This window comes from Aedes aegypti, chromosome 1, assembly GCF_002204515.2.
Source record: "Aedes aegypti strain LVP_AGWG chromosome 1, AaegL5.0 Primary Assembly, whole genome shotgun sequence".
NCBI classification, from domain to species: Eukaryota; Metazoa; Arthropoda; class Insecta; order Diptera; family Culicidae; genus Aedes; species Aedes aegypti.
The window spans coordinates 170,003,062-170,075,150 of NC_035107.1; the positions used below are offsets into that span (position 1 = coordinate 170,003,062).

Here is a 72,089-nt window from a genome sequence, read left to right on the forward strand (position 1 = left end):
GCAGCCCTACACAGAATGCGGGTTCCCGGATATCTGTGTAAAGTTCTGCAAAGTTACTTCCAGAACCGGGTACTGGTCTACGACACAAACCAGGGACGGATGTCAATTGAAGTCACGGCGGGAGTTCCACAAGGATCCATACTTGGTCCAACATTGTGGAACATGATGTACGATGGAGTGCTAACCTTGTCACTGCCGAATGGAGTCGAGATCGTCGGGTTCGCAGACGACGTCGTTCTTGCGATAACTGGTGAGATTGCGGAGGAGGTGGAGATGCTGACGGCGGAATCGCTAGACACCATCGAATCGTGGATGACTGGAGTCAAGCTGCAGTTGGCTCATCATAAAACGGAGGTGGTGCTGGTCAGCAACTGCAAGGCGGTACAGCAGTTGGAAATCAACGTCGGAGGGCACGCAATCCCATCGAAGCGCTCTCTAAAGCATCTCGGAGTAATGGTCGACGACAGGCTAAACTTCAACAGCCACGTAGACTATGCCTGCGAAAAGGCAGCGAAAGCTGCTAACACCGTAGCCAGGATCATGCCCAACATTGGAGGACCAAGAAGCAGCACGAGGCGTCTTCTAGCGACCGTATCATCGTCTATACTGAGGTATGGAGTCCCGGCTTGGGCTGCAGCGTTGGGAACCAAACGTAACCGAGATAAGCTGGCAGGTACGTTCCGGCTCATGGCTATACGGGTTGCGAGTGCCTACCGCACTCTATCATCGGAGGCAGTGTGCGTTATCGCCGGAATGATCCCCATCTGCATCACTCTGGCTGAAGACATCGCATGTTACCAGCAAAGGGACACACGGAATGTGAGGAATACCATTAGGTTGGACACAATGGCCAGGTGGCAGCAGGAGTGGGATAACTCGGAGAAAGGAAGGTGGACCCACAGGCTCATTCCTAACGTGTCGGTGTGGACGACCAGAAAACATGGAGAAGTTAACTTCTTCCTGACCCAGTTTCTGTCAGGCCATGGATGCTTCCGGAAATATCTGCACAGATTCGGACACGCAGGATCTCCACATTGTCCGGCCTGTCCAAATATCGAGGAGACACCGGAGCACGTTATATTCGACTGCCCTCGATTCAGGGATATACGAAGCGAGATGATGCCAGAAACCGCAAGCGTTCTAAATCCGGACAACATCGTGCAGAACATGTGCCAGCACGAAAGCACCTGGAATGCGGTGAACAGGGGAATAACGGCGATTATGTCGTTGCTGCAAAGGAGATGGCGTGAAGACCAGAGAGCTCCGGGTCGCGATCGGAGTAGGCTAGATCCTCCGTCGGGGACTAGACCGAGTAGAGCGGGCGTAGCGTAGTATCGGTTAATAGTCGTCGGGGCGCCTGCAAACCGGAAGCCATCCTCCAACCGGAATTGCAGAACCGACCCTGGCACTTGGCCGACCAACGTCGAGTCGGAGTAGGCTGAGTCCACCGCCGGGGTCCAGCTGAGTAATTCGCGAAATAGCACCGGCAAATGGTAGTCGGGGCGCCTGTGAACCGGAAGTTTCCCTCCACCGGAATCGCAGGACCGACCTCGGCATCTGCCCGGCCAGCTTCGGAGTAGGCTAAGTCCACCGCCGGGGACTAGTTGAGTAGATCGCGTTGTTGCACCGGCAAATGATCGTCGGGGCGCCTGTGAACCGGAAGCTTCCCCCCCAGGTGAGACTAAGAGTATATGTCCTGCCGTGGCAGGCCCCCCCTTGATACTACATTGGTTTTTTCTCCTCTGATGCACTGGATTGCTTGATCGAGACGAATTTAAATGTGCTGCTGTAATCGAATGCGAATGTGACGTGCGAATCTGGCTGTTGGCGTAATCTGTAATTCTCTAGGTGAGCTTTACAGTATATGTACAACCGAAGTTGACATTTTTTGCATACTACATCCGCCCTTTTCTGCCTTTTTTTTGTTGTCACTGGATCGATTTGGAGTTTGGCGTTACTACATTACGCATACACGTGAAAGGCTATCGCTGGTTTCAATATTGGACTTGATCGGCTTCGGGAGTGATACTGCTTTCTCTCACAGGTGAGGTGAACAGTATATGTTCAGCCGAAGCAAGACATTTTTTGAAACTACATCCACGTTTCCTTTCGCTTTTTGGAATCCAACTTCTGCGAGACTCCACGATGGCATCCAAGGACTTGAAAACTTTGAAGGCGAGATTAAGAGGACTTCGCGCCACGTTCAGCAATATTCGACGATTTGTGAGTGAGATGAAGCAAGATGTAACGGTCAGTCCGATCAATGTTCGAATTTCACGTCTCGATGAGTTGTGGCAGTCTATCAACGAGACTTGTTGGGATATTCAAGCACAAGAGGAATTTGAGGAGGGCGATAGTTTCCTAAAGGAGCAATCTGACTTCGAAGCTAGTTTTTACGATGTGAAGTCGTTCTTATTGGACAAGGTGAACGAGTTAAGCGGTGTTAATCCTCAAATTCCAACCAATCGAGGAGATGAAAGTTTTCTACATGGTGCGGTGGACCATGTTCGTCTGCCGCAAATAAAACTACAGTGTTTCGATGGGAACATTGATGAGTGGCTGAGCTTCAGGGACATTTACACTTCCTTGATTCACCACAAGGCAGATTTACCACCTGTTGAGAAATTTCACTACCTTAAGGGTTGTCTTGAAGGAGAGGCCAAGGCACTACTAGATCCTCTAAAGATCACAGCGGCCAATTACCAAATTGCCTGGGATACGTTGCTTAAACGATACAATAATAGCAAACTTTTGAGAAAAAGGCAAGTGCAGGCGTTGCTAAAAACTACCCTCTCTGGCCAAGGAATCTGTTGGTGAGCTACAACGATTAGTGGAAGGATTCGATAGAGCTGTCCAAAACTTGGATCAAGTAGTTGAGGCGGTTGAATATAAGGATTTATTGTTGGTGGAACTTCTCAGTTGTAGATTGGATCCTACAACTCGACGTGGTTGGGAGGAATATGCGTCTGCTAAAGACAAGGACACTGTCAAGGATCTTCTTGATTTTCTTCAACGACGAATTCAAATTCTGGAATCATTGCCGATGAAAACAGAAACGAGAAATGACTCTACGTCACAGAATAAGCGTAAACCATTCTTTCAAAGAGCTAGTCACAATGCGATACAGTCCAATAGTTCAAAATGCCCGTCCTGTTCTGAGGTCCACGGATTACACATCTGCCCTAACTTTCTGAAGTTGCCGATGTCCAACAGGGAATCTTTTCTGCGAAGCCATTCTCTTTGCCGCAACTGTTTGAAAGGAGGTCACATCGCAAGGGAGTGTTCGTCGAAGTACAATTGTCGAAAGTGCAAGGCTAGGCATCATACCGTAATGTGCTTCAAATCCGAGGAACGCAGTTCACACCACAGTTCAACTGAAGCTGAAATTTCGACTGAAGGAGCAGCGCAATTTTCATCAGTTTCAAATCTACAGACTTCATCGGGAACAATGTCATCTAATATGGCCAACATGTCGTCTTCTCAGATTCTCCTTGCAACTGCTATTGTTCTTGTGGAAGACAATCAAGGATCACGCTATCCCGCTCGTGCCCTACTAGACTCTGGTTCGGAATGTAATTTTATTTCGGAAGGTCTTAGTAGGTTGATGAAGGTTTCTGGAAAGAAGGTCGACATTTCAATCCAAGGAGTTGGGCAAACAAATACGAGAGTTACACGAAAGATTGAAGCTACAGTCAAGTCTCGAACATCGGAGTATTCAAGGTCCATGGAATTTCTAATCCTGCCGAATGTTACAGCATGTTTGCCTACTGCTACGGTGAAGGTCAACGGGTGGAATCTACCACAAGAAGTTGAACTAGCGGATCCAGAGTTCTTCCGTTCCAGAAGGGTGGACATCGTTTTGGGAATTCAAGCGTTCTTCAGTTTCTTCCAGTCGGGGAAGGAAATATCGCTGGGTGAAGGCCTGCCCACACTCACAGATTCAGTTTTTGGATGGATTGTATCCGGTGAAATCTACCCACCGGTGGACGGTACAGTTCAAGGTCGATTCTCATGCAACATTGCAATTTCGGATAACTTGGTGGAATTATTGTCACGGTTTTGGTCCTGCGAGGAAGTGGGAGCCGTCAATAGCTATTCGCCGGAGGAAACGCGCTGTGAGGAGCAGTTTGGGCGTACAGTTCGAAGGGAAGCAGATGGTCGCTACACCGTTACTCTTCCCAAGGATGAGCAAATCTTGCAGCAGCTCGGAGAATCAAGGGAAATTGCAGAGAAACGACTCCTAAGCGTGGAACGGAGATTATCAAGAAACCCGGATCTTCAAGTGCAGTACTACGATTTTATGGCCGAATATTTGGAACTAGGCCATATGCGAAGGGTGGTGAGCAGCGATGAAGCAGTCAAACGAATTTATCTGCCGCATCACCCTGTTATAAAGGAGTCAAGCACCACAACTAAGGTCAGGGTGGTGTTTGATGCGTCCTGCAAGACGTCTACAGGCATCTCACTAAACGATGCGCTGTTTGCTGGACCTATAGTACAACAGGATTTGAGATCGATCATTCTTCGGAGCCGGTTCAGACAGGTTATGGTGGTTTCCGATGTAGAAAAGATGTTTCGACAGATCTGGGTCAACGAACACGATACACCTCTACAGTGTATTCTTTGGTTTGGACCGGATAAGGATATTGCAACCTATGAACTTAGCACGGTTACCTATGGTACGAAGTCAGCTCCATTCCTAGCTACTCGTACTCTCAAACAATTGGCTGAAGATGAAAGGGGAAGATTTCCATTGGCCGCGAAGGCCATTGACGAGGATGTCTACATGGACGATGTAATTTCCGGAGCAGACGACGTGGAGTCTGCTATCGATCTACGTTGCCAATTCAACGATTTGCTGCTAAGCGGAGGATTTCGACTGAGGAAGTGGGCGTCTAATCGTCCAGAAGTGCTGAAGGACATTCCTGAAGAGAATTTGGCACTACCTACTGTCGAAGGAATCGATTGGGACCGAGATGCAGAAGTCAAAACTTTGGGACTAACATGGCTTCCCAATGCAGATTGCTTCAAATTTCAATTCAATATTCCACCATTTGTTGAGGGACAGCATTTCACGAAACGAAACGTGTTGAGTATCGTCGCCAGACTCTTCGATCCACTAGGGCTGCTAGGTGCAACGATCACGACTGCGAAGGTCTTTATGCAGCGCCTCTGGACACTGGGAAATGAGAAGGATCGCAAATTGGACTGGGACGAACGATTGCCGCAAACGGTGGGTGAGGAGTGGCGGAATTATCATGAAAAACTTCCACTTTTGAATACGATTCAAGTTTCACGTTGCGTTATTCCACCTAAGGCACGATCAGTAGAATTTCACTGTTTCTCTGATGCGTCGATGGTAGCTTACGGTGCCACGGTTTACGTGCGAAGCGAAGAACAAGATGGCACGGTTACCGTTCATCTACTTACCTCGAAATCGAAAATTGCTCCTCTAAAGGTTCAATCCCTACCACGATTAGAGTTGTGTGGAGCACTCCTGTCTGCACAGCTTTGGGAAATGGTGTCAAACGCTATGAAAATGGATGTTAACATTCACTTCTGGACAGATTCAACATGTGTGCTGCAGTGGATCAAGTCTGCTCCTGGAACCTGGACTACTTTCGTGGCAAATAGAGTTGCCAAGATTCAGGCTATAACAGAAGGCCATAGCTGGGGTCACGTGTCGGGTAAAACTAACCCGGCAGATCTAATATCTCGTGGAATTCTTCCAAACGAAATTTTGAAAAATGAACTTTGGTGGAACGGACCCAAATGGCTGAAAACACCCAAGGAACAATGGAAATCAGACCCAATCCAAAACCAAATACCCCAGGAGATGCGGAAAACTTCCGCTTCGTGTACAGCAAAGGAGACTTCATTCGTTTCGGATTTCGTTGAAAGGTTTTCGGACTATAATAGGCTAATTAGATCTACTGCTTACTGGCTGCGATTAATCGCAATACTCAAACACGATGATGAGCACAAGAAGGGTTTTTTAACCACTATAGAACTGCAACAGGCCGAAATGCTACTAGTAAGTAAGGTCCAGCAGGATCATTTTCCCATGGAAATTAAGGCTTTGAATCAAGGTCACTCTGTTGCTCGAAACTCGCCGTTGCGTTGGTTCTACCTGCGAATCACTGAAGACGGTGTTCTGCGTGTTGGTGGGCGGTTGAGTCACTCGAACAGTCCGGAGTCAGCGAAACACCCAATGATATTACCAGCGAAACACCATCTAACCGAATTGATCTTCCGACACTATCATCTAAGGATGCTGCATGCCGGACCTCAACTTCTTCTTGCTACCGTACGACAACGTTATTGGCCGCTCGGTGGTAGAAACGGCGCTAGAAAGATTGTTCATCGTTGTCAACGTTGCTTTCGGGCAAAACCTTCCCGCATCGAACAGCAAATGGGCGAACTCCCGTCTGCTAGAGTAACCGTCGCACGACCTTTCTCAAAAACCGGCATCGATTATTTCGGTCCGATTTATATCAAGGCAGGGAGACGTCAAGCAGCAATTAAGTCATATGTCGCCGTGTTTGTCTGTATGGCTACAAAGGCTGTACACTTGGAACATGTCTCGGATTTGTCAACCGAATGTTTTCTCCAAGCCCTGCGACGTTTCTTCGCGCGACGTGGGAGGTGCACCGATATTTATTCGGACAATGGCACGAACTTCGTTGGAGCTAAAAATAGAATGTTGGAATTATGCAAACTGCTACAAAATCAGGATCATCGCGAGATTGTTACCAACGAATGCTGTAGTGAAGGCGTACAGTGGCATTTCATACCACCTGGTGCTCCCCACTTTGGCGGCTTGTGGGAGTCTGCTGTGCGGTCAACGAAATACCATCTACTTCGTGTTCTAGGCGAAAATCCGGTGTCTGCAGAAGATTTCCGTACTCTGCTTGCCCAAGTCGAAGGATGCCTCAATTCGCGACCTTTAACTCCCATCACCGATGACCCAACAGATCTAGAACCACTGACTCCAGCGCATTTTCTCACTGGTGGATCCTTACAAACATTACCGGATCCAGACCTTAGTTCGGTTCAGTTGAATCGACTGGATCGTTGGCAGCTAGTACAACGTCAACTGCAAGATTTCTGGAGACGATGGAGAACAGAATACTTGTCGCAATTACAAGCCCGAAACGAAAATTGGAAACCTGCTGTCGACATAGTTGAAGGTAGTCTTTGCGTAATCGTTGACAGTTTACAACCACCGATGAAATGGAAGATGGGGCGAATTATCCAACTTCATCCAGGAGCTGATGGTGTGATTAGGGTAGTTACCCTTAAGACCGCCAACGGAACCATGAAGAGAGCGATCAACAAAATTTGTCTTTTACCAGCTCAACATTGATGACCATAACGGAGCGTTGCAGTAGAAAGTCTTCCGAGGATATCCAGTGCGTCGAAAGGGGTATTTCTTGTATATTTTCAGAAGTTCCCGGACACTTCAGGGTGGGTGAGGATGTTGACGAACAAGGTATCTGCCCTGAACTAACGCAGCCAAGCAAGGGAATCTGTCGGACAAGGCGAGATCCGTATCGGTCACTCAAGCGGTCACTCAGATTACCCATACCCATATGAGCATTGGACTGGACAGAACGTAGCGGAGAGATCGAGAGAAGAGCCAGAGGATGATCAAGACAGTTAGTTACCATCAGTACGTCGTCGCGATCAGTCGCAAGGGGCGAACCCTTGCCCGTTTTAATCTGTTCAATGTTTAGTTTTACGAAATAAATTAGTGTCTAGTTATTAAAGTTGTAGTTCCTTATAATAAAGTGTTTTTGTGAAACTGTTGTGGCGTTATCATCTGCATGCGAGGAAGGAAGGTCCAAGGATGACTGGAGTATAAGGATCGAGGATAAGGAAGGATCCAAGGAAATCAAATTCGCTCAAGGAAAGGAGGTACGTTTCTGGCAAGGTCAAGTGGAGGTCGAACTACTCTTTCGGTCGGACGGTTCCCGACATGCAACTTACGACGATAATATCCCAACTAATCAGCAATCAGAGCTGACGATGAATAACATTTAAGATGAAGCTTTTGCATGGACAGATTTGCGCAGAAGATGAATACACACAGTTTCAATGTAGTTCATTTAATTTGAATTCAACAGTATAATAGAAACTGTCAAAGAAAATATGCACTTCGGTGCTTCACATTTCATGTAACTGATTAAAATGATTGGTTGTGATCTCTACTGCATCTTTACGAATGCTCCATGTAGCTCCGAATGGTGTTTCGATTTGCAGTAGAGGCACCTTGGTGGCTTCGGAAATTTTGAGGTTGGGTGGCGAAAATTGAAGCAATTCACACACAAACGATGCTCCCTGATGTAGGAGAGGCGGTTGCCTACTCGCATCCTCATGAACTATCGGCAGTAGTACAAAAAGTGCCGCTTGTTGCAGAGATAGCATACTGGAGGAATGATTTTGTTGCCTAACTGCTGCGACGTTGACTGCCGACCGATCGTTGTTGCTGATTCCGGTGCTGTTTGGCTTGACTGCACGGTTTCACTACTGATTTTGTGCTTTTTGGCCCTTTCGTTGCGAATGACCTTCATCGCAAGGTCGATGAGAACGCCATTGACCGTCGCCATCGTGGTCGCTTGATCCGATAGCGACAATGCGAGAAACTCTTCAGAAGATTGCGCTTGATCGCGCAAGCGTTTGACGATCTCTTTGCTTGCCTTCAGTAAAGCAATCTCATCGTCCAACAGAAAATCACTCGTTCCCATGGAAATCGCGGTACGTTTGATGCCATCTACGGCCTTAATCACTTTTTCCACGAGGAACTCGGCGGACATTTCGGAAATGGTATAGAATGCAATCGCGGCAAAGAAAAATCTGTACGGACACTGCTAATGACGCGTCTTTTCACACTGAAACTGTCTGACGAATGAATGACAATGATGCGAGAACTGTCATTCGCTTTCCACTGTTCCCCACTGTATCTCTCGTGGTGAATATGAATTTCGAGCAGTTTAGCACACATCAATACCCATACGCAGAGATCTTCGCTTTTCGCACATACAACCAAAGGTAAAACGATGTGTCGAGCGCAGTGGGCAGAGATGCAAGTCAATATGGTAATAAATGTCGCACAATGATTAGATGTATGCTGTTCTGAATCTAGTACACTTCTTCTTCTTCTTCTGATCACAGTTTAGCAATGTGCAGCTGTCTTCACAGTTTCTTATTAGATTCAGACAGTTTTTTTTTTTTTTTTTTTTTTTTTCTTCTAAGCAATGGGGGATAATCTGCTCAACAGACGCCGTGTGGGGTTAGGGACCATTTACTACATGCAAGCAGTAAACAGGACTACACCCCCGACCCACTAAACCATTTCCATTGCCGCCAAACCCTTCGTCTCTCCGGGACCACCAAGAAGGCATTGCTTCGGAGAGGGGCTATTGCACATCGCATCCTCCAGGTTAGCTGCGTAGCCATGCAGCAACGAACATCGATGACACGCTTAGGGGGGTCCACCAAGGTAGCATGCTGGCGCTTTGCCAGCTTCCCAGGTGGTCCTCACCTCCCGTTGTCCGCTGAAAGCGGGCAGGGTCGACCACTACGCCCGCGCCCAGCTGCACCGCAGGTATCAAGAACTGATACTGCGGGCTTCGCAATTTGACCTACTGAAGGCTCAGGCCCTATCAGCTAGCACCAGCTGGGATTGCTGACGAAGGGGCCTCCACCTGCCCCGAACAACCAGAGGCTCGTATCCACCCAGTAGGCCGGCGCCACGACAGCAGCGCTACCAGGATGTTCTCCCCACGGCCACTTAATCGCTGTAAGGGTCGATTTCGACCGTAGGGCACCGGTATGACCTACGTAGCCGACTGCGAACCCTTGGACCACCTGTTGTTTAGCGTCTGCACTAGCCACTCCTCGAGTCCACTCGCCACCTCCTTTGCAGTTCCGAGACGATGTGGGTGATAGCCGATGAAACGGCATTCCAGCCAAACTCGTCTTCACACATCCTCTGGACCAAATTGTCCGGAGTCGTGTCCCGACCGCATGTGGCTAACATGCGGTCACGCATTGTGCGGAAACGCGGGCACACGAACAAAACGTGTTCCGCCGTTTCCTCTAAACCTGCACAAACTGGACATTCGGGAGAACCCGCATGACCGAAACGGTGTAGATACTGTCTAAAGCAACCATGGCCCGAAAGGACCTGTGTCAGGTGGAATGTTAGTTCCCCATGGCGCCTATTGACCCAGATATCTAACCTCGGAATCAACCTGTGAGTCCACACTCCCTTGGTGGAACTGTCCCACGCACGCTGCCATTTGACCATGGAGGCCAGTCTGGCAGTCCTGCGTATGCCTCTTGTGCCGCGCATTTCGAAGCACTCTATGTCTTCCATGATAAGGATACCAATAGGCACCATACCGGTGATGACGCAGAGTGCATCGTGTGACACGGTACGGTACGCGCTCGCAACCCTCAGGCACATTAGCCTATAAGTACTCTCTAGCTTGCTACGGTAGCTCTTGGTACTTAAGGCCGTGCCCCAAGCCGGGCCACCATACCTCAGTATGGACGAGGCGACACTGGCCAGAAGCTTTCGCTTGCTGGCGTACACCGCAGAGCTATTGGACATCATCCGGGACAGTGCCACAATAGCTGTGGAGGCTCTCTTGCAGGCATAATCGACGTGGCTACCGAAGGTAAGCTTATCGTCGATCATCACCCCCAAGTGTTTGACGGAGCGCTTCGAAGTGATCGTGCAGTCGCCTACACTGATCACCGCTTGCTGCACCGACTTTCGGTTGTTGACAACAACCGCCTCAGTTTTGTGGTGAGCCAATTCCAGTTTCCTGGAGCTCATCCACTCCTCCACAATTGCGATCGAGTGGGCTGCAGTCAATTCCACTTCTTCGATCGATTCACCGTAGACCTCCAGCGTAATATCGTCGGCAAAGCCAACGATGACCACACCCGCCGGGAATTTTAATCTCAACACCTCGTCGTACATGACATTCCATAACACCGGGCCCAGGATGGAACCTTGCGGGACTCCTGAGGTTATGTGAAAGCACTTCCGACCCACCTCTGTGTCATAGACTAATACCCGATTCTGGAAGTAACTTCCGAGAATCTTGTACAGGTACTCGGGTATCCCCAGACGCAGGAGCGCATCGGCAATAGCCGCCCAACTGGCACTATTAAATGCGTTCCTTACATCCAGAGTCACTACTGCGCAGTAGCGAATCCCCCTCCTCTTACGCTGGAGTGCTATCTCAGCGGTTTTCTTAACCGTCAGAATAGCGTCTACGGTGGACTTCCCTTTCCGGAAGCCGAACTGGTTGCTTGAGAGACCATTTACACTCTCAGTGTACCTCAACAGTCTGTTGAGGATGATCTTCTCGAGCACCTTCCCCGCCGTGTCAATCAAGCATATTGGTCTATACGCCGACGGGTCACCAGGTGGTTTCCCCGCCTTTGGCAATAGTACCAGGCTCTGCCTCTTCCACGCATCTGGAAATACTCCCTCGTCCAGGCATATCTGCATAGCAGATCTGAACATACCGGGAGCCTCCAAGATTGCGACTTTGAGGGCCAGGTTTGGAACTCCGTCCGGACCTGGTGCCTTCCCCATGCTTAGGGATTTTGCAATCCCTACAAGTTCCTCATCGGTTACTCTATCCTCATCGCCAGCCCCAATCCCCGGCTGTCCTTCAAAAGGAGGCCATGGGCTAGGGTTGTGGCGCGGAAAGAGCCCCTCGATGATCCCCTCCAGCATCTGTGGAGATTGCTCCGTAGGAGCAATTGCACCTCTTGTCTTCGCCATAACGATCCTGTAGGCATCACCCCACGGGTTCACGTTGGCACTCTGACAGAGTCTCTCAAAACAGGCCTTTTTGCTTGCCCTTATCTCGGACTTCAGCGCGACTTTGGCAGCGGTGAACACCGCCCGTCGTTCTTCACGCTCCTGCTCGGTACGTGCTCGCTGCATCCGCCTCCTGGCCCGTAGGCAGGCACGGCGCAGGTTCGCAATTGCTTGAGTCCACCAGTACGTCGGTGGTCTCCCATTTCTAGGGTGGACTCTCCTAGGCATGGTCGCATCGCACGCACGCGAAAGCACCGCTACCAGTTCGTCCCCGCTTAGGCCGAGTAGGTTACGCTCACGACGGAGCGCCTCCCTAAGTACTTCGTCATTGAAGTACGATGTCTTCCACCTACGAGGGCTTGGCCGTGACCTAGCCGCTTCCTCTACGCGCTGCCTGCTGTTGTTGTAGTCGATACTGTAGCGAACCGCCAGGTGGTCGCTGTGAGTGTAGGCATTGTCTACCCTCCAGTTCGAACTACTCGTTAGGCCAGGACTACAAAAAGTAACGTCGATAATCGACTCCGCTCCGTTTCGGCTGAAGGTACTTTTGGTACCAACATTAGCCAGATCGACATCTAGCACGGCCAGTGCCTCTAGCAGGATTTGACCTCGCTGGTTCGTGATGCGGCTTCCCCATTCCACGGCCCAGGCATTGAAGTCACCCGCTATTACTACTGGCCTTCGCCCTGTCAACACGGTCGTCATGCAGTCCAGCATCTGCGTGAACCGCTCGGTCGACCAACTCGGAGGCGCATAGCAGCTACAAAAGAGGACCCCGTTTACCTTGGCGATCACGAAGCCCTCGTAGGTAGTAGACACCAACTCCTGGACGGGGTATTTACCCGTCGTCCATATCGCCGCCATTTTTCCGGATCCATCCACGACCCAGTTGCCGTTGCCGGCGGGTACTCGGTATGGGTCCGATATGATGGCGATGTCCGTCCCCCACTCAGCAACTGCCTGGTACAGCAGTTGCTGAGCTGCATCACAGTGGTTCAGGTTCAGCTGCGTTACCTGCACTGTGACTTTTCGTTAATGGCTCGTTTGAAGGTCGGGCACCTTGAGCCTCCCGTTGGATGATTGTTGTTCACGGACTTGCCGGAACAAATCAAGCACTTAGGAGGGTTCTTGCAGCCTAGTGCCTTATGACCTTCCTCACCACAACGCCTACACAACTTGGTCCTATCAGGGCCTTTACAGCCCCAGGACTTGTGTCCTGGTTCCCTACACCTAAAGCAGATCACCGGTTGCTCATGTATGTTCAGTGAGCATACTGACCAACCAACCTTGATCTTGCCTACCTTAGCGGACTTATTTGCGTCCGCCACAGGTAGGTGTACTAAGGCCACCTGAGTACCTGCCGGACCTTTCCGTAGCTGAACGGCAGCGGTGGGCACCTGAATCTCGCACTGTTGCCGCAGTGCTGTGACGAGCTCTTCTGCGTTGGTGATCTCGTCAAGGTTCATCACCTTCAGAGTCACTGACTGCGTCAGAGCCCTCACTTCGACACCCTCGCCAAGGACCTCTTCCGCCAAACTTTTGTAGGCGGCGCCCTTGCGCTCCTTGTCGCGCTTAAGCTCGAGAATCATTTCACCTGTACGAGTGCGTCTGACACTGCGTACGTCGGCTCCAAGATCTGCGAGCTTCGCGTCACTGCGCATCGCCTTCAGGACTTCCGAGTACTTGGACTCTTCCGTCTTGATGATGATCGCATCACCCTTTTCGCGCTTGGCACCTACCCTCCTACTTTTCTTAGGCCTGGTATCCCTGCGCTCCTGAACTTCCTGCTTCTCCTTCTTCTTCTTTCTCACTACGGTTGTCCAGGGGGCGTCCCCCCCCTGATCCGCCCTAACCTGTGGTGATTGAGGACCTCTCAAAGGTCGCAACCCCCTGTTCCCATCACTCCGTGAGGGGCCAGCCTTTTCGGGCCCACCCTTCTCGGCTTTCCGGGACGCCTGGCTGGGGTCCGATTTTCCGGCACTTCTGCCGGTTTTCGGGGTTAATATCCGCCTGGCCTTGCGAGCGCCGCCGGGTAGCTCCTCCCCTGACGGCTGCCTCGCGCGCTTCTGCGATTGCTTGTTGTAAGCATTCGCTTCCGCACTTTTGGGGCTACCCGCGAAGACGAAGGGCTCCGTCTGGGTAGACTTCGGCACCTTCAATTTCACGGGTTCTGCCGCAGCCACAGTCGCCATGGGTTCAGCATGGTTCTGCTTGGCCGCGAACATCGACTTACGAAGTCTGAACAGGGCCTGCTTGAGGTCCTTGCTGATGTTAGACTTCGAGGACGCAAAGTCAATTATGGAGTCGAGCTGCTGTGCAGCCACTTCCATCGCAGAGAGCCCATCTCTACTTTTATTGATGGCCCTCATCAACCACGCTCCATCCATAACCTCACCCGATGCGTTAGCCGGGGATGAAATATGGTTTCCAGCACTGGCACTACGTGCACTGCTGCCTCCTCCTGCTTCCGCTCTCCTCAACGGAGACCTAGCTAACCCACTTCTTGCGAAGGGGTTCGCTTCCCTACTACTGCTACTACCTGCACTACTACTATTATTTTGATTTTGGTTTAAATTTGTATTCATGATTGGATCCCACGAGTAGCACGGGAAAAGAGGTCCACCACGCCAGAGCCCTGCATTAACGCGGTAAGGGACAAAATACTGTGAGGGGTGCCCAGGTGCCCCACAGGCTCCGTTAACGGCCGAACATCTTTTTCACCCCTTCGACCATTCATTCCTCAGCACGGTTTTTCGCATCACATCTTGAATTGGGGTTACCCCGTTTGGTGGACTCTTACCACCGGAACAGGTCGTCCGTAGTTCTATTCTATACGCCGGAACTACACGGCTAAGATTCAGACAGTTTGATTTGGACCGTTTGTCCTACAGTTTATTTTAGCCATCTTTCTCCCGCACTCAATGCACTGTGATGTACTCCAAGAGCGTTGGCATGGTTGGCATGGTATTGCGATGGCGCGAGAACAATGTTCGAATTAGCATATCCACGGTGCCCCGATAGACCGTTATTATGCAAAAAAAAATGTCCATCAAATCTGAGCATAGGGCTCGATTTCTGAGGTCATTCTGCACCTCTGGGCCAATTTTTTAAAAAATCCCTAGGAGGAATCTCGAGAAATCTTGATTTGAAGTTTTTGACTTAAAAATTCAATATAATCCTTAATAAAATTTTGCATTAGCACTGAATAAACCTACAAAAACGATCAAAAAGTTGGCCAAACTGTTCTCAACTAGCATATAACTGTTACCATTGTTATAATTAGAAATATTTAAAACTGACTTAACATACCAGAGTGGCTTTAGTATGTTTTTACATGGCTTAATCCAATTAGCTTAGTTCAATAGAATGAAATCCAAGCAATAAATTCTTATATACAATTGATATTACGTTCGATAAACGTGAAACATTCAATGCTAAATATAAGTAATTTACAGCTTATTTTTCGACTTTCACACTAAGTGACCAGCCCACCAAAGTCTGCCGTATTTGTTATGCTTAAAAAAAATTGTTTCTACTACTTACTACTTACTACTCTTGATGTTTACGTCTAGTTTTCCGCTGAGTTCTGCCCTCACCGTTCTGTGTAAAAATATCCTTTTCAATACTCCAGCCACAACAGGATTATAACTACACGGGAAACATGATTGTCATATGTCACAAGTGTTCGAAAATTAACAAAGTCTTTAACAACTTCAAACAAATCCTCAATGAGTATTTACCACTTTAGATCAGCATCACCAGGAATTCCACTCTATATACCTGCAACAATCTTCGTTTTATTTTTTTCGGAATTCATCGTCAATCTGTATATTGATTTCTAGATCACGATCGACTCAGTAACGAAATTCTAGCTGCTGCAGGTAATATCAAAGGCTTAAAAATAAAACATAAAGCTGATAGGCTGGCAAATACAATGAAGTGTAAGAATTGTAGACGAGGAGCCTTTTTCGGAAAATTACATGGAAAGGAAGGAGATGAGTTTCAGAATTTACTGTTCAATATTGCGTTTTGTCGCATATACTCCTTGATTTTGCACACGATGACTTTATTGAAATCGTCCGCAGTGCAGTAAAGCAGAGTTTCACTATTTTAAAGATGGACAACTAGGATAAGCTTGTCACACAGACAAACAGACGTCACACTCTCATCATTGTGCATCGACCACCTTTTTAACGGTCGCTTCAAAAATATGGTGGGTGGCCAATCCGCCACCTGCAGCGCTCGCATCGTTTTTGTTCGCGTTTGACGTTTACACACTACCGCCATCTGTTGGCCTGTCGGCCAAATACACTAATTTTAGCATTGGGCGTACATGTCCTCGTGACTATGATTTTAATCGAGATTTGTTCTAAGTGTTACGTCTGTTTGTCTGTGCTTGTCATATCATGTACTCTACCCAAACGTATATGGTTGCATGTAGACAAAGATGGAAGTTCAGATTTGTTGGTACTGAAGCAGTGCTTGATGGAGATGTACAGTTGTGTTCAGAATAATAGTAGTGTTAGTCGATTTCACATAATTTGTTAATTTTCACACTACCGGTTAAAAAGTTAAGCACCAGGCGAAATCGTTCAAAATAATAGTAGTTTTCATTATTTATATATCTGCTGTATTTTGAGTTTTTGAATTTTTCTTAATTTAAAGCCGGAAACAAAGTAACAGCATGCCAAAGTTGAGTATTTTGTATGAAAATCGGCTTTCACTCCTATTATTCTGAATACACTTATGACGTATGATAATAATGATAACACACGTGTACTAGCTGTGAATATCTCCTTTGATGGATTATGAAACCAGCTTAGGGACCAACTTGCAAGGGGAAATAACATTTCTACACTGTTGCTTGATAAAGGCTTATCTGATTTCATAGATCAATTATTTCGTCATCAACTTCGGCAAAACACCTCGCGACCCTTTATCGCAGAACACTGAAAAGTGTTTCGAAAACTAAATCAGTTTTCTATAAAAAATGCAAACAGAACAACGATGAATGCAAGCATGCTTAAATGAATCACCATTGTCACTTTGCCCTGTATAAAACGCTTATTATTGGCTCTAAAAGCACATTTATTTGAGAACAGGAGCGAAAACTATTGTGTGAATAAAGTAGGCAAACTTCAGTGAGCTGGTCATTTAGTGAGAATGCCGGAAGAAAAAGTTACATCATTCAGGTGGAGGTCAGCGGCCCCGTGGAAGACATTCGTGTATGTTCATTCTGATATTGGCGTGATTTAAAACAAATGATTGATACTAGCTCTAAATAGACTATACAAGTATAAAAGTTATAGAAATCTATTAAAAAAGAAAAATCTTAAGCCACTCTGGTAAGTTTAGTTAGTTGTTAATGTCTAATTATAACAACGATAACAATTTTATACTAGTTGAGAACAGTTTGGCCAACTTTTTGAGCGTTTTTTGTAGGTTTTTTCAGTGCTATTGCAAAATTTTAATGAGGATTATATTGAAATTTTAGATCTAAAACTTCAAATCAAGATTTCTCGAGATTCCTCCTAGGGATTTTTTCAAAAATTGGTCCAGAGGTGCAAAATAACCTCAGAAATCGAGCCCTGGGCTCAGAATTGATGCATAATAACGGTCTATCGGGGCACCGTGATAGCACGTACGCATTTCACTTCGACAGAATCTAATCACGGTATAATTTCTAGCACTTGATCCGGTTCGAAGGACCATTTTATGTAGCGCACATAAGGGCGATGGGGTTATAATTGCCAAAGTTATTCGGTATGGAACTGAACATAACACTATGATAGTTCTCGACACATGATCAACTGTTTATTAATTCCACTTCACATCACAGTAATACAGGATATATTACGGTTCTAACAGTAATGTTCGTACAGGCAAATGATACTATTTTAACTAACTGAGGTTTATGGATAATGGTTGGTTGGTTTGACTTTATTAACGAGATTTTTAGCCCTGGGCTAGTTCATCTCGGGACCAACGGCTTTACTTCCCTTCCGAAGGAAGTCGTCACTATAACTTTTTACGTCATAAGTGACTATGTCGGGGATGGGATTCGATCCCAGGTCCTCGGCGTGAGAGGCGAGTGTTCTAACCACTACACCAGGTCCGTCCCCATGTTTATGGATAATGATGGAATGCAATTCGATACAAAACTAACTTCCGTCAACTCATTATTAGGCTTCTTATATATCATCTCAAGCTTATTGTACTACAGAAAACTATTCAATTTATGCAACAATGCTTTCTCAGTTCAATGTACGATATAAATGTATTAAATCAGTGTATGTATGTATAAAACATCGCAATCCGTGTATACAATACAGGATGCACTTTGACGACAGACAGTTCTGCGTAATGCGTAATGTGGCGGGGGTTCATCAGTGGGCTCTGGTGAATCTCTACAAAAAACCACATATCTGCAAGTAACCCTGAACAAGCGACCTGGTACCGCTTTCATAGTACCTTAGCCCTCTGGAGTGCCAACCAGCACATCAGGATGGATGCCAGTAAAATCCTGATTATGATATACTGGTCACAACGCAGAACAACGGACAGGACACGGATTACGGATTGGATACGTCGACTAACAGTCGTGGGCTGGCAGCGTACTCTACTGTTCCCTGAGTAAGGAAGGGTGACACCAACTCTAAACGGCGAATAGAACTATGAGGAAACTGCCTCCGTCCTGATAAAACCTTGGAGGCCTTCGTGTACGTTCGAAACTCGTCACCAACCTCGGTGAGTAGTAGGCTCAGATGTAACATTCCTGACTTACGCCGATCCGGCTCTGAACACAACCCCCATGAAGGATTGTGTCAACCCTAGCATGGCCTCCCTGCTTGCATAGACAACCATGGGATCACGAGAGGCGACTATTTACAACGAGTGGAGATAGCGGCCCGAAGAGGGGACCCAATCGAATGGAGCAAATAATCGATTTGGATGTAGAATCTAGTGGAGGGAACGAAGACGCGATAGTATTCGCAAGGAGCGGAAAGATGCAGAGATCGCCAGTGATACCACAGACGGTAGCAGCTAGCACAAGCAGATGCAGCACACCGAGTGAGCCACCGGGAAACCAGCGGGATGCAGGCTTCCTGAGTCAAGTGCTCACACCAAAGTCGGGGAGTAGCACCACTCAAGACGACAGGCAGCATGAGAAGTCGGAGCTGTCGGAAGTAAAGAGGAAGGTCAATGAACTCTATGAGTTCGTCAAGACGAAAAACAACGTCCACCTCAGAATCAAGCAGCTGGTCACAAGCATCAAGTCTGCCGTTACAGCCGCAGAACGCGGACAGAAGGAATTGCGGAGTAGAGCGGAAAAAGCAGAAAAAGCATTAACTTCGGTGAATGCAACAGCCGTTGCACAGGAGACGCCTAGGAGCAATCCGACCACCCGCTCGGAAAAAAGAACGAGGGATACACCAGGAGAGGAGGAAGATCCCAAAAAGCAGAGAAGCGACAATGAGAGCGTCAGTGAGCAGAACGGCAGTGAATGGCGCACCGTGAAAGGTCAAAAGGAGAAGAATACAGCTCTTAGGGAGAGAAAAAAAGAAACCGAAGAAGAAAGAAAAGCGACGGTCACCTCGCGAGAGGTTCAGGGGCGATGCTCTTGTCATTGAGGCAAGCGATAAGACAAGCTACGCGGTGATTCTCAAGAGAGTGAGGGAGGATCCAGAGCTTAAGGAGCTGGGTGAAAACATGTTGAGAACCAGACGCACCCAGAAAGGTGACATGCTCTTTGAGCTTAAAAAAGATCCGTCGATCAAGAGTTCGGCCTGCCGAGAGCTCATCGCGAAGTCGCTGGGCAACGAGGCAAGCGTGAGAGCTTTATCCCAGGAGGCAGTGATCGAATGCAGAGAACTGGACGAGATCACAACAGAAGACGACGTAAGGGGTGCACTGTTATCTCAATGCAACCTGGAAGAAGCACCGCAGTCCATCCGGCTGAGGAGAGCTTACGGAGGTATGCAAATAGCGACGATCCGATTACCAGTCGCAGCAGCCAAAAAACTCGTCGAGGCTGGTACGATCAAGGTGGGATGGTCGGTTTGCCCGCTGAAACTGATCCCTCGGGAGACAAATCCGGTGGAGAGATGCTTCAAATGCATGGATTTCGGCCACCGGGCAATAAACTGCAAAGGCCCGGACAGGACCGAATACTGCAGGAAATGTGGTGAAAAAGGTCACGCTGGAGAACCTCAATCATTGCGACGCCGCACAACAACTGTTGTGGCAGTAGACAACAGAAACAAAGTGCGACATTGCGATCATTGCCGAACCGTATCGGGTTCCTCCCGATAACGGCAATTGGGTAGCAGACAGAGCAGAGATGACGGCGATTCAAGTAATGGGCCGATTCCCTATCCAAGAAGTAGTCGAACGCTCATACGAGGGCTTCGTGATCGTTAAAATGAACGAAATCTTCGTGTGTAGCTGTTACGCCCCCCCGAGATGGACACTGGAGCAGTACACCCAGATGTTGGATGTGCTAACCGACAAGCTGATCGGTCGTACGCCGGTAATAATCGGAGGAGACTTCAATGCGTGGGCCGTGGAGTGGGGTAGTAGACTGACCAACGCGAGAGGCTACAGTTTGCTGGAAGCTCTAACGAAGCTCGACGTAAGGCTGTGCAACGACGGTCTCGCTAGCACATTTCGCAAAGACGGTAGGGAGTCCATCATCGACGTGACCTTTTGCAGCCCGTCGCTGTTCACCAATATGAACTGGAGAGTTAGCGAAGAATACACCCACAGTGACCATCAGGCGATCCACTACTGCGTTGGCCAGAGAAGTTGTTCAGTATGGCAGAGGAGGAATGGAGAACGAAGGTGGAAGACGAAGCATTTCGATAAGGATCTTTTCGTCGAAGCACTCCGAGCAGTAAGCGACGCTCCAAACATGGATGCAGGAGAGCTGACAGAAGCGTTGGCGAGAGCGTGTGACGCAACTATGCCGAGAAAATTGGAGCCAAGGAATCAACGGCGTCCTGCATACTGGTGGAACGACAGACTCAGCACCCTTCGCGCAGCCTGCTTAAGAGCCAGAAGACGCGTGCAGAGAGCTAGATCCGAAGCCAGCATGGAAGAGCGTAAAGTGACCTACCGACTGGCCAGAGCCGCGTTCAAACGGGAAATATCGACGAGTAAAACGAACTGCTACAAGGAGTTGTGCCGGGAAGCTGACGCAAATCCCTAGGGCAACGCCTATCGAGTAGTGATGGCGAAGATCAAGGGCCCAGTTACCCCAGCTGAAATGTGTCCCGACAAACTGAAGGCTATAGTGAACGGTCTCTTTCTTACGCATGCTCCAACAGCGTGGCCGCCCACACCGTACGCTGACGTAGATGAGGAAAATGCCGGTATACATGTGTCTAACTCCGAGCTGATAACGGTTGCGAAAGGATTGAAGCTGAACAAAGCTCCCGGACCAGATGGTATCCCTAATATTGCGCTAAGGGCAGCAATCGTGGCGTTCCCAGACATATTCAGGACAGCGTTGCAGAAGTGTCTAGCGGAAGGCTGCTTCCCAGACAGATGGAAATGGCAGAAGCTGGTGTTACTGCCAAAACCGGGAAAACCGCCAGAGAGATCCTGCTTCATATAGACCAATATGCTTGCTGGATACTCTTGGCAAACTTTCGGAGAAGGTCATCCTCGGCAGGCTGACGATCTACACGGAAAGCGAGAACGGATTGTCGAAAAGGCAGTTCGGATTCCGTAAAAAGACTCCGACGGTGGATGCTATTCGGGCAGTCATTGCGTGCGCGGAGAAAGCGTCCAAGCAGAAGAGGAGAGGCAATCGATACTGCGCAGTGGTAACAATAGACGTCAAGAACGCGTTCAACAGTGCCAGTTGGGAGGCTATCGCCGCAGCCCTACACAGAATGCGGGTTCCAGGATATCTGTGTAAAGTTCTGCAAAGTTACTTTCAGAACCGGGTACTGGTCTACGACACAAACCAGGGACGGATGTCAATTGAAGTCACGGCGGGAGTTCCACAAGGATCCATACTTTGTCCAACATTGTGGAACATCATGTACGATGGAGTGCTAACCTTGTCACTGCCGAATGGAGTCGAGATCGTCGGGTTCGCAGATGACGTCGTTCTTGCGATAACTGGTGAGACTGCGGAGGAGGTGGAGATGCTGACGGCGGAATCGCTAGACACCATCGAATCGTGGATGACTGGAGTCAAGCTGCAGTTGGCTCATCATAAAACGGAGGTGGTGCTGGTCAGCAACTGCAAGGCGGTACAGCAGTTGGAAAGTCGGAGGGCACGCAATCCCATCGAAACGCTCTCTAAAGCATCTCGGAGTAATGGTCGACGACAGGCTAAACTTCAACAGCCACGTAGACTATGCCTGCGAAAAGGCAGCGAAAGCTGCTAACACCGTAGCCAGGATCATGCCCAACATTGGAGGACTAAGAAGCAGCACGAGGCGTCTTCTAGCGACCGTATCATCGTCTATATTGAGGTATGGAGTCCCGGCTTGGGCTGCAGCGTTGGGAACCAAACGTAATCGAGATAAGCTGGCAGGTACGTTCCGGCTCATGGCTATACGAGTTGCGAGTGCCTACTGCACTATATCATCGGAGGCAGTGTGCGTTATCGCCAGAATGATCCCCATCTGCATCACTCTGGTTGAGGACATCGCATGTTACCAGCAAAGGGACACCTGGAATGTAAGGAATACCATTAGGTTAGACACAATGGCCAGGTGGCAGCAGGAGTGGGATAACTCGGAGAAAGGAAGGTGGACCCACAGGCTCATTCCTAACGTGTCGGTGTGGACGACCAGACAACATGGAGATGTTAACTTCTTCCTGACCCAGTTTCTGTCAGGCCATGGATGCTTCCGGAAATATCTGCACAGATTCGGACACGCGGAATCTCCACATTGTCCGGCCTGTCCAAATATCGAGGAGACACCGGAGCACGTTATATTCGACTGCCCTCGATTCACGGATATACGAAGCGGGATGATGCCAGAAACCGCAAACGTCCTAAATCCGGACAACATCGTGCATAACATGTGCCAGCATGAAAGCACCTGGAATGCGGTGAACAGGGTGTCGTAACTCAGCATTTCCACCGACTCGATGTTCGACATCAGAAGTTCCTGGCAGAACCCGCTGTGTGAAATCCAAACGAAAGCGCCAATAGAAACTCGTTGACTGAAAAGCCGCTCCACACGAAGTCCAAGATCAATCGCTCAGATCGGTGCACGACTGCTACACGCTGGGCCCAGTCGATCGATGAATGCTCGCGAGACGGTGCGCGCCCGAGACCTCTCACTCGGCACGATGCTTATGCCAGTATCGAGACCAATCACTCGATTCAGTGCTCTGCTTCGCTTGCGTCAGTCCAACCGCTCACTCCGCAAGCCGTCAAAAGAATACTTGCAAATCGATCAGCGCTCGAGACCTTTCACTCGGCACGATCTAATGACGGTATCGAGGCCAACCGCTCGATTCGATGCTCTGCGTTTTCCTTCTGCTCCGCTCCTGCAAGTCCAACCGCTCGCTCCGAAAATCGCCAATAGAATGAATCGGGTGACTGTATCGCGTTCCCTTTTATAGCACTGGGAGACAGAACGAATGCTGTGATTGGCTCTTCACAAACGGAGGGGAAAAGCGTTCAATTCACGCACACTGAGGCGTTGGCAGAAGCGTATGTAGAATGAAAATGCGGAGAGCAGCGTGATACTGAAAATACCTCGAGTAATTTTCTAATAGGGTGAATGTGATGTAAACTAAATTAATTGAGATGAAATTGCGAGAATTCAATCAATTTTATTTCGAACCTTGATTTATCTACTACATTTCTTACTGCCTCTACTCTAATGAATAACTGTGTACACAAATTTGTCATCTAGTCTAGATGGTTTTCGTAAAGAATTTCTTGGCCTTAAATTTATGCTACTAGTTGGGTTATCGTTCAACATGGTATTTCTGCAACTGTCCTGGTCTTGATCTTCTCGAGTTGGAGATGGCAATGATGATAAACCTGCGTGATCAATTGCTTGCGGATCTTCGTGTAACATGTGTTCTGGTGATTGTTCATCCTGTTCCTGATCTATCAATGGTGCCCGTTTCACCTCTTGAACGTTTCTCGAATACTGAATTCCGTTTTTGCTCATCACGGTTATTTTCGGTCCATCGATGGCAATGACGCGAAACCTTTCAGCAGGGAAAGTGGGGTCCAGTTTAGTCGTTTTGTTTTGAGCCAGCAGAACCCAGTCTCCTATTACAACGTTTGTTTCTTTGGCATGCCGAGTTGCATCAGTATATCGTTTGCTCTTCAGCTTTGTCTCTGCGTCTTTTTCGCGAATATCTATCCGATCTAGCTCTCTAGGGGACCATAGAGATGGAAAGGTTCCTCGAAATTTCCATCCTACTAGGAGCTCGAATGGGGTAACATTCAATCGAGAATGTGGGACAACCGTGTTATGGTGGTGCACGTATTTCTGAATTGCATTTCTCCACCCAATTTTGTCGATCTTGGCCGCTGCGACTGCTTTTATTACTCCTTGATTCTGACGTTCCACTGAGCCATTGGATTGGGGGCTCAGTGGAACCGATTTACGGACCCGGACTCTTTTTTGTTCCCAATTTGAGATAAAACTAGATCCCTGAAATGGTGGACCGTTGTCACTCTGCATGATCTTTGCAAACCCCATAGTTGAAAGATGCTATTCAGTGCTGCATTTGTACTATCTGCGTCTGTATTACGCATCTCGACAACGGATAAGTAACGCGAATAAGTGTCAACGACTACAAGAAATTCGCCAGAGCCACATCCAGACAGGGACAAGAAATCAATTTGAATTATCTCCCACGGCCCACCCGGGAGCTCACGAGATGACAATGGCACTGGCGGGTTTTTCTTCGATAGTCTAATGCATGTTTCGCAGTTCTTCACGAACTTTTCTACTGCCGTTGACATGCCAGGCCACCAGAAAAAATCTCGCATTAACCTTTTCATCGCCATTTCTCCAACATGGCCTTCATGAGCTGATTTCATCGCCATTGTTCTCAAAGATTGCGGAAGTATCACTTTGTTATTCTTGAAGAAAAGGTTCCCCAAAAATCTTATTTCTTTCTTATGGGGCTCAAATTTGATCAGATTTGAATCCCAATGACCGCTCTCGATGGCTTCTTTAACAGATTGTAGCTCCTCGTCAATTTCTGAACACGATTCAATGTGATGCCAGGTAAGTTCCATGCTTCCAAAGTCAAGCGCGTACAAAAAGTGATGTTCATTATCGTTATCAAATGGAACTGCTTCCTCTGAGCTCTGAACTAATCTGGAAAGGGCGTCTGCAACGTTGAGATATCCTGGGATCCTTTCAATACGAAAATCAAATTGCTGTAAGCGCAATGCCCAGGATTCGGCTCTGGAGATCGCTCGTCTGCCCAATCTGAACTTCCCATTGTAGATAAACTCATTTGCCTCCGAGTCTGTGCGCACGATAAAAGATTTACTCAAAAGATAAGTGGCGAATCGCTCCACTCCCCATACAACAGCTAGGGCCTCTTTATGTGTTTGAGGGTAATTCTGTTCTGTCGCCGTCAAAGACTTGGACGCGCACGCTACCACCCTAGGTACTGATAGACTGTTGAATTGGACAAGAATAGCCCCCAATCCAATTGGAGAGGCGTCAACAAAAAGCTCCGTTCTGTCTTGTGAACTGTAGTACCCCAATCTTTTGATTGCATATGCCGATATGTTACGCAGAGATTCAAACTCTTCATCCTCGTTGGCGGTCCAATAAAAGCTTTCACTATTTGCCAAACGGCGCAAATACTCCGTTTTCTCTGCACGGTTGATCAAAAATCGGTCAACGTATGTTACCAATCCTAGAAAGCTTTTAACTTCCTGACACGAAGTTGGCTTTCTGAAATTTCGAATGGCATTACTCTTTTCCTCCTCTATTTCCCATCCATCAGCCGTTAGTTTGAATCCAACAAAGATAACCGACTGTTTCTTATAGCAGCATTTAGCATCGTTTAATTTGACATTGTGGTCTCTCAATCGTGCCAGAACTTGTCGCAAATTCTCATCGTGTTCTGCTTCTGAACGTCCATACACTAAAACGTCGTCTAGATAGTTCTTAACTCCAGGACAACCGGCCAAAATTTTCCGTTCTAGAGCCTCCTGGAACAAATCCGGGGCATTACATAAGCCAAATGGTAACCTGACACATCTAAACGTGCCAAACTCGGTAAAAAAGTTCGTAAGGTGTCGAGATTCTTTCGCAAGCTCGATGTGGAAGAACGCATTGGAAAGGTCGATAGTCGAAAACCATCGGGCACCATCAAGTTCCGCTAGAATACCTTCGAGCGTTGGCATGACAAATGGTGTTCGAAATATGTACCTATTAGGTCCTCTCAAATCGATAACCAATCGTATATTATCCTTCCCTTTTGGGACCACAAGCATCGAGGAGCAAAATGAGGTATCCATATGTTCATCTACTGGTTCAATTATATCAGATCTTACTAATTCCAGCAATCGTTGATGGACAATCGGTTTCAGTGATATCGGGACATTTGTAAAGATGTTCCTACAAGGTGGAGCTGTCTTATCGTAATGTATTGTAACGGGCGGAATGTTGAATTTAGGGAACACATCTTCAGTGCTTATTGCACCGATCTGGCTTGTATCGTTATTGCTTACTGTCCCGGAAGAAGAGATGTAAGTAGGAACTTTGAGGCCTAATAGTAGCACACAATATCGGATTGCTGTCGATCTGCCAAGCAAGGAATAGCGTTCCTTTACCACATAAAACTTTTCAAGGAGTACTGGTCTGTCGTCTGATATGTACAAGGGAGCTTCGAACGTGCCTAGCACGTGAATCTCTTCAGAAGATGCGTACGGTTTTAGTGAACGGTCGGATTGCTCATGGAAATTATAAATTTCTCTACGAAAATTTTCGTCTGCTTTCAATTTTGAGAAGGTTTGTTCAGCGAGTGTGTTAACCTGTGCCCCAGAGTCGATAAGGAATTGACAGGGCATCCCCGCTACAGTTACCGAGATCATTCCTTCATCCCCAACTGGAAATGCAGCAACCAATTCAAAGAGATCAGATATGGTCACCTGGACAAAATTAAATGAAATAATTGATTCAATACTTATGTACTCCAATACTTATATTTGTTAGTCAACGTTATATAACAGAATTCAAGGGGTTATGAACTTTCAAAAACAAAACAAAAAACACGTTATTCTCGAATGAAACTACAACGGTTCAGCATATGTTTCAAATGTTAGGCTTCGGTAAATGCACTTACTTCTTGCTTATCGTCGATATCCAACTTTGGAGCCTCGATGGCTGCCAATCTCTTGGGGTTGGTCTCATCTTCAGTGATATCTGTCTCGGAATATCTCTTTCGAGACGATGAACTTGCGGGGAATCGCCGACTGCATGCTCTTGCAATGTGTCCCAATTGACCACAATTACGACACACTTTATCCGCAGCGTCACAATCCACTGGCAAGTGGTACACACTGTTGCACCGCCAGCATCTTTCCGAACGATTTGTGCCGAAGGTCCTGTCACGAGACGTAGCGTAGCCTCTGTCACGAGGTGTAGTGAAGGTTTTGTCCCGAAATGTAGCGAAGTTCCTGTCACGCGATGGGTTGAAGTTTCTGCCAAATTCACGACGACCACTGTTCTGATTCGACCGCATCCTTGATCGCTGAGAAAGTTGTTGGAATCCGGAATTGCGAGGAAAATCAGCTCGAACTGGTGCAAGCGTTGCTGGCTCTGTTTTCCTTTGCTTCTTCATAAAAAACTCCTCATTCAATCGAATAGCTTCCAATTCGCGAATTTTGTCCACCAGATCCGTAAAAGATGCATTTCGGCTAAGCATTTTCAGAGCGATGGCTCGCACATCTTTGCTTAAAGCATGCTCTGCGATTGTACTAACGATTTGCTCGAATTCCTTGCCTGTTTCAAAATCGCAGAGCCTAGCTGTCGCTCCAACTCGACTTATGTAAGATAAATCAGACTCGTCTGGTTTCTGATCCATCACGGCAAGTTTCCGTCTTTGGAGTAGAACATCAGAGCCGGACCCAAAATAAGATTTGAGCCGATGCAGGGCATTTGAGAATGGGAACTCTGTTGCGTCCGGAGCCTCCGAATCGGACTTCGTGTTCTTGAAAATATCAAGTAGCTGCTGACCAGCTTTTACTTTGAAAATGGTGAACATTGTCGACTCGTCTTTAACGCCCAGCAACTTCATCGAATCGACGAGAAGATCTCGCCACATTTCAAACGAATGGCGCTGTATACCATCGCCTTCCGTAGCCGGCTTACACTCCGGCACATTCAATGATGAAATTGATAGCTGATGGACGCTTGATAGCAGATTAGATCGATCTTTGCTCACAGACGAGTCACATTGTATTTCGCTTGGGAGAATATTCTCCTGATCACCCTTAGCTTGGACTGTAACAATCTCTTCGTTCGCTTTACGCAACCGATCATTCTCCTCTCGCAATTCTTTGATTTCATCGAGTAACTTTGCAATGCGCTCTTTTCCGGATTTTAGTTCTTTTCTCAGATCACTCTTGGTAACTTTTGGCCGGGTAATGTATATGACATCCGGCGACTCGCTGTAGGAATACAAAACAATTCACAATCAGATGTTTACTATTTACTTCCTATGCAAGAGGGAAAGACCACACGCTTTCAATTATCACTTCAAGTAAAAATATCATGCTATTCATTTTATCCATTGCTAATATGCAATCATCAAAAGAAAAATAAACTCACAACTCGAGCCATATATCCAAAACATTTACACATTCTTTAACACAAATCATTCTGAGAGACCTTTCGCTCCATAGAAGTTCACCAATTTCGGTTCAAATTATCAAATCAAGACCTATCGCTTGAGCTCGGGAGAATTTCAGCTTCAGTTTCAAACACCAATTTTGATTTGTATTTTCTTGCAATTAATTCTTGGAGGCCTCTCGCTCCTGCTGCAAACACCAATTTCGAAATATACTCCCTTGTCAAGACCTATCGCTTGACGTGTATTGCATGATAAGTCAGTTTCAGATTCCAGATTGTTTCCACTTCACTGCGATTAAGAAAAAGAAAAAAAAGTACATACCTGCGACTATTGTCGACATCCTCCACTGCGCCATTGTCGTAACTCAGCATTTCCACCGACTCGATGTTCGACATCAGAAGTTCCTGGCAGAACCCGCTGTGTGAAATCCAAACGAAAGCGCCAATAGAAACTCGTTGACTGAAAAGCCGCTCCACACGAAGTCCAAGATCAATCGCTCAGATCGGTGCACGACTGCTACACGCTGGGCCCAGTCGATCGATGAATGCTCGCGAGACGGTGCGCGCCCGAGACCTCTCACTCGGCACGATGCTTATGCCAGTATCGAGACCAATCACTCGATTCGGTGCTCTGCTTCGCTTGCGTCAGTCCAACCGCTCACTCCGCAAGCCGTCAAAAGAATACTTGCAAATCGATCAGCGCTCGAGACCTTTCACTCGGCACGATCTAATGACGGTATCGAGGCCAACCGCTCGATTCGATGCTCTGCGTTTTCCTTCTGCTCCGCTCCTGCAAGTCCAACCGCTCGCTCCGAAAATCGCCAATAGAATGAATCGGGTGACTGTATCGCGTTCCCTTTTATAGCACTGGGAGACAGAACGAATGCTGTGATTGGCTCTTCACAAACGGAGGGGAAAAGCGTTCAATTCACGCACACTGAGGCGTTGGCAGAAGCGTATGTAGAATGAAAATGCGGAGAGCAGCGTGATACTGAAAATACCTCGAGTAATTTTCTAATAGGGTGAATGTGATGTAAACTAAATTAATTGAGATGAAATTGCGAGAATTCAATCAATTTTATTTCGAACCTTGATTTATCTACTACACAGGGGAATAACGACGATTATGTCGTTGCTGCAAAGGAGATAGCGTGAAGACCAGAGAGCTCCGGGTCGCGATCGGAGTAGGCTAGATCCTCCGTCGGGGACTAGACCGAGTAGAGCGGGCGTAGCGTAGTGTAGTATCGGTTATTAGTCGTCGGGGCGCCTGCAAACCGGAAGCCATCCTCCAACCGGAATAGCAGAACCGACCCTGGCACTTGGCCAACCAACGTCGAGTCGGAGTAGGCTGAGTCCACCGCCGGGGACTAGTTGAGTAGATCGCGTTGTTGCACCAGCAAATGGTCGTCGGGGCGCCTGTGAACCGGAAGTTTCCCTCCACCGGAATCGCAGGACCGACCTCGGCATCTGCCCGGCCAGCTTCGGAGTAGGCTAAGCCCACCGCCGGGGACTAGTTGAGTAGATCGCGTTGTTGCACCGGCAAATGATCGTCGGGGCGCCTGTGAACCGGAAGCTTCCCTCCACCGGAATCGCAGGACCGACCTCGGCATCTGCCCGGATAGCATCGGTTCGGGAGATCTTCCGCCGCCGGGGAAATCTTGGTCGGAGTAGGATAGATCCACCGCCGGGGACTACTCTGAGTAGTACGTAGCGTATCACCGGCTTGAGTCGTCGGAGCGCCAGTCTACCGGAAGCCATCCTCCAACCGGAATTGCTGGACCGACTTCGGCACTCCACTGGCCAGTATCGAATCATGAAGAAGAGCGTAGCCGGAGTATGCTAGCTCCACCGTCGGGGACTAAGCCGAGTAGCATCGATCGTCACAAACCAGTTTTGGGTCGTCTGGGCGCCAGTGAACCGGAAGTCATCCTCCAACCGGAATTGCTGGACCGACCTCGGCATCCAACTGGTCAACAAGGAGAGCTCGAACAGCAGCAGCGGAGAACGAGTCGTCGTAGAGCAACGAAGTGCACATGAGCGTCCAGTAGAAGATCAACAGAGCTCTGACGCGAGGCCAGCCCAAGTGAAGTATGTGTCGTCGCACAGAAAGCTGTCCAAAGTCCTGGCGAGATGTTCAACCGCCAATTGGGAAAAACGCTCCAACAGCGAACTAGCAGAACAGTTAGAGGCTGAGATTGAAGAAGTGCATGAGCACAGAAGTGCATGAGCACAGCCCTCCCCAGATGAAGTTGCCTGATGTAGTTCCGGGGGGGATCGAGGCACAGGAGCAGTAGGGAAAGTTTTTTAGTGGTTAAGCAAGCCTAACGTGAGTCCCACACCGTGCCAACACACAACAGGGCTGGCTTTTGAAGCTTTTTTGTACCCTACTATAAAAAAAAAGTTCTTCGTAATCCGTAATAAATGATGGAAAATAGCGTGAACAACCATGATAAATATTTTTTTGTCAAATATAAATATGCTTTTATGAAAATATAATACTTTCATTTGATATGAACAATTTCTATGTAAAAGAAGATTATGCCGACACTTGAGGTGACGAACCATTCAAAGTTTGTTGAACAAATATCTAAATGTTACATTCCTACAGCTGTCAGGACGAAAGCATGTGTTATTATATTTTACTTATTTGAAAAGAAACAAAAACTCGATTGGCTGGAACATCATAGAACACTCTTATTCTTATGCCGACACTTACAGTGGCGAACCATCCAAAGCTTGTTGAATAAAGTGAACCTTTCGCAAGTCACAACAGAAGACGACGTAAGGGGTGCACTGTTATCTCAATGCAACCTGGAAGAAGCACCGCAGTCCATCCGGCTGAGGAGAGCTTACGGAGGTATGCAAATAGCGACGATCCGATTACCAGTCGCAGCAGCCAAAAAACTCGTCGAGGCTGGTACGATCAAGGTGGGATGGTCGGTTTGCCCGCTGAAACTGATCCCTCGGGAGACAAATCCGGTGGAGAGATGCTTCAAATGCATGGATTTCGGCCACCGGGCAATAAACTGCAAAGGCCCGGACAGGACCGAATACTGCAGGAAATGTGGTGAAAAAGGTCACGCTGGAGAACCTCAATCATTGCGACGCCGCACAACAACTGTTGTGGCAGTAGACAACAGAAACAAAGTGCGACATTGCGATCATTGCCGAACCGTATCGGGTTCCTCCCGATAACGGCAATTGGGTAGCAGACAGAGCAGAGATGACGGCGATTCAAGTAATGGGCCGATTCCCTATCCAAGAAGTAGTCGAACGCTCATACGAGGGCTTCGTGATCGTTAAAATGAACGAAATCTTCGTGTGTAGCTGTTACGCCCCCCCGAGATGGACACTGGAGCAGTACACCCAGATGTTGGATGTGCTAACCGACAAGCTGATCGGTCGTACGCCGGTAATAATCGGAGGAGACTTCAATGCGTGGGCCGTGGAGTGGGGTAGTAGACTGACCAACGCGAGAGGCTACAGTTTGCTGGAAGCTCTAACGAAGCTCGACGTAAGGCTGTGCAACGACGGTCTCGCTAGCACATTTCGCAAAGACGGTAGGGAGTCCATCATCGACGTGACCTTTTGCAGCCCGTCGCTGTTCACCAATATGAACTGGAGAGTTAGCGAAGAATACACCCACAGTGACCATCAGGCGATCCACTACTGCGTTGGCCAGAGAAGTTGTTCAGTATGGCAGAGGAGGAATGGAGAACGAAGGTGGAAGACGAAGCATTTCGATAAGGATCTTTTCGTCGAAGCACTCCGAGCAGTAAGCGACGCTCCAAACATGGATGCAGGAGAGCTGACAGAAGCGTTGGCGAGAGCGTGTGACGCAACTATGCCGAGAAAATTGGAGCCAAGGAATCAACGGCGTCCTGCATACTGGTGGAACGACAGACTCAGCACCCTTCGCGCAGCCTGCTTAAGAGCCAGAAGACGCGTGCAGAGAGCTAGATCCGAAGCCAGCATGGAAGAGCGTAAAGTGACCTACCGACTGGCCAGAGCCGCGTTCAAACGGGAAATATCGACGAGTAAAACGAACTGCTACAAGGAGTTGTGCCGGGAAGCTGACGCAAATCCCTAGGGCAACGCCTATCGAGTAGTGATGGCGAAGATCAAGGGCCCAGTTACCCCAGCTGAAATGTGTCCCGACAAACTGAAGGCTATAGTGAACGGTCTCTTTCCTACGCATGCTCCAACAGCGTGGCCGCCCACACCGTACGCTGACGTAGATGAGGAAAATGCCGGTATACATGTGTCTAACTCCGAGCTGATAACGGTTGCGAAAGGATTGAAGCTGAACAAAGCTCCCGGACCAGATGGTATCCCTAATATTGCGCTAAGGGCAGCAATCGTGGCGTTCCCAGACATATTCAGGACAGCGTTGCAGAAGTGTCTAGCGGAAGGCTGCTTCCCAGACAGATGGAAATGGCAGAAGCTGGTGTTACTGCCAAAACCGGGAAAACCGCCAGAGAGATCCTGCTTCATATAGACCAATATGCTTGCTGGACAGTGGTGGAAATGATCACATCATGAAGGTGTTCATGAGTGTAACCGCACCTTAACAACACTTGTCAAACTCGGGAGCTTTTTTACCCTGGAAGCTTCATCCATCCAATGTTCATGAACTCGGATGAATTGGAAAGCAAATGCCTCGTGATGCTCAAACTGGCAAAATGTTCTCTTGTTTTGAATCCCGAGTAAAGCAGCAACAAAACGTCAAATTACTCACGAATCTTTACTCGCGAGCATAGTCAATTGTATTTATTAGTCAACACATCCACATGCACTTCGTAGCTGATTCTAGGCGTTAATGTTTCCTAAAGCCTAAGAGTATGAATTGCCACCTTGTAATGGATTATGTACTGTATTACTGAATTTACTATGATTAAATTTTTTGGATGAATTGTTTGACAATTTACCTAAGAAACAGGTAGGTTTTTACATTGCGGATCTTGTTTGAACAAGAAACAAACAATGGACGGCACCGTGATAATTTTAACAACCTGCTTTTTTTTTGTACGGAATTATAACTTATAGTTATTAGGCGGCATCCACAAATTACGTAACGCTCTAGGGGAGGGGGGGGGAGTAGGTTCAAGAGTTACGGCTCATACAAAAATTTGAAATTTTTCATACAAAAAGCGTTACGGAGGGGAGGAAAGGTCAAAAATTTCTAATTTTAGCGTTACGTAATAAATGGATGCTGCCTTAGAGAGTTTCTTTATACAGTCAGATCTCCTATCTATGTATCTATGATTAGGGGCCGTTATAAAAATCCGCCTTACAGGAGACGCAGGACGTTCATTTTGCTATGTAAGGGATTATTTAGGAGTGGGGGGGGGGGGGGTGGTCTGTGATACGCCACACAATTGTAAGATACAAATGTCTTATACGCATCACAATTTCTTTTTCATTTTCTTACAAAAAGTCTTTCCATGGGAGGAGAGTTGAAAAAAAACTCGAAAGCCATCTTACGTAATTATCTGACAGCCCCTTATAGAATTGCATCAATTTGGGGGTGTAGTTCAACATCTCAGTTTGCGTTAAGAGATGGCACAGTAAGGATAAAAGGAGTAGTATGTTCCCCCAAGAAAATACACAATTTCAACTGCGAATTTCGTCTGAAACGTTATTCTCATTGGGTGCAGAGGGATGTCGCATAAATAATCTCACAATTAAGAAAACAACTTGGATTGAGTCAATCGTACCTAAAGAAATTGAATTTAAATTAAATGAAACCATAGTTCACGATTTTCGAAACAGCGGGGTAGAACGCGCCACTCAATTCTAATTTGTTTTTTGTAGCACAATCCAGCTATTTTTCTAATTCTTATGTACACTTCCATGCAAAACATTGGTTTTATCCTATAAAACAAACAAAAGTATTTCGTCCATATTTCTGTGATGACAAGTTATATTTACTTCTACTTAAAGTTACATTTTTCGAAGAACACACTTAAAAACATGGCTAATTTTCTCAGCATTGGATCGACCAACATTTTAAATCAATGTGTCATTAGAATCGTAAGCTTATATTCTTTGAGGAGCACTTGCAAAACTTCGGCGGAAAAATCTGAAAACTATTAATTATTAATAAAATAGTCATTCAAGCATCAATTGTTAATTTTGGTCAATCCAATGCTGAGAAAATTAGTATTTTTTTTAACACCATTTCTTTAAGCAAAAAATTAGTTAAAATTTAAAAAAAATATAATAGGTACCTACGAAGTAAATTTAACTCATTGTCATTCGAAAGCGCCATAGAAAGTTTTAATTAGACAAGTAATCACAGAGTTATAGACGATACACTTTTGCATGTTTTTGAGGGGGTGAACCCAAACTTATGCACGGAAATGTATGTAGCAAATACTATACAGTTCTATGTCTCGTTTGAGTTTGGGCTTTCGCGGCATAATTTGAATTTCATGGATAGTTTTTAAGTAATCATTAGATATGACGCATTTTTCCCACGTCAATCGCTTTCATGAAAATATTTATTTATTTATCATAGAGATATTGCGGTGTCGCGTTTCGGTGTAACTAGTTACCCTACTGTTTTCGACAAAGTTTCAGTACTCGGTACAATCTACCATTGAGGACTTCAGCAGCTCATGTCGAGTAAGCTGTCAGAACGTGTTACAGTTTGTGCTGAAAATTTTACTCAGTGGTCACCACCAGTAGGAATTTTCAGCAAAAACGTTTGTCTGGATCTCTAGATTTATGCTCTTGAAAATTTGAGTTTTTACTTCGATGCATCTTCACCTTAACAACAGCCCTAAATTTATGAATTTGCGAATCCTTTTACTCGGCACCCAATTGCTTTTCCCCGGACGTTACACTATTAGTTTCCTACCTGTAACAAACCCAACAACCTAGACATGGAAACCAGTAAAAAAAACTTCTGTAAAGCTTTACATTCCATGTCACGGGAATCAAACCCACACGCTTCGCTGTATTTAATTCTTGGATCTTCCATTTCATGAGTAAAAACTATAACGAAAATTTCAAGCATGTGTATTGTAACCATAAACAATCAAACAATAGTTTTACACGACGCAGCATGTAAGCAGTTCTTATGCATTAATCTTTTTTCTTTCTTCACTTATTTCATTTCTCACCGAGAGCCTATTTCTCTTTTTGAAGCGGTACATCTGATTTTACAAATTGTTTCGAGTTAATGGCTGGTCTTGTACTTCAAAAATCTTGCCTTTCGCTTTATCATTTCAACTCGCTATTCATGTATCAGAGACTGTTGTGAATTCTTCTAAGGTATTTTTATCCTTGTCGAGCATATAAACCAGCGCTGGTTTGACTAAAGTTTTGTTAGTGCGTACCATAAGAATATCTTGAATACTCTTCGAGCTTAGCTTATTTCTGGATTTGGTTAAGGTTGAATTGAACAAATTGAAATCTCTTTCAATTGAACACTGCGTTCCAGGCACTCCAAGGATAACCTTTGCAAGTTCCCAAATTTGCGAGTCGTCGAACCTTTTTGCTGCCCAATATTTTATCACACTAAAGGGTTGATCAGCATCAATTCGCTGCTGGTACTGAATACTTCGGATCCTCTGCTCCAGTGATGTTAATTGTACCGTTTGCGGAGATCCTGAACCGATGGTGCGCGTGAGGTAATTGTTGAGGCTGAATTTACTGTTTGAAGAACCCTCTGCTCCCGATGTATTATTGGTGGTGGGATCCTTATCGTCATGTGCGATGTTTCCTGTTTTTGCTTCGCTTTTAATTCGCTTCCAAGTTTGTAGACAAAATTGCTACAAATAATTGCATATTATTATTAAATGAAAAACGGAGATAATTTTCAGATTACTTACCACTACATCTTCTTTCTGTGCCTGAGAAAGTAAAGTCGAACCATTAAAGTTGAGACGTGGATCGAAATAGATTGCAACACGGAAGAACCGATTGCAAAATAATTTTCGCTGGCGATGATCCATGGCTGTGATGAGCTGCTTTTTGAATCGGTTCGAATCGTCTAACTCGAAGATGCTGCCATAAGCTCGAATCCACTCGATAAAAAAGTCAGACAGGGTTGTTTCAAGTTTTTGAACAGCTATCGTACATATATACAACGGTTCGAAGGCTGCTACATAATTTTCAATGTAGTCCCAGCAGTTTGAAAGATCTATAATATAACGAAAACGAATTAGTGATGATTATGATGAACTAATAGAAATTTCCAGCGTATAGTCGTTCTAGTACTTAATGGACTGGCGATTTTCCCTATTCTACCTATGCTGCCTATTCTCTGCGTGTGGCATAGTGTTCAAAATGCGCTGTATATTGTCCCTATACACAAAATTGTCCTATGTTCTATGGGATTTCCTATACCCATGGGACAGTTACGCAAATAGGGACAGTATAGAACATTAGACTGATGCAAATTTTGAAGTTTTTGCTCCCCTATGCTTAAACGATGTCAATTATGATGAAAATGACCCTCCCAAAATTTGAAGTGATTCGGAAGAACTTTGGTTGTGCACACGCTATTTGAAGTTTATATGGAAATTACTATGGAAAACGCAAATCTTTTGTGTTCAGTCCTCTAACTGCTCGTCATAATAATGTATGGAAAAGTGAACACACTCATCTCATGTGAAAACTTCCCAGCTACAACTTTGCCAAAGACCACATTTTGATGGGACGTCAGGATAATTTGTTATTATTGATAACAAAATCTAAATCATGCTGAGATGATCATTCAATTACATTCAGAGCAACACTGCTTTTTTGCTGTAGAACATAGTAGACTTTGATCTATTCTTCCCGCCAGGAGCACCACTGTTGCCTGCCGAACAGTTGGTGAAGCATGCTACATGCAAACCAACTTTATGATGATGAATAACAATTTATCCTGAAGTCCAATCAAAAAGTGGTCTTCGGCAAAGTTGTAGCTGAGAGGATGTCACATTAGAAGAATTGGTTCACTTTTCCATAAAATATTATGACGAAGAGATAGAGGGTTTCATAGTAACCTCCATATAAACTTCAAATGGCGTGTGCACAGTCAAATTTCTTCAGAATTACTTCAAACTTTGGGAGGATGCTAGTTACCATAAGTATAATCGTTTAAGCATAGGGGAGCTAAAATTTAAAAATTTGCATCACTCTAATAGAACATTGCACAATAGACCGAATCGACAATTTTGCCGGAAAAAAGTGTTTTCTCTGTTCTCGTCGATTTTAGACGTTCGATGTCTTCAGAGAAGTTAATCGTAATTGAGTTTTGCATCTTTTAAGAAAAAAGTTGAATAGGGTGACCCTTATTTAATTCAAAATTTTGACTCAAACTTTTTTGTTTGATGAAATTTGTAGCTGCGCTTTTCTGCAAACTTTTAGAAAATTTTATTTTGAACAACTTTAGATCTAACTCTTCATTTAGGCTAAATAAATTGAGTGTAGAACTAGCCCTCGTGTGTTAAAATACACTCAAATAAAGATTTAAAAAAAAAAAAAGCTAAATAAATTGATTTTGAAAGTTTTAACTTAGGGTGGACCAAAAAAATCAGTTATTTTCATCTAACTTTTTAATTTTCAGTTTTACGTGAATGTGGTCCTCAAAAGAGTTGCAGAGGAAGTAAAGATATACATTTTTGCTGAGCACCGCGAGTTTGTAATTCATGTGATTTTGAAGTTATAAGCAAACTTTTAAAGATTTTAAAGTTAACGGCGTGCTGTCTTCAGCAAAGTTGTAGAATTTAACTAGATCTACAACTTGTCCATATACCACTTTTTAGAGAAATGTGAAATAGTATCGTGTCAGTTAATTAATCATTCAATAACTATTCTGGGGCCTTCCTTAGCCGAGTGGTTAGAGTCCGTGGCTACAAAGCAAAGCCATGCTGAAGGTGTCTGGGTTCAATTCCCGGTCGGTTCAGGATCTTTTCGTTATGGAAATTTCCTTGACTTCCCTGGGCATAGAGTATCATCGAACCCATTAGCGTAACTTGATCTCAAACCTAGGGGGGGGGGGGGCTTGACCTATTCGAGCGAAAAAAATCCTTAAGGAAGATGCAAACTTAGCAAGAGAGTTATAATTTTCTGGGGGGGATTTAACTTTTCTAGGTAGGGCTTAGACCCCCTAGCCATCCCCCGTGTTTACGCCAATGATCGTACCTGCCACACGATATACGAATGGAAATTTGGCAAAGAAAGCTTTCAGTTAATAAACTACTGTGGAAGTGCTCATAAGAGCACTAAGCTGAGAAGCAGGGTCAGTCCCAGTAAGGGCGTTAATGCCAAGAAGAAAAAGAAGAAGAAGAACAACTATTCTGCGAATGGCAATGAATTAAGGTGAAGATGAATCGAACCCAAACCTCAGATTTGAAGAATCAAACATCCGTTTAAGCTGAAACTTTAATCGATTGGTCACTAGCTGGTGATGACCAATTGATTAAGTTTACAGCTCAAACGGGTGTTTGGTTCTCCAGATTTGTGCTCTTGAAAATTTGAAGCTTGGCTTCGCTTCATCTTCATCTGAAATGTACCTACCTAGATCAGGGTACTGAGCCCCCAGTTTCTCAAAGAATGACCTTTCCTTGTTCAATGTCAACTGCATTTTATAATCAGAGTTCCAACGGGTTTCATTCGGAAGCGATGGGTACGAAGCTCCTTCACTGACGTCAAAGAAAGCTTTGTACTCTGTCGATCTGAACTTTTTCACCTTCTTTCTTATATCTTTGAGTGTTTCCTTATGGTCCTCCTCCTTGCAAACATCGTGGACCACTAACTGCGTTGTATGTGCTCCACAGCGCACAGCGGCTACAAATTCATCTGGAGCAAAATCCTCCAGTGCGCGCACCCATTCCAGAACCGCCGGTTTTTCCGGTACATCGCTATCCAGTGCATTGAAATCATCATCTTCAATTTCCAGTGTGTTTACGTCATCGGTTTCCGTGTCACAAAATTCATACGCATTTTCACTTTCATCTGACAGCAGCTTAACAAGTTTTACCATGTTTGAAGCGTTGTCTATCGTGATTGTAATTATTTGTCTCACGTCCACAGAAAAACATCGCAGTACTTTCATCAACTCTTCTTTGAGGTTTTGACTCGTGTGTCGATTGTGAAGCTCGATAATACCTGTAATAGTTTACGCAACAATTTGTGAATGCAAATATTGATTTTTTTGCAGTTTTTCATGGTAAAAGGCTGTTTTTCATTACACCAATCTGCCATAAAACAGCCTACTTTTCTACACTGAATTATGCAGAATTACAAGAATTATTACGCAACTAATTTCTGTTGCGTTACAACCATTACGCAACTTTTTTTCATTACGTTACTGTTTTGAGTAGCATATTGAGGTATAATTATTTTTTATTTGCAAAATAATGGTGAACTCATCTGCTTATGATTCCTGATACCCTCAAGCGGCCTCTTACGAAATTGCAAAAATGTTGTGCGCAACTCGTTGCAGACTACGATTTTTACAGCACTCGTCGTAGTTATCCAACTTAAGGCGACACGGGAGACCGTGTTATTTTCCCTATCTTTCGTCTCACTCTAGCAATAATCATCAAAACTTTGTGAAAGCAAATCTCGAGTTTTAGTGAACCGATGAAGCTGAAAATGTATTGGGTTGTGCACTACATATATAGAATCATAGTGATACATTTTTGCATCGATATATGGAGTGGTTCTTGCGATTTGCTTCTTGAAATGGATAGGGTGATTATGATGACGTCCCGTGCGGCCTTAACAAGCCTCTTTCGATAAACGTGCGACTCGTGCTATAACAATCATCATTTAGCAACTTGTTGCGTAAACTTTTATAACAGCGCGAGTCGTATATATCCAACGAAATTTGGCAAGTTGGATAATTATGACGTGTGCTGTACAAATCGAGTTTTGCAAAGAGTTGCGTACAGCATAATTAGCAATTTCGTAAAAGACTACCTGAGGAAATCAGAAATCATACCGGAATGTATGCACCATTATTTATCTATCTCTAAAAAGTTTTGTGTAATGATTTTTTACGTTACTCAAGACAGTTACATTGCGAAAAAGTGTTGCGTAGTAGTCATTACGTAACTGATGTTAGTTGCATAATAACTAGTACGACACTGTATTGGCGGTGCGGTAAAAAGTTAGAATCGGTGTCACGCCGAAATTAGATTTTTCTCAAAATCTATGCGAGATACCTTACTTCGAAAGTGGTTTATCCGATTCGCATCCAGATGCGCTCTAATACGCCCTAATTCCGAAGTAAGGTATCTTGCATGTTTAACGAGAAAAATCTATTTTCGGCGAACTGCATCTTCTAACGATTGACCGAATTTACAATATACAATACATATTATTACAATATGATACAATGCAGAAAAGATGGCCGTTTCGTGACAGATTGGCGTGATGAAAAACAGCCTATTAAGATGAATATTGCAAAAAAGTTTTTTTTTATTAAAATCAGAGCTGATAGCGAAGAGTGACTAGGTTGGGGAAAATAGTGACCAAATAGAGACCTACGGCAGCCAAATATTTCACGTTACGTTCAGCATACTAAGTAATGAACTAAAACTTTAGGCATGTATCTCCAGGTTTTTTTTAATGTTACAATTTTATGTAAAAATTTGGTGAATTAAACTAGAAAAAAAAAGGATGTGAAAATGCCCACGAAGTAAGACTAACTCCATGCTTTTCGAATGAGCCCTTGAGCACAGACAAACAGACGTAACACTTAGAACAAATCTCGATCCAAATCATAGTCGCGAGGACATGTACGCCCAATGCTAAAATTAGTGTGTTTGGCCGACGGGCCAACAGATGGCGGTAGTGTGTAAACGTCAAACGCGAACAAAAACGATGCGAGCGCTGCGGGTGGGGGATTGGCCACCTACCATATTTTTGAATCGACCGTTAAAAAGGTGGTCGATGGACAATGATTAGAGTGTGACGTCTGTTTGTCTGTGCCTTGAGATTTTATATTAGACGTGAATCACAGAGATATGGACAAAACACTATACCAAGCGTGTGCTCCTAGAAAGAGGGCGTAAGTAACATGATCGATTTATCTTCGTCGATCCTCTCGCGAATAAAATTGACAAGATGCAAATGTAATTGATTTTTTCATCATTAAACACTAGGCAGCTATGCAATCTCGCGTCGTGGTGTAAAAAATGACATGAAACATCCATCTTGCCACCTTTTTTAAAAGCGATAATGGCAGCCACAAAAAAGCTCGCTTTCTGGTAGGGACATGTCAATTTGACGTTCCGGTTGGGTCGTTTTCTATTGAACGAACCCAAGCTAAACGCCAAAAAAAATGATCATGTTACTTATGCCCTTATTCTAGCACTAGTTTGATATTGTTTTATGGGTCACTGCACACACATCTTCCTGACTCTTTCACTCTTACAGAAAATTTGTGAACAACAAGGCCAGTAAACGTCAAAATCCTTTTTAAAATCAAAACAGTACACGGCAAAAATGAAAAACCCGTATTTGAGCAATCTCGCTGAAGCCAGCCCAGCATCGCCATCGTTAAAATTCCTATTTTATGTAACTGATCGCTAGTTTTCGATAACACTTAAGGGTGGACCTTTCGGTTTTCTCAAATTGGTGGACCCCTCTTTCGTTAGCTAGCTAAACAGTTTGCAAAAAAGCCCAGTTTTTGATAAATCTTTGGGGACATATCCGTTTTATGTCCAAAACATACCGTGCGACGTCTCAATCTTCATTTGGCCACTCCATAGCACCTGAAACAGGTTCCGCCAGATCCTCTTTGGGGACATTTCCGTTTCATGTGCGACGCACAGTGCGTTGAATGTATGGAGATGCGGGACAAAAATCAAAACTGGAAGATCAAGCTATTTGAGCACCTTGGTATGGAAGGGAAAGTTGTTTCTGGTCAAAAGAGCTACAATTTGCATAAATGTTATATAATATCTTTTATCTTTCTATATCTTTTATTGACATGTTATGTAATATCTTTTATTGGCATGTTCTCCCGAATTCGCACGGCATGTTTTGGGCATAAAACGGAAATGTCCTCAAAGGGGCCCTGGCGGTTTTCCGGAACGGTCGACTAATTTAAATTATGTGTAAATTATGACAACTGATCAATATTTAACTTTTACATAAAAACATTGGTTTTGTAACTGCAATAAAAAAAAAATATAACAACATTTTCAGAATTTGGCACCCTTCCCAAGAAACATTTGCCTATTTTATAATCATTTATTAAGCAATTTTTCACAACTACATACTGAATAGTTGCTTTATTATATTACTTTGCAGCTGCTACGCACGCATTATTCAAGCTAATCTGGCGAATTTATTAGGCTACCTATCATTTAGTGACTGTAATCATATATTGAAATGATGTTTATTAGGGTTTCACTTAGCCTAATAAGGATTGATGATTTAACAACGCTAATTTAACAAACAACATTATTGCAGTTTAATTCAGCATCATGTTTAACAACATTTTAATTATTTCCATGTGAAGCCTTTGTTCAGGCGTTGTTCACACAAGTTTGGAGAAGTTATAAAGCGTGTCGTTGTATATACTTTATTCTACAACTTCAAAATCGCTTTCTAAGCATTTATTTCAGCTTTTATTCAACTGCCACAAAATTAATTGAAAATAAATAAATGACTAAAAATTACTGGATGGTACTGGATTCAAACTCGAGACCTTCCCATCGTCAGCGGTATACCTTGCCATCTGCGCCATCCTTGAGCATTTGTCTATTTGTCATGTCTACCCATCTCAAGTGATATTTCTTATGACTCTGGTACCTTTTACTTGTTCGTACCTACGTGATTTCTGAGCTATAAATACTGGCTACCGTAGGCGCAGAAGAGAGACTTCCCGAACTGTGGACTGATTAACATGTTATAGTTATTCTTTATTTGCAGGATATAAAAGTGGCGACGAGGATCATGGAAATGTGTGTTGGCGATTATCGTTTTTCTTTGAGGTGGCGAGTTTTTTTTATTTATTTGAGTGTGGTGAAATTACCAATTTGAGTTGAACTAAATTGTTCTTTAGTGCTGACGAAATTGTCGTATATTGTAAACATAGTTGTTCTTTTGTGAAGCGATTGCTATATTGAGGTGAACGAAATTGTTCTTTAGTGTTGACGAAGTTGTGCAATGTAATGTTGAGCAAAGCAGTATGAATCCAAATTGGGTCTTAAAATTTTTAATGAAATCTTGTTTTTATTTTATAACACGAAAAAGCATGTTACTGTAACTACTTTAGCAATTTTTCCCGCTCAAATAATGCCTATATCATGTTTAAACTTTAATTTAAAAATTTGGTCCATAAATGAACCTTGACACTTTTGATCATGTTTGACGTTCGCTTAGTCGACAAAAACACCACAGGGGTTCTAGTTCGACCACTGGGGTTGTTCCTATCTGACATTTCGTAAGGGACACGGAAAACAAAATACACCCAAAATTTGAGTTTAAGCCAAAGAATGTGACAAAATCTAAAAAAATGTTTTTTTGGGCTTAAACCAACGGAAAACATTAGAAAATTGAGTAAACATGTGTTTTTGGCCTAAACTTAAGCGTTTGGCACTAAAATTGGGACAGGGCTTTAGGACCCTATTTGAATGTCTTGTTGTAGTCATGAAATAAATACTTTGAAGTTACAACTGTGGAATTTGTTGGGTAGGACTGTCATGTCTACCCATCTCAATTTCAAGTCATATTTCTTATGACTCTGGTTCCTTTTACTTGTTCGTACCTACGGGATTTCTGAGCTATAAATACTGGCTACCGTAGGCGCAGAAGAGAGACTTCCCGAATTGTGGACTGATTAACATATTATTTTATTCTTTATTTGCAGGATATAAAACTATTCAACAATGTCTAATCAACAACTGAACAAGCACATTGCTTCTGCAGATGTTCAGTACTGATGCGAGCTGAATTCAGTCGGCTATTTATAGCGCACAGTGAGAAAATTTATGTCAATGCTGGTCAAAAATAAAGTAAAAACAGTCTGAAATGATCAATCGAATTTCATAATACATTCAAACTTGATAAAACTTTAATTTAATTGTTCATCTAACTATACTAAAATTCGTTTATTTCATATATAATATTTTTATTAGATTAATATTTTAAGTTTTTGTCGTACTTTTCCATATATTAAGCATTATAGAATTATAAAATATATTTCAATCATTAGTATGCTAGATGTGCTCCTTTTGTTTCTCAAAATAATCCTATATCAGAATACTGATTCAAAATATTTTCTAAACATAATTGAATAATTGTATTGAGAAAGCATCAGTTTTATTGTATCCAGTATATTTTTATATATCAGTAAGTTAGTGACGAATGCGCTAAGGGCGAAAAGCCATTCTTATATAGATAAATAATAATAATATTAGTAAGTTGAACATTGTAATAAATTAGTAATTAAACGCAATTTTAAAATAATTGTCCATATTTCGAAAATTTGGCTATGGTGTGACCTTTTTTGTAAGGCTTATTTGTTGCTGAAAAATGTGTTTATTAATCGATACACAGCGTAACAAAAATTACATTTTTGCGTGTCTCAAGGATCAAATTATGTGTCTCTAGTAGTTTTGGGGTTACTGAATATGATGCCATTCTCAGAAATGTTCCAGCACGTCACAATTTTTGGCTACAAGTTATAAAAAGCACTGGTTTTGTTGATGATTACATAAAATCTTAAGTATAATTTATCAAACTTTTTTGTGATCCAATCCACAAAACATACAAAATAGGACCTGAATCTTCAATTTAGATATTATTTGGTTGAAATTGCACGATTAAATTTAGTTTAAATCGATTTTTTCAGCATGCTTGCTGTCGTTCGTTTTCGTTTCTCTTATGTGGGAATAATACGATACTTCCTTAAATCATCAAAAATAACTTTTCCACATCGAAAGTATTATAAACTTTATTGATAAGTATAGTTACACACATAAAGTTTAAATTCTGTGGCAAATTAGGCAAATATATTGCCTTACAAGCCGGCAAACTTGCATGCAAGTTAGCTAAAATAGTCAATTTATGGATTTTAAGCATCCAATATGTCAAAAACTAGACGTGCTATGCTATTTTTGAAAACGGCAATGGATCCAGCAACCCTTAATTAAGTAAATAGTGGTTGTTTGCGAAGGTTAGGGCGTAGAGTCGGAGGCTGAGCTTCTTTCAGCAAATCAACGATGTTCCGTTTGGTGGATAAGCTCAGCCTCCGACTCTACGCACTAACCTTCGCCAACACTAAAGAATTTCTCAGTACGATGGATTAACTGCTCGGATGATATATCTATGTTGTATTAAGATTTTATAAAATACCTATTCAGCTTTTAATCATGTTCATTAGAGTGACGCAAATTTTGAAATTTGAGCTCCCCTATGCTAAAACGATTTTAATTATGGTAAAAAGCATCCTCCCAAAGTTTGAAGTAATTCTGAAGAAATTTGACTGTGCACACGCCATTTGAAGTTTATATGGAAATTACTATGAAACCACATTTCTGATCTTCTTATTTTAAGCTTTCTGCTAGTGCACAAAGCCAAAATAAGAAGTTCACGGTTGTTGGATGCTTTTTTCGCTAGGTTTGTGCCTTTGAAGTTTTAGTGCAATCTTAGAAGTTGATTCCAAACTGTTTCACCTTAATAGAAGGAAAAATGACTTGGTCAACTTATTAGTAAAATAATCTTGGCAAGTCGGCAGAAATTCCATGGAGAAGTTTAATAAGTGTTGATTCTACTATTATTCATTCCAATGACAAATGTTGAACATTTGACTTAAATTTGGATCTAAATAGCATCTTCTCAGTCTTTGTAGGGCATTTTCCAGCTATCACCATTATTCAACAATAATAAAATATGTATGTTTATTTGTGATTCCGGACTGTAAGTTGGGTAAAAACTTTCATGTAATTATTGTTAAATTGTTAAATTATGTATACTTACGCACACTACTTTACCACAATAGATCAATTAATAGTCGCAGTGGTTCAAATCCCAAAAAAAAAAAATATATGTATACTTCCATCATTATTAAAAATGTTATGATTAGTAAATTTTTCCGATATCAATAACGTTGCAGATCATGATCACTACATTTGGAAAATTTAAATTATGATCTTTTCAATCCAATGTGATTCGAGCTTTATCCTCGTTGATCCATAGTCGCCTACATGTCTTAGATTTGATTTGAAAAACAATTGAAACATTTGAAAATAACATGAAAAGACATGATATGTTTTGCTTGAATAAAAGCATACTCATGTACTGTTGTTCGTATTGGTTTTAAGTTTTACTAATCATGCTGGTCAACATTTCAAGTATAAGACACTGAAACTTTTGTACGATTTGTTGTTAATCAAATGTTCAATATTTTACTAAAATGATGGCTACAACCTGGGAGGGAGGCACCGATACTACACACGAAATATAAGACAACGTTATTTTGAACTGCAAGATAATTCCAGCTTGCCAACAACAATCAAGGCAGGCTTCGAGAAAATCGGTAGTTTCCTTTTGTTGTGCACCTTCGATCTTTCCTGACAAACATGAAAAAAGGGCCACAGTTTTCTATGCACTAAATATTCATTTTCATTGGAAAAAGTAGAACGATGCGTTTTTCAATGCTTTATGTTCAATCAGATTAAATGGTGCTCACGTGACATTACTTGCGTTATGTGCATGAATTGATTTTCATTCGATTTTTATCACTTTTGAAGAAATACGAAAATGTGTTTTAATCAGTTACGCGCTTTTTTCATGTTAGTCCAATGTTTGAGATCTGGGCTCACAGTGACAGTTCGTGACAGCGGAATCTCGGCTCACTAACAGAAATTTTGTATTGGTTTCTACCTCCCAGGCTACAACCTATAGAAATTTTTAATCAGTCAATTGTTAAACTTCTTATGTGTTGTTGAACAAAAGCTACTATATTTGCATTTTCGGAGGTTTATTCAGGACTAATTCAAAACACAAACTTCAAGTGGAATAACAGCTTCTTAGTAAGCAGAAATTAATTTTATTCAATTAATGATTCAACTAAAAATTTGTTAAGCAATTGTTGCTGCTAAGCAGCTTGTATTAAATATGTAAGTATCTTAAAAGCTACCAATTGTTCCTTGAGTTGTGACCCCAGTACAACCAGGAGTATCTCCGGTATGATTCTGAATTCCGCATTTTTCATTTATGACAAATAACTAGTACCTTTTTAAAGTCAACTGAAGGTGGTTTCAAAAAAATCGAATGGATATTGACGAAATGGCAGCTATTTGAAAATGCCATGTTGGAGGTCGGTAACGTAAAGGTTAAGCTCAAAATAAAAATTTAGCCCTACAATCTTTTGTAAAAATCTCATACAAAATTAACTCAAAAACGATTTATTTCTTCAGCAGCACCCTCTATTAATGTTTGAAGTTTGAGTGTTTACTATGTATTAATAAGTTTGTACATACTTTCAGTACAAACGTGTTTGGAAAAAAATCATTGATAATAAATTCTCGCGTTGAGTATTATACAGGCGTATCTGCAGTAATTGATTTTTCTTCATCATTTTCATTTTTGGATTAGTACTTAATATTCAACAAATTTTTGGAATATATTACGATGCAGAAAGACGGAGCATGACGAAGTACCGCTGCCCATAAAAGCATAACTGTCCAATATGGATTTTCAAGCCAACACCTTTTTTCATGGCATCATTTATGTTTTAATGTATACTTTACTGTGCATATACAAATTAACACACTTTGTTTAAAAATTTTGTGGAAAAATATGAACTTGGTGCAGTCCCATATTGAAAAATAAAGGCATAACAGTCTCTATATGAACTTTCACTCCAAATAGCAACTGCAAAACTTACATTGTGTTCAAGTTTATATTTTTCACTGATGAATAGAAGCTAAATGAGTTATCTGTAGGGTGTTGCGAAACAAATATGACTTTCAGAAATTTACTAGAAAATGATGAACATTTGTATGAGAAGATAAATTTCAAACTTTGAGCGCTGTTTTCTCAATGCCTACTTATTCCATATGGGACAGTTATGATTTTATGGACAGTACCTTATATTGAATCAACAATAACAGTCGAAAACATTCCCAGTAATTAGCTAAAAAGAAATCGATCACTGCAGTTACTCCGTTATGATACTAAACCTGAGAATTTGTTAGAAACCATCATGAGTTGCAGAGTCCATTGAAAGATCACTGTTTTTTTCAAGCATCACCATGAGCCAATATTTTGATACTGCCATGTCGTTGTTCTGGGGATGACTTGACTTCTTGATTTTAGAAAAACGACAGGTTCATTATTTTCGCTCTGAAATTTTGCTCAATTTTTTTGAAAAAAGATGCTTCTTGTTGATAAAATAAGTTTAATTTATATGCTCTCAAAAAAGACTTTCGAAAATATGATCATGACACTATAAAATGAATTTATATTTATAAAATGACTCGCTATCAGCCCTGTACAATAATAGAACATGAACAAATAACTTATAAACTCACCTAAATTTCGTTTAACAACAACACCGCTGTTGTTGATGTACTGACAGTTGATTCCAAGCATGCTTCGGTACATTTTGGAAACGATGTCCAGTTTGAGCGAAAACATTTTTCCCTTTAGCTCTTGGCTGATCATAAAATTGATGCCTTCAGCTGCTTTCGACACATATTTTGTGATGTTGTGACGATTAATGGTCAAGTTGTAAGCCTTCAGTAATGGACCAACCACTTCCTGGAATCCTTCCCATTCGGTAGCTTCAAATGGCAGTCCATGTATAGTCACCATCTTAACAATTCCTCCAAGTAGCCGCTGCACCGTCATTCTTATTGTTATAGCTGGTTCAGTGTTAGGACTGGTACTTTTCCCAGCAAGCGGTCCAATGTTTAGGAGATCATAAGCCATCGGGTGACACAACCTGAAGTGTCGCTCAAAGTTGGATGGCCGGAACACCTTCTGCAAATAATCGCACCCATCTTCCAGCACACAACGATATACACACTCCCCGTTTATCACAACTTCTTGTGTGTAACTTTCGATGATGCAACGCTTCGAAACATGCTTTGAGGCACCATCATGACTCCGCTTCCGAGAACCAGCTCCTTTCGGTGTCAAAAAAGCATCTGCGCTGGCCGGACGATTTTCCTTCCCGGCTTCCCAGGAATTCTCATTCACTGCCGAAGAACGCACACTATTTTCACACTTTTTCGCGAGAACTTCGGACATTGTTCTTAAATTCTACGTATTTTTCGCACTTTATGTTTATCAACGATCAGAAAGAGAAGATGAAAAATGACGCTCGGACAAATTTTACGGTTTTGACATTTGTTTCTGCGGTATCATTCCAAAAGCACCTAATTCAACAATGGTATTCAAAAGAAAAATGTTCAAAGTAATATATTTGTCTTATTGTTTCGAATGAATGAGAAATTCGTATGCTACATTTACATATAATTTAGTGTTATTGAAGTGAAGATAGTTAGCATAATAATGCATAATGCAGTGAATTGAAATGATGTTTTTTTTATACCTGAAAAAATACGCTCTTTTGAAAAGTGATGGCATACTAGTTAAACATCACTGAAAGATGCCTGTGTGACGTGAGCTGAACCGTTCATTTGGAAAAGTGTCGCAAAAATGAACTCGCGAGTAAAGAAGCTTTATTTTCCACTGTTACTCGTGACCAAAAAAACGAGAGTAAGTTCGGGATTCAGTTGATCGCGAGTAAGAACGTGTAGGTCAAAGCACTATTCGGATACATCGTTCATAAATTTCCACCACTGTTGCTGGATACTCTTGGCAAACTTTCGGAGAAGGTCATCCTCGGCAGGCTGACGATCTACACGGAAAGCGAGAACGGATTGTCGAAAAGGCAGTTCGGATTCCGTAAAAAGACTCCGACGGTGGATGCTATTCGGGCAGTCATTGCGTGCGCGGAGAAAGCGTCCAAGCAGAAGAGGAGAGGCAATCGATACTGCGCAGTGGTAACAATAGACGTCAAGAACGCGTTCAACAGTGCCAGTTGGGAGGCTATCGCCGCAGCCCTACACAGAATGCGGGTTCCAGGATATCTGTGTAAAGTTCTGCAAAGTTACTTTCAGAACCGGGTACTGGTCTACGACACAAACCAGGGACGGATGTCAATTGAAGTCACGGCGGGAGTTCCACAAGGATCCATACTTTGTCCAACATTGTGGAACATCATGTACGATGGAGTGCTAACCTTGTCACTGCCGAATGGAGTCGAGATCGTCGGGTTCGCAGATGACGTCGTTCTTGCGATAACTGGTGAGACTGCGGAGGAGGTGGAGATGCTGACGGCGGAATCGCTAGACACCATCGAATCGTGGATGACTGGAGTCAAGCTGCAGTTGGCTCATCATAAAACGGAGGTGGTGCTGGTCAGCAACTGCAAGGCGGTACAGCAGTTGGAAAGTCGGAGGGCACGCAATCCCATCGAAACGCTCTCTAAAGCATCTCGGAGTAATGGTCGACGACAGGCTAAACTTCAACAGCCACGTAGACTATGCCTGCGAAAAGGCAGCGAAAGCTGCTAACACCGTAGCCAGGATCATGCCCAACATTGGAGGACTAAGAAGCAGCACGAGGCGTCTTCTAGCGACCGTATCATCGTCTATATTGAGGTATGGAGTCCCGGCTTGGGCTGCAGCGTTGGGAACCAAACGTAATCGAGATAAGCTGGCAGGTACGTTCCGGCTCATGGCTATACGAGTTGCGAGTGCCTACTGCACTATATCATCGGAGGCAGTGTGCGTTATCGCCAGAATGATCCCCATCTGCATCACTCTGGTTGAGGACATCGCATGTTACCAGCAAAGGGACACCTGGAATGTAAGGAATACCATTAGGTTAGACACAATGGCCAGGTGGCAGCAGGAGTGGGATAACTCGGAGAAAGGAAGGTGGACCCACAGGCTCATTCCTAACGTGTCGGTGTGGACGACCAGACAACATGGAGATGTTAACTTCTTCCTGACCCAGTTTCTGTCAGGCCATGGATGCTTCCGGAAATATCTGCACAGATTCGGACACGCGGAATCTCCACATTGTCCGGCCTGTCCAAATATCGAGGAGACACCGGAGCACGTTATATTCGACTGCCCTCGATTCACGGATATACGAAGCGGGATGATGCCAGAAACCGCAAACGTCCTAAATCCGGACAACATCGTGCATAACATGTGCCAGCATGAAAGCACCTGGAATGCGGTGAACAGGGGAATAACGACGATTATGTCGTTGCTGCAAAGGAGATGGCGTGAAGACCAGAGAGCTCCGGGTCGCGATCGGAGTAGGCTAGATCCTCCGTCGGGGACTAGACCGAGTAGAGCGGGCGTAGCGTAGTGTAGTATCGGTTATTAGTCGTCGGGGCGCCTGCAAACCGGAAGCCATCCTCCAACCGGAATAGCAGAACCGACCCTGGCACTTGGCCAACCAACGTCGAGTCGGAGTAGGCTGAGTCCACCGCCGGGGACTAGTTGAGTAGATCGCGTTGTTGCACCAGCAAATGGTCGTCGGGGCGCCTGTGAACCGGAAGTTTCCCTCCACCGGAATCGCAGGACCGACCTCGGCATCTGCCCGGCCAGCTTCGGAGTAGGCTAAGCCCACCGCCGGGGACTAGTTGAGTAGATCGCGTTGTTGCACCGGCAAATGATCGTCGGGGCGCCTGTGAACCGGAAGCTTCCCTCCACCGGAATCGCAGGACCGACCTCGGCATCTGCCCGGATAGCATCGGTTCGGGAGATCTTCCGCCGCCGGGGAAATCTTGGTCGGAGTAGGATAGATCCACCGCCGGGAACTACTCTGAGTAGTACGTAGCGTATCACCGGCTTGAGTCGTCGGAGCGCCAGTCTACCGGAAGCCATCCTCCAACCGGAATCGCTGGACCGACTTCGGCACTCCACTGGCCAGTATCGAATCATGAAGAAGAGCGTAGCCGGAGTATGCTAGCTCCACCGTCGGGGACTAAGCCGAGTAGCATCGATCGTCACAAACCAGTTTTGGGTCGTCTGGGCGCCAGTGAACCGGAAGTCATCCTCCAACCGGAATTGCTGGACCGACCTCGGCATCCAACTGGTCAACAAGGAGAGCTCGAACAGCAGCAGCGGAGAACGAGTCGTCGTAGAGCAACGAAGTGCACATGAGCGTCCAGTAGAAGATCAACAGAGCTCTGACGCGAGGCCAGCCCAAGTGAAGTATGTGTCGTCGCACAGAAAGCTGTCCAAAGTCCTGGCGAGATGTTCAACCGCCAATTGGGAAAAACGCTCCAACAGCGAACTAGCAGAACAGTTAGAGGCTGAGATTGAAGAAGTGCATGAGCACAGAAGTGCATGAGCACAGCCCTCCCCAGATGAAGTTGCCTGATGTAGTTCCGGGGGGGATCGAGGCACAGGAGCAGTAGGGAAAGTTTTTTAGTGGTTAAGCAAGCCTAACGTGAGTCCCACACCGTGCCAACACACAACAGGGCTGGCTTTTGAAGCTTTTTTGTACCCTACTATAAAAAAAAAGTTCTTCGTAATCCGTAATAAATGATGGAAAATAGCGTGAACAACCATGATAAATATTTTTTTGTCAAATATAAATATGCTTTTATGAAAATATAATACTTTCATTTGATATGAACAATTTCTATGTAAAAGAAGATTATGCCGACACTTGAGGTGACGAACCATTCAAAGTTTGTTGAACAAATATCTAAATGTTACATTCCTACAGCTGTCAGGACGAAAGCATGTGTTATTATATTTTACTTATTTGAAAAGAAACAAAAACTCGATTGGCTGGAACATCATAGAACACTCTTATTCTTATGCCGACACTTACAGTGGCGAACCATCCAAAGCTTGTTGAATAAAGTGAACCTTTCGCAAGTCTACACCTGTAGTGTAGTGCCATTCAAAGTTTTTTTTATAATTACAAAAATAAAGATAAAAAGAAAGGGGTGTTTTGAAAACAAAAAAATGTTAAACATAAATAATTCATGAATTAGAGTTTATGTCGACACTCACAGTGACGAACCATTCATAGTTTGACGTCCTACCGTTGTATCGATTAAATGTGCAGTCATACATATTTTATAGATTAGAAATAGTAGCATGGAACGAGCTCACCAATTGATCCGTCATCCTTGACTGAGCAGTAACAATCCACATTCAGCTTAACTCGTTTGCTCGGCTATATAAAAGCACTCAGAGAAAATAGGCGCACGACCCGAGAGGGAAAACAACTGACGACTGCTCGGGCTTTCTTGACGCACTGCCAAGAAGCAATCGTCAAGGTCGAAGATCAAACAGAACTAACCGATCGCGGCACTTTTTCACTTTACTCGACCGACGCGCGACATGTTTGATCCTGCCCTCGTCACCCGCTCCCGCAGAAGCAAGCGTCAAGGTAGGAAGATCAAACAGAACTCTTAATGCTGCTATGAAGAAATAAGAGAAAAATTTAACCTTGGAAGTGTCCTAATGTAAAAAAATGTAGTCTAGAGGTCAGCACTCAAATTATAAAAAATATAGAAATCATAAAAAAAAATCCAATGAATAGGAGAAGGCATGTCTATTGATTTCTGATCTAATTCTTAACCAATATTATAGGTCACTAAGCTAACTTAAAAGTCCTCGAACATAATAAGCTCAATACTAAATTGTATGTGGCGCAACTTGCTTTGTAGATTGTTGCTAATCTCCACATTATTTCACATAAAGAACTTATTTCCATATGTAGTTTACGTATAAGGTCATTCCATTTGTGATTTGAATCGAAAACCAGGCCCAGACACTTGAAACTTGAAACTTTTTCAATCTTCGTTGAGTTCACAAAAATATCAGGATGAGATGCAACTCGAAGTCGAGAAGCATGAAATATCATGTATTTTGTTTTGCTAATGTTTAGAGATAGCAAATTCTCATTGAAAAACCCATGTAAAAATTCCATGTCACTTTTCATTTGTAAATTAAGTCGTTTGGATCTCCAGCTTTATATGATAACGAAGTACCGTAATTTCGGGTGAAATTGATCATTTTTTACGGTTTTTCTTGTCTCTTTTCTATGATGTTAACAATGCCAAACAATTGAATGTAGGAAAACAAGTACGGAGGTGAGCCTCATTGGGTCATGCACCGAAATTTTCTAACAAATGAAATTTTAGTGCTAAGAAATATCTCTAAAATTAAAATTTGGGGAATCTCATTTTGGGGGTGAAATTGATCACTTGTCAATGCGATATTTGTTAGTTTTCAAACCAACTCTATCTAATAAATTGGAGCTCCCTGAATCCGAATATGCTTGCAAAATTCCTAACAATACAATATTTATAGAAATAATGAATAGTTATATCACAAGAATTACGCTCAAAACGCCTAAATGTATGCAATTTCCAATGGAATTGCCTGATATTTAGCAGAAATTGAATTATTCCCACCGAATGAGTAAATTGGTACGAGTTTTAGTTATGAAATCTGGTTTGGGGATGTATCTCAAGTATCCTCACAAACTTTCAGGTTCATACCATGTGAAAATCCTTGTTTAGAACTTGAAGTTTATGGATGTTTGTCAATACAGCACCGTACATGATTTCGGAATTTACATTATTTTCATAGAAATGAACATTCTTTAACGTAAAAAACTTCACAACACACAATTCGACAATAAATACGACAAAAAATATTAATTCACGACAGGTTGTATTGATATTTGTGCTCCTTTAGGAAGAAATGAAATCGAGTGACACAATGATCAATTTCACCCTACTGATCAATTTCACCCGAATTTACGGTATCATCAGCGAAAAGGCGCGGTTTTCCGTGTAACTTGAGGTTTGTTAGGTCGTTTATATAAATTAAGAACAAAAGAGGGCCTAAATTGCTACCCTGCGGTACGCCTACTTGGACTGATGACAGATCCTAGATCCGTTTACCGAAACATATTGGGTACGACCAGATAAGTAACTTCTAATCAGCGCATTACATTACGCATTACAATCACAAGCTCTTCCTATACTGTACGTACACAATATCCATAACATTTTCAGTCTCAACGAGTGGTATCCCAAGTATGACAGCACTTAGGTATTGCAGACCGATTCATTCTTTCCAACTCCATTTCAATGTTGTTGATTTTGGACGACATTGCCAAGCCGTGACTTCATTCGATGTAGTATCGGATTTTAATTTCAACCCAACAATATCATCTCGCATTGCCTTGAATGGAATCGAATTTTTTCCCCAAAAAATCTTGGGATCTCTCAATCTGCTTATTAGTGTCAATCAGCGCGGCCATCTGCTGTTGAATGTGCTGAAAAACACAGCGCAAAGCACACAATGCTTTCCCGTATAATCTTCCCCAATTCTCGTAGCTCATTAATAATATCATCCTGGTTGTGTTGAGTATTGGACGATCCGTTGCTCAAGTCAGTACACTTAATACAGCAGAAGGGTTTTTTCTTAGCTGTTTTGACTGCTTTCCCATACAACCCATTGCATGTAAAATGTGTGTGCCGGCTACAGTGTGTACACTTACTCAGTTTTTTTTATCACTTTCTCCAAGATTACACACAGTGCACACATATGCAAATTCATCGGAGTCAATCATACTGAATACACACAGTCACGTGCTGTCTGGCGAGTTAGACTCAAGCATATGGATTGAATACAGACCGATAGGACAAGCTGCAACGATACTAGTACGCCTAGCGAGCTACAAACATCTGATGCTACTGTACAATTCGGTTTTATTTCATCTATTGTTTAGAGTGATTTCAGTGGTTTGGGGTCATGCACAAATTACGTCACGCTCCAACTGTCAAGCCAAGCGTGACAAGCCTTACAAAATTATCGAAGGACTCATACAAAAAACGTAACAAAGGGGGGGGGGGGGTCGAAATTAGGCGTGACATAATTTGTGTACCATCCCTTTCTATAATTTTTGAAATACCTGTAATTCGGCAGATTTAAGGTTTTAACTACAAGTATCAAACGGTGCGGACCCACAGCTCTCCAGATGGCAAAACAGCAATTTTATGTAAGTTTTCACGATTTTAAAGCAGATTTCCAGCCAACGTATCTCAATGCAGATCACACTCTTGACACTTGTCATAGTTTTCATTGAATTATTACTATTTCGTTAACGACATTTTACTTTTCATTTGCAGTAACATTGAAAAAACTTTATAGGTGATAATAAATCTTCGAGCTGTTTAGTAGGATACCTATAAGTAGATGAAAAAACCGAATTTAGTACGATACCATATAATTCCACTAGAGATTGTATCCTTTGACAGATACGCGTATTTCTACCTCAACCTTGGCGGCATCCACAAATTACGTAACGCACTATGGGGAGGGAGGGTTTAGGCTCAAGCGTTACGGCTCATACAAAAATTTGAAATTTTTCATACAAAAAGCGTTACGCCCCCCCCCCCCCTCCGTCATAAATTTCCAATTTTAGCGTTACGTAATAAATGGACGCTGACTGTAAGGCCGTCTTCAGTGTCTTGTATAGTACTTAATTCGGGTTTTTCATCTATTTATAGGTGAGTTCAATTCAGCTGCTTTCAGGTTTCCAATAAATTTATCTTAATTTAAACTACATATTTGTCGCATTTATCGTGGCAATTTTAATATGTCATCTGAAAAAATACTTTAAACATTATTTTTGTTGAATAATTATTCAAACTCAAAATTTTACCTTTTTTACCACCTGAAACCATGCTGTGCGACATGACAATGGACTCTCGACGACCTTTTTCCTTCCTATTTTCAACACAACAGTGGAGTCGGCTTCTGATGCCTACTAGCCTAGCAGGAAGATTCGATAGTTTCGCAACTTTGTGAACTGTAAAATATGCGCTCGGCTGAAAGTAACGAAAAGGAAAGAAGGGACGGAAATCCCATCTTCCCGGTTTTCTAGTATGATAGCTGATGAAAGAAATCTTATCCAATTAGAAGCCCTTTTGCCTACGGCCACTAATTTCAGGCGTAGTTTTGTAAGTCTGCAATAACGAGCTGTACGGCAAATATTAAGGTTTGAAAACTTGCTCTGTGGTATTAGTTCTGAAGCTTCTTTGATCACCTCCTGACCAGATGGAAGAAACAGAATTATAATAAAATGTGTTTCTTTATTTTCTTTTTTTTTTTTTAAATTGTATTAAACGTATATGTTCTAAATTATGATTCCAATCATAAGGCAAATTCATCCGCGGGTTTATTCAAAACAAAAATCTGAACTTTTTTATATATGATCCTATTTAAGTTACTTCATTAGTCCACGTTTATGCCAATAACGTGGACAAATAATGTGTTTTTTCAGCAATGTTCCAAAAATCATTTAGTACAGATTCAAAATGGAGAAAAGAGTCAAATCTACATCTCTTTTTAATACAGTCGCCTCTCCACATCTCGATATCGAAGGGACCATCGAGATAGGGAGAGATCGAGATAAAGAACAAATTTTGGATGAATACTAGATTGAAAAACACTCCGTTGTCAAGAAAGTAATACACAAACAGACGTCATTTTGCGCTCCCAATTTGTTTTGAATCCTAAAACATTGGTCTAGTGACCTTCGATATTGGTCATATCGACATACGGAGAGAAAATTGAGAACGAAAAATCGACAAAAACACATCGAGATATACGACAAACAAATTTTTCGCAGTGTAATTTACACTACTAAATCTATATTAGATCAGGTCTGCCCAACCTTTTTGGCTCTTTTTCGACATGCATGTAAATTGTTGGTGCATTCGCAAGAATTGACCGATATGAACAAAATTAGTCTCAAATGAAAGCTTGGTAGTCTAATCCATGCTGAAAATTTTAAATTTATTCCAAACTCTTCGCTAGCCATGCAAGAAAAAGTAAAAATCAGTCCGGATCATTTTTTGGACTTAATTACATCGGTAGCAAAGAGGTTGATATAAATTACAATTTTTCAGCATGGATTAGACAAATATATTACCAAGCTTCCATTTGAGACTAATTTAGTTCATAGACCAATTTTTGCGAACGCAGCAACCATTTATGTCGAAAAAGAGTCAAAAAGGTTGGGCAGGCCTGATTTAGATTGTCCAAAAGATTATTAGCTTTAGTCTATGTACATGTTCTAGACTATTAAATACATTTGGAACTTAATATTATATCCGTTCATTTCTCTACTATATATTCAGATCTAACAGGAATTACAATTTAAAACAAATGGCAAAGAATGTTTCTGATGTGAAGATCATTTTAGTTGATTATTGTTGTAGTCTGGGAAGATTTGGTACAAGTTATTGAAACATTTGTCTCGACAACATTTCCAGTGCACCACTCGCTTGGAATATCATTATCAAGTAAAGGGGATGTCTAATCCTCAAAGTTTGTAATTTCAGAACGCTAATTCCAGCAGAAGGAGACATGCATTCATTTCAACTCTCAAAGTTGGAAGAAAACATGCGTTGCTTAATCCGGTTGAACACTGAATCACACTCGTTGCACGTACGATGATGGCTCAACCAGAGCAATAGGCAAATGCAAAAATAATACGCATAAAGCATCACGTGTGCAGTTTTGTGCTTCCCAAATGCAGCCCAACATTGTCGACAGTATTCCGGAGAGCTGAAATTCTGCGGGACAGGGATATTCGCTTCGGATTATATTGCTGTGCACGCGTTGCTTTCGTGTGCACATATCCTTGGATTTGTAGCAGCAGATGGCACACCAGGCGTTGGTTTGCGTAGGACTGTCGAAAATGTTATAGAAACTTATTTAAGCACTATTTAATAACGATGTGTTTTTCAGATCTCAAATTGTGGAAATTTAGTTCAACATTTTGAGACAAAATGGTTAATGAATAACGGTATTTTGATACCGTTTTGTTTCAAATTCCGAACATACTCATGTTCCAAAAACTCAGTTCTTGTGTCGCGATTTGGTTGAAATGTTTCACTTAAATATGTCATCAAACCTCCATGAAATGTCACTCCATTGCAGTTTTATTTCAATGTCTTATAATCTACTTTAGACATCGAGAGTAGTGATGATTTTCTAGTTCGAAGCCAGTACAACTATCTCAGATAAATGTGTATGCAAAATTATCCATTTGATTACGATTTATTCGTGTTCAGAATTTGAATCAAGGTGTTCGCAATATGAGACAGAACGGACACAGTTTTAACAACATAACATAACAACACACACATTGGACCACCTCTGAACTAGGAATGTTAACATGGTACTGAACTAAAGAAAATCACCTATTAATTGCAAACGCTTCATCGCGTCTGGCTCTTAGACACATAATGAGGTTTATATGTATTTCATCGCAAAATATTAAGCACCCCGAATGATTTGAAACAAACACATTTACGTCCAATTAAACGCTCCGTAAACTAGCGGAATCAAGTTCCTCACAGACGCAAATTTTCCCACATTAGAATTTATGTGGCGGCCTACATTGGTGGAAGGTTTCTTGCTCCACTAGAAGAACCCTTCAGTTTGCACCTTAGCCTTCGCCTTCAGCCAAGTCAGTGGCACAAGAAACCACTACTACACACTCATCAATCAAGTTGATGAACGCCCGGGCTGATACCGTTTGGCACATGCATTCACCAGGAGCGTTAACTTGATTTACTTCCATCATTTGGCGAACATGATGTGGTTTTTCTGACAAACCCAGTCGATCAGCTTTTCTTCGCAGCCCACCATTTGCGATGTTGGTGGTTAGCGGAAAATTTAGGTTTAAGCAAAAGATTTATATCAACTGGACAAATATAAATATCTTAGACTAAGGTTACACACTTTTAAGCCATGAAATAGTTAAAATTGTTTAAATCCATTTCAAAATTATTTCAAATCCATGTCTATTTGGGTTTGTAAGCATAAGATTGTAAGATTATGTTGTAAGCATGGTTGTTTATATCTAATATGCTCTAAACAACTATTCGCATCATTTCAGTCAGGGAAACTTTTCATCATGCGTAACATTCATGTTCATCCCAAACGTTTAAGTTGGGTTTGATGTGGAGAAGAAATGCTTCTGTCCTAGAATTCGGTGTTTATTATTATACGCCAGTGACGATCCTTTATCCACTCGTTTCAAATGCTCTCTAAAGGGATCGAAAATCTTCTTCGTGTCGCACAAGACAGAAAGGTCTACGTAACCACGACCCGCCCACTTCAAGAGGCCTCTTCAGCTGTGCTGGGGGCGTAATAAATTATTCATCTGCTAAGAATGCGTATATCCACTTTGATTTCTTAAGAGAGGACCAAATGGAGAAGGTTTAACGTTTATTCATGTGAAAATAACTATTTTATTCTTCTCAATAAAAAGAATGTATAATTTAAGAGATAATTTCATAGTTGATGTTGTATTGAGTAATTCTCGCTGAGACCGGCCCACTATTTACACTTGGTCTTTCGAAACGTGAATTTTATGCTCATTCGAAAGCTCCTGTCGATTAAGTAAAATGCATTTGGTTGATGGACCCCTTGAATCACATCTGGATGAATTATGAAAATAGTTAATTAATGATCCATTACGCAACTCAAAAAAGTTGCCTGATGAAAAAGCGTTACGTAATAGTCATAACGCAACTGATTTCAGTTAGGTGATGACTATTACCGCTCTACATTATTCAGTGCATGACAGATCGGCGTGATGAAAAACAGCCTATTACGATGACAAATTGCAAAAACTACTATTCCGCTTTTCCCTGCAGAACTCGATTTTTACAGCACTCGTCGTAATTATCCAATTCGGCAAGCTACATGACATGACTAACCGATTTATGCTGTAAAATCGTCATTCTGCAACTTGTTGCGTAATAGCGACAGTCCTAACTGGAAAAGTATGCATTGATATAAAACGCTCAAAGTTTGAAGTTTGTCTACCTCTACAAATGTCACGGTTTATAGTTGCTATTTGGATCGAAAGTTCATATTACTTCATATTTCAATATAGGACTGCACCAAATTTATCCACAATATTTTTAAACTAAGTGTGTTAGTTTTGATATACATATGGTGAAGTATATTCTTCTTCTTCTAGGCATTAACGTCATCACTGGGATCGAGCCTGCATCTTAGCTTAGTGTTCTAGTGAGCACTTCCACAGTAATCAACTGAGAGCTTTCATAGCCAAATTTCGCATTCGTATATCGTGTGGCAGGTACGATTACATTCTTTGCCCAGGGAAGTTAAGGAATTTTTCTTTACGAAAAGGTCCTGAACCGACCGGGATTCGAAATCAGACACCTTCAGCATGGCTGTGCCTTGTAGCCGCGGACTCTAACCACTCGGCTAAAGAAGGCCCCTCAGATAAACACATACTGTAACCATATGGTTTCTTCCGTTTTGTCGGGTAACTTTTTCAAGCTAGAGAACTATATAAAAAATGAAAACAAATTGTTGAATTCAAAGCCATATTTTGCTTGTCTCTAAATTATTCTCCGCAACTGGGAAAACTTGGATTATAATTGTTCGAGCCATTCGCCCCGAATGATTTTTTTTGTCAGTGCATCGCCCAGCCGCAGCCTGCTGAGTTGCGTGATGCTCGAAAGGACATCGTATGATGCAACCAGCCGCAACCGCACGAAACGAGCGCGTAAAAATGAGTGCGTAAAAATCGAGGATTTTGCTACCCGTGCACAGTGGCCCAAAGCTGGCCAAAAGTCAAAAAAATGAAGTTTGCAAATTCCTTTTCGAATATTTTTTCTTGATTTCTTCAGTATTGAATAACAATTCTCCAAAGTTTCAGATCGATTGGTGTATATTTCGATTTTTCACAGCATGTGATCTGGAGAGATGTCAGCTGAAATTGAACCTTTTGAATTCTTCAAATCTCGTGAAGGTTGTTCTACAGAAATTGTAGTTTCTGTACTAGATCATGACCAAACCTTTCTCAACCGGTCTCATTCGAAAGAATATACCTTAAGCTTTGTTTTGAAGATATTTTAAACCATATTTGACATGTTTACCATTTGATAATGTCAAGAAGTGTATAACATAGAGCTCCTTCAAAAATAAGGCATTTTTTCAAAGGCAGTTCAAGATATCTGGGAAACGCTCTAAAATTATCATTTACCCCTCAATGTGTGGCAAATATTCCATAATATTCGATGTACTATGGCTTCACTTGCGCTTTTTTAGTAACACTACGAATTAGCCCATTAGATCATCATACTTGATATAAATATCGCATTTTTTATCTTTATAAGCTCCCGAATAGGTTTAAAAACCACCTCGAGCTTGCCCACGATATTTAACTTCAAATTGGCATTAAAAGAATTACGTTTCACTTGATTTTGATCTGGATACGGATTTCATTGATTGAATTACAAAAATGTGCTATTTTAAACAAATTCTGTCAAATGTACCGGAAATATCGATTTTCTGTTTCAGCGACTATTTCTATCAAATTACCTCTAAAAATCATATTTTGTCAAATAATTAGCAATTTTGAACGTTTTGAGTGAGAATTGTACTTTTGGCCAGCATTTGTATGGGATGCGGCCACTGTGCCGTGATGGGGAGACATCTTTGTTTGCCGTACTTTCGACGTGTTAGGACGTGCGGTTAAAATTACAAAGTAAAGTGAATTCCTTACAACTAACGTTTCATGTAAATAAATGTATATAGAAGTTTGAACTGTTAAGTAAAGTGTTTTCATCTGGTCAGGGTTCCCTGTAGTTTCGGAGATACGTCGGTCCGCCTATGTTGAAGTTTAAGAAATACAGTCCACTCTCGTACAATAATGTTTTAAAAACTATAAAGTATTTGATATCTTAAAAAATCCTGCTCTCTTCGTATGAAGCAGTCAGGACTATAGGGTGTCCCAGAAAGTATGGGCACGACTTTGAAAACGAGAATCATAACATTTTGTCAAACAAATGAGTATTTCTATATATTTGTATTTTTATTTGGGGCATTTTAAATGCCTGTAAATATTTCGTTTCATAAAATAACCTTTAACATTGAAATGTTTAAATTTAGAAAATCAATTGTTATCTAGCCAGCACAACCCCTTTGATGTTTTGTTATAACTTAACTAGTGGTGAATGTTTTTATCAAAATCCTTCGATGTGGTGAGTTCAAGTATATTATGTCTAAGATCGTGTGTCTGGGTTCACCCAGGTTTTTTTTCCCAAATATTTGGTTTTTCGAGGCCTAGTGCAAAGTGTTTTAGTGCAGTGTAGAGCCTTAGTTCGGCTTGTAAGCGGAACACTTTCGGCGAAGCCATTGTGTTGCCGTTTAATCAAGTTTTGCGCAAAACTGTTTAACGTTTTCGCGAACGCGTGGTGCTTTTCCGATCACGTGTATCGGAAACAACCCGCACCCCATCCCGTATGCTACCTGAGTGCAGTGCAGAGTTCATCAGTTTGATCATCGTCTGTGGTGTGCGTGGACAGCGAAGATCAACCACACATTCACACGTCACCTCTCCCCAAGCGTAGACTCCCATCGGCATGATGCAGCATCACCGACGACGCCTGCGCGGATTGAGTAATTGCCCATTGCACGGTGACGTCATCAAAAAATTACTTTTTCCCTCCTTCGGGAAATCTGAAAACAACGGTGCCAGTACCTGTCAACTTTGACCATTGTTTTCAAGTTTTGTTGAAGAGTGAAAGAGAGAGAATTTTGCCATGAAATGCCTAATAGATAAGTACCTCTCGTTATTCTTCTCCTATTCCCGTCTCTTTTGATTAGCTTTTACTATGTGAGAAAGTTTTTCTTCTTCTCTTTCCTCTTTGTGTGTATATGAAATCCGTCATTGATTTCGGAATTTTCAAAGGCAGTTTTTTCGTTCAAAATCAAGAAAATTTACTGGAAAATGTGTTCACTGTATTCTGTTCCCCTACCGAAACACAGTGAACACATTTTCATTGAATAATTTTTAGTTTTGAACAGAAAAACTGCTTTTCAAGTTTCGATGATGACGATGATTACGATGACGGAGCGTTGGTCGTTAAGTTGAAGATGAATCGAAGCCAAACCTGAAATTTTCAAGAGCACAAATCTGGGGAACCGAATACCCCTTCAAGCTGAAAACTTAATCGATTGGTCAGCACCAGCTAGTGACCAATCGATTAAGTTTTCAGTTTAAACGGATGTTTGGTTCTCCAGATTCGTGCTCTTGAAAAATTGAGGTTTGGCTTCGATTCATCTTCACCTTAAGCTACCACAATGGGTGTAGATGATGATGGCGGGGGAACGTCGTATCCCCTCACTGAGTCTATGCGGTTGGCTTCGAATGTATTCAACCAACAAAACACAAATTCTTGTGTGTCCCTTCAGTCTGGTATGTCTCAAATGGACACCAATAATCTACCCTCTCCGACGTCCCCACGCCTCAAGGCCTACCCGCCTGGCTCTAGCGGGCCTGTTGTTGTTTTCTTCCGTCCCAAAGACAAACGGTTGAACACTATTCAGATCAGTAAGGATCTGACTAAGCGATTCTCTTCCGTTGTCACCATTGACACAGTGGGTTCCGGTAAGCTGCGCGTCACCGTCAGTGACCGTAAACAGGCCAATGAGATTGTGCCCTGTGAGCTCTTTACTCGGGAGTATCACACTTATCTGCCAAGCCATCGGGTTGAGATTGCGGGAGTGGTCACCGAAAGCAGTATGACCTGCGAAGAATTGATGCAGGGTTGTGGTCGCTTCAAAAACCCATCGGTCCCCATACAGGAGTGCAAGCAATTGCATTCCGTATCAATGGTGGGAGAAAAGAGAATGTATTAAAATTCAGACTCCTTCTGTGTGACCTTTTCCGGATCTGCTTTGCCGAATTTTCTCGTAATCGGCAAACTTCGTTTACCGCCGTTTACAGCCGAACGTACGTACCGAAGGTAATGAATTGCATCAATTGCAAGCAGCTGGGTCATACTGCCCAGTATTGTTGCAATAAAATCCCAATTATATCCCAAAATTTCAGACTACTCAGCCAGATAGTTCGCATTCGGAGCACCTAGGGTAACCTCAGGGCGTTAAAATGTTTACGCTTCCTGGCATTGTGGATATCATCCTTAATTTCTTCAATGCTTCTGACACAGTGAAGAACATTGTCAAAGTATTGCTATCATGTGTGACTCCTCTTTTGAAGCATCTGGCTTCTAGAATGCCCCTCCTTGCAACGATCATATCTTTTGATGAATAAATTATCCACAGAGGTCGAAGATGTGATTTCTGTTCTACACTGGAACTGTCGTAGTATTATGCCTAAATTAGATAATTTTAAATTTTAAGTTAATAATTTACAGTGCGATGTTTTTGCGTTATCAGAAACATGGCTAAAACCTGATGTGGAAGGGTCACATGATTTTAAAACTATTCGCCTGGATAGATCCGACTCATATCACCATATGCTTTTGGGGACCAAAATTATTACTCTTTCTACAGAGTCGATCTGCCGTCGATGTCAGGCATTGAAGTCGTTGCATGTCAGGTGACTATCCGAGGCAAAAGCCTCCATATATCTTCCTCCGAGATCGGCGATATATCGCAGAGATCTTTCTCATATCTACTCAGTTATGCCTGAACCACGGTTTTTTGTACATTTTTTTGTACAATTTGTTGTCCGAGAAACATATCAGTTTAACTCATGGCAACTTGTCAGTTTCACGAATTAACTACATGAGTCTCCCTCAGGGATCATGTCTGAGTCCTCTTCTTTATAATTTTTGTGTGAGAGACATTGATGAATGATCATGGAAAATTGCTCGTTAAGACAGCTTGCAGACGACTGTGTTGTTTCTGTCACAGGACCAACAGCAGCCGAACTACAAGGACCCTTACAATATACTCTGGACAATTTGTCTATTTGTCTACTAATATGCCTTAAAGCTGGGTATCGAACTCTCTACGGAGAAAACTGAGATGGTTGTCTTTCCAAAGAAACACAAACCTGCCAAGTTTTCGCTTACACTCATGGGTAAGACAATAACTCATAGCATGTCTTCTAAATATCTCAGGGTCTGGTTCGACGCCAAATACACCTGTGGGAAACATATTATGTATCTGACACAGAAATGCCAAAAACCAGTCAACTTCATGCAAACTATAACCGGAACATGGTGGGGAGCCCATCCGGAAGATCTGATCAAGCTGTACCACACAACCATCTAGTCGGTCTTAGAGTACGGAAAGCAAAAGCTTCAATCTACGGAGAAAACACATATGCTGAAGATACAGCGGATTCAGTACCGCTGTCTTCGCATCGCGCTAGGCTGCATGAACTCGACTCACACAATGAGTTTAGAGGTACTTGCAGAAGTACAGCTCCTGACAGATCGTTTCGCGGAGTCAACACTCAGGTTCCTTATCCGTTGTGAGATTCTCAATCCATTGGTTATTGAAAAAGGTCGAAAAGCTGGTGTGTAATATTGGTACATGACGCTGGAGGTCAGCCCATCTTCGGTTAACTCCAATCGTGACAACTTCCTAGATCTCGACTGATCCACTGTAGTATTTGATTTGTCCATGAAGCAAGATGAGGGGCCCAGATAGCCGTAGCGGTAAACGCGCAGCTATTCAGCATGACCATGCTGAGGGTCGTGGGTTCAAATCCAGCTGGTCGAGGATCTTTTCGTAAAGGAAATTTTCTCGATTCCCAGGGCATAGAGTATCTTCGTACCTGCCACACGATATACACATGCAAAAATGGTCAATCGGCAAAGAAAGCTCTCAGTTAATAACTGTGGAAGTGCTCATAAGAACACTAATCTGAGAAGCAGGCTTTGTCCCAGTTGGGACGTAACGCCAGAAAGAAGAAGATGAAGCAAGATATCCATGGTATACCAGCTCACTTTCGTTCAAAGTTTATCCCTCCCATGTTTGCAAATAAATTTGGACATGTCAGCGAGAACCGACTGGTTTCGGTGTTTACAACGTTTCTCATAGCGCCTCCTTCATTTTCAAATATAGGACTGCACCAAATTTTCCCAAAACATTTTCAAACTAAGTGTAGTAATTTTCATATGCGTATGGTGAAGTATATATCAAAACATTAGTGTTGCAATGAAAAAAAATGTTGGCCTGAAAATCCATGTGAAACAGTTATGCTTTTATGGGCAGTTTACATGTTTAATAACAATTGATGATACAAAACAAATTCATATCAGATAAACACTTACCGTAAACAATCTTGTTTATTCCGTTTTGTCGGGTTACTTTTTCAAGCTAGAGAACTTTAAAAAAAAGGAAAACAAATTGTTGAATTCAAATCCATATTTTGCTTGTCTCTAAATTATTCTCCGAAACTAGGAAAACTGAGATTGCTCCCTTTTAACAACGTTTAAAATGTTAAATCCTGCTCTCTTCGTATGAAGCAGTCAGGACTATGGGGTGTCCCAGAAAGTATGGGCACGACTTTGATAATGAAAATCATAACATTTTCCTAAACAAATGAATATTTTTATATTTGTCCTTAATCTTTTACACCAAATTTTGTTTATTAGGAAAATAAAATGTTATCTAGCCAGCACAGAACCTTTTGTGATTTGTTGAAACTTATCTAGTGGTGACTGTTTATAACAAAATCCTTTGATGTGGTGAGGTCAAGTACATTATGTCTAAGATGAAGAATTTTTGTATAACATTTTATTTGGCTTTTCTAGAAAACATTTGACAAAATAGCAAAAAAATTCTAAAAAAATCACATAAATTTCTCTCCACATAAGATAATTTCACAAAATCATAGCTTTTCAGGTATTTTCAATATGAATAAAAAATATTTATATCAGATTTACTTGAGTCAAATATGTGTACCGTAAAACGGGGTAACTTTGATAGTTTTTTCGAAGAAAACTTTAATATTTATGCATGCTGTTTCAAATAATTACAATTTATATTTTTAAACAAGTACTGACATCTTAGCTATCGATTGCACTTGATAGATTGCTAAAAGATTTGTTCTGAATGGATATATAATTTTTCATATAATCGAAAGTCGGTTTTCTGTTTTGGGGTATCTTTGATAATGGAGTATGAATCGAACAAAATTGAATGAATTACGAGCATTTGTAGGGTATTGCATACCTCTAGGCGTTCATCGTTTATATGGAACATTCTGACTTAAGATTGCAGGCTTGATAAGAAAACTCCTCTTGCGACTGCAAGGAGGAGCGGATTTTGCCGTTTTTCTGAGGAGAAAAAAATAAACTCAAAATTTTCGATTTGATTGAAAGTGCAGAAAATTGCGAGGATTTTTTCAGGCACTCTCTCTCGTTGTGATGCTCACCATCACTCACACTTCAAACGAACTCTCGAGTGTGCCGCCCGAACAGACAGTCCTCGGGGAGTTGTGAGAGCACCCTTTTTTGATGGGATTTTACTCGGTTGTGTTTTGTGCTGAATCTTCCTCGCTCATTTTTTGTTGCCTCTCTGCTTAGCATTTTTTCGCTCCCTCGCAAAGAGGCAAAGGCAGCACGCTGCTCTAGAGTATGTCACCGAACTCTGATGATGTTGAGGAGAATTATCAAGCCTGTTAGATTACAAAAATGGTCCCAGTTTTGTAAAAATGGGTTTCGCTAAGAGATTTGAAACCGATTTCATGTTCTACTATAACTAGGCTGTCAAGGATAAGTGACGAGCTCATTATGATTTTATAAAATAGTGATCGTAGAACAGATTGTTTGTAAGCGTTGCAAAAATGCTAAAATCATGTATTTTTTAAATATTTGCATATAATTGCTAAAATGCACTTGATTCCATTGAAAATAGCAATGACATGAAGTGTCATACTAATATTCTTTAGTTTTGCATTCTTTTTTCTTAACCGATTAACAGAAACTTCGTTATTTCGATTAATATGTTGTGGGTCTCGAACTATCAAAGTTACCCGCATTATCAAAGTTACCCCGTTTTACGGTACTTTTAGATAGGCAACAAGCACATTTTTAAATGTTTTAACGTTATTATTAGCAATCGGTTTTTACCCTTGTATAAATCGACCACAGCTGAAATCGGATTTTTAATTTCTATTCAAATCTCATAAACTTAGGTTTATAATTTTCGTTGAATTGAGTGATAGCCTAATTATTTATGATAGCGGTAATATAAATACTTTATGGCCAAGCACAAATTTCGTAACAAAGTAGCTCAGAAATTACGCGATTTGTAAAAACAGATAAGAGGAGCTTCTAGAAATGTAAAACTATCAACAAACAGGTAGCGAAAAAATCGCTCAAAATTCAAAATAAAAAATCAGATGATTTCAGAAAATCAGATTTTTATATGGACTCGTTTTTAAATGACTGTATGGAAAAGTCGTGCCCATACATTTTGGGACATCCTATAGGTTCACCACGAAAAAATGATCTACCCGTATTAATAATGCCATGTTAATACAACCATAAGATTTTCTACCAAGATCATGCAAATAAAAGGGTTGTGTGTGATTTTTTAAAAATAATATTGTATATTTGGAATATCGGGACAAGATAAAATGAGTGGGGTAAATTAAAACGCAAAAATTGATGTGGGACTGGTTTTGACAAATTATAATTTATAATGTACAATGTGAGGGTCGTAAGTTCGAATCCCACCGGTCGAGGATCTTTTGGGGTTGGAAATTTTCTCGACTTCCCAGGGCATAAAGTATCATCGTACCTGCCACACGATATACACATGCAAAAATGATCAATTGGCATAGAAACCTTTCAGTTAATAACTGTGGAAGTGCTCATAAGAACATTAAGCTGAGAAGCAGGCTTTGTCCCAGTTGGGACAAAACGCCAGAAAGAAGAAGAAGAAGAATGTACAATAATAATATAAGCATCGAACAAATAATAATCGTACATACTGTTCCATACATTCTCCCATTCAACTTGCAGTGCGTGTTTGAAATCAGTTGTGTTGACAAATTCGTCTCAAGTTCGAATGAAATATACAAAGAGTATATTTAAATATTTACGAACTGTACATAACAAATGTTTCAGGAAAGTACACTCCTCCGATTCAGCATGATCTCAATTGCCTCAGTTTCTCGCAATAAAATCACCCCCTGAATCGAATAAATCTTACAACATCAATTAAGTTAATGGTGAATTGAAATAAATATTTCCTGACTCCCATCCCCGTCGCAGTCTGGTGCAGTACATTTAACATATATTTGTTGAGATATTTGCAGACAAGGCACACAGTATCACAAGACGCAGTTACGAATTCGGGGACTTTCTCGAGCACTCTAAATGCGAACTTGGTTTTTAACGAGCGCCGAAAAGTCATATACAAACACAGCAAGGCAAATGGTAAAAAGCGGAAATCTTTTGAATTTGATCCCCTTTTCTTACGGAATCGACAGCAAAGGGCGAGTGGCATGTGTGAATACGTTGACGTTGGCATCTCGTTTAAGAAATTTTCTTTGGATAATTTGTGATTTGGTTCAGTTGACGACAAACGGCGTCAATGCGATCCTTGGAGAGGAAATTATTGAAATTGTACTCGATAAATAATGTTTCGATAAATTTCAAGACCTACGGGTTGGGCCGGAAGTTTTCCATAGATCGGATGCCTCATTTTCATGTTTAGTATTGCCACTGCCAATATAACTTGGGTTTTGGTGAGAAAGGAAAGGGTAGTTGTTGAGAAAGACGTTTTTGCTGGGGTAGAAGGAAAATTTATGGAAATGTTTATTTTTCTTGCAGCTGTCGGAAGTGCCGCCCTCCGAGAGCGAGTAGAGCCTTACGTATGTATGTTGTGGCTGACTGGAAGTGTACTTGTCGAGGTTCAGGATTTATTTCATGGGTTTTGTGTCCTACCTCTTTACTTAGTCTGTCGGAAGAGTTACGGGGTGAGCACCGAAAAGCAGTGATCCCTAACACAGACATAATTTCAGCATAGTGGGACATTAATTCCGACAGCTTGTATGGGCTTGTTGTGCACGGAATTAACGACTTGGGTGAAATGCCATTAGTTACTCCTGAGGAATAAGTTTCAGCCTGCGCTTTCTTCTCACGGAGAATACTAATGTGTTTACCAAGTAGGAAGTTCATAGGTGCTTCAGATTCAGGATCATTGTGGGAATACAGCTAGCTGATAAGCGCCTTCAGAAAAAAAAAAATACTTCAGATCCAACAACTGGTCGCAGTGACGGATCCGAACAGGAATGGCAGACAATTAATCGTTCCATAAAAAAATATAAAATTTCCATAAAAAATGCAAAATTTGCCAGTAAAGAAACAAGGGTTAAATCAACAGAAAAGTTAAAAATTTACATAAAAAATAAAGAAGTCCATAGAAAAAACGAAATTTTCCATAAATAAAAAAATTTTGAGCAATAAATAGATTCAAAAGTGCAATAAAATCGACAATAATCTCACTAAAAAATATCGAATTTTACATTTAAAAACCTCAAAATGTCCCTATTTTCTTCACAAAAAGCAAGAAATAATTATAAATTTTCCACAAAAAAAGCCAAAACTTGCAATAAATAAATAA

The 72,089-nt window shown here is 42.6% G+C and overlaps 1 protein-coding gene across 1 annotated transcript; it reads right to left on the bottom strand.

Annotated features, from left to right (window-relative positions):
- Nucleotides 1-38,952: 38,952 nt before the first annotated feature.
- Nucleotides 38,953-49,878, bottom strand: LOC110674296. Its single transcript, XM_021838577.1, has 3 exons — nt 49,158-49,878; nt 39,178-39,768; nt 38,953-38,957 (listed from the first exon to the last, which is right to left on the bottom strand). The coding sequence occupies exons 1-3, from the start codon at nt 49,876-49,878 to the stop codon at nt 38,953-38,955; spliced, it is 1,317 nt and encodes a 438-aa protein (XP_021694269.1).
- Between the last annotated feature and the right edge of the window lie 22,211 nt (nt 49,879-72,089).

Bases quoted from the DNA above. Each gene is read 5' to 3' on its own strand.
- LOC110674296 (XM_021838577.1), bottom strand. From the start codon at position 49,878: ATGTCCGAAGTTCTCGCGAAAAAGTGTGAAAATAGTGTGCGTTCTTCG. The intron at 39,769-49,157 runs GTGAGTTTATAA...AAACTATTACAG, and splicing joins TGTTGTTAAACGAAATTTAG to GTATTATCGAGCTTCACAAT.